The following is a 65,182-nucleotide window of genomic DNA, read 5'->3' as shown; positions in this document are numbered from 1 at the left end:
AATGCAACAGAAAATCTACTTCAGAAGGGTGGAGCCAACAGGTCAGGGCCTACACGGAAGTGAAGTTTCTATATCACTAGAATTACGTTAGTAAAAATCTGAATAGGTTAGGACAAGTTAAATTGTATGTTATAAGCCCTAAATCAACCACTAAGAAAATAAATTTAAAATATGGCTTAAAAATCACTAAGGGAATTAAGTGTGACATTAGAAAAATTCACTTAATATAAAATACGACAATGAAGGACATGATAGAAACAAAAAAGCAAATGACAAATGTAACACCAAGGAAAACGTGAGGTCTAAATGGATTAAATAATCCAATAAAAAGGCAGAGAGTGACAGCCTGGATAAAAAAGAGCATGATCCAACATGTGCTGTCTATAAGACATGCATTTTAGATTCAAAGATACAAATGGGTTGAAAGCAAAAGAGAGAAAAGATATACTCTGCAAACAACAACCAAAATACACCTGGAGTGGATATATTATCGTCAGACAAAGTAGATTTTAAAACACAATTTTACCAGAGATAAGGAAATTTAAGAAAGAGAAACTGTCCAATCCATCATGGAGATCTAACAGATAAAAAACATACATGAATCTAGTAACAGAGCACAAAAATAAATGAAAAAGCTGGCAGAAACAAATGGAGAAAGTACATATAATTCAACCATAATACTTGGAAACTTAAAATCATACAGTGTATACGTAGGCCTCTGATGGAAAAAAAATATATTTCTTTCTTCAAATATCAACACTAACTTCTTCCTTATGAGAGTTTTGAAGGAGCTCATTTTTCCCTGTTGAAATTATCCATCTAAGTGTTCAGTAATCAAAACTAGTCAAACTTGAAAACACTTTGAGAGATATTTGGCGAATTTTCCAGAGGAAATTCTAGCACCTCTGTCAGGTCTCCAACCTTTGACACTGAAATTTTAAACTGTACAAAGTGGTAAGTAGCCATGCAGTCTGCATGCAACTTTATTATTGCCTCAACAGGCTTATTCTATGTATTTTCTCAAGAAATGTTATTAACTTTACCATGATTTAATATACATCCCAAGAGAGTATTTGAATTAAATGATAAAATTCAGGATTTAAGGTGGCTGTTCTAAGACATAAAAAAAGGCAGAGCCAGATAAGTGATTCACCATGGTGCTTGATTCATTTCAGTGTGTGTGTGTGTTTACTTTTAGCTTTTCTGGCCGTCTGGATGTTACCAACTGATAGAAAGTGTGCTCTTATGATTTTTAGAACCTGCTTGGATGGCTTCTCTTTGATCACCCTGCAAGGCCATGGTGGCATGGGGGCTTTGGGAATACTTAAGCCCAATCGTAATACGCCGTTAATATTGCTCATTTAATTTGCTTACATTTTTGGAAGGTCTCATTCTAGATGTGATCCTTGGCAGCTCTGTTGCATGACCGACTCACATAGCTAATTTTTCATAAGTCTCCGGTATCATTCCCTCTTCAGGTAATGTTTAGGGAAGAGTGTAAAGCGTTAGGGCAACCCCATAAACTGTAGCCCACCAGGTTCCTCTGTCCTTGGGATTCTCCAGGCAAGAATACTGCAGTGGGTAGCCATTCCCTTCTCCAGGGGGTCTTCCCAACCCAGGGATCCAACCTCATTGCAGGCAGATTCTTCACTGTCTGAGCCACGAGGGAAGGGAAGAAGTGGAATTGATATAGTAGTGCTCTGATGCCTTCTAACAGTAGCCTACTTCATTAGCCCTTTTAGTAACAACACTGACACATGAGGTTACCACCAAGTATCTGCTCTTGTCTCTGCTGGATGCAGCTGAGAGCTGGACAGGGCCTTGTGTCCATCTTGCTGTGTCACCTTGTTTTAAAGAAGAAACAGCAGCCTGGACAGGTAAAGTCACTCCACCAGGGACTCCCTGCGAAGGGGGCCAGTGGTGGATGTCAGCAGATCTCTCAGCCCCACCTGGTAGCCCCTAGCACGCTGCCTTGATGGCCTCTTTTGGGCCACAGTCCACTTCCTTTCTCACAGGTTTGATCTCCTTTAAGAGTTCTGAATATTCATTGGAATCCTGAATATTCAGAGTCCTGAATGTTCATTGGAAGGACTGATGCTGAAGCTGAAACTGAAACTCCAGTACTTTGGCCACCTGATGCGAAGAACTGACTCATTTGAAAAGACACTGATGTTGGGAAAGATTGAGGGCAGGAGAAGGGGATGACAGAGGATGAGATGGTTAGATGGCATCACTGACTCCAAGGACATGAGTCTGAGTAAACTCCGGGAGGTGGTGATGGACAGGGAAGCCTGGGGTGCTGCAGTCCATGGGGTCGCAAAGAGTCAGACACGACTGAGCACTTGAACTGAAGAGTCATCTGTGAGCTGGCATAGTGAGTGAGCTGGCAGGGGCCCGCCGTCCGCCCCGAGAGGACTTCGGTGTCTGCCGTGGATACCTCCTCCTCCCGCTCATGCCTCTGGACATGCGTCTCTTGGCAGCCTCCCTCTGCCCCAGCTTTCCCAGCCACAGACGGGCACTGGGGCCTCTGCCTTTTTGGGGTGACGAAGAGGCAGGAGTTCTGCTGTGGGGGCTCCGGAATAGAAGGTGCCAGGATTTGCAGATGGAGGCTGCTGCTGGGGGCCGGGGCAGAGGGGAAGGCTCTTTGGGCACTCCCTGCCTGTCCCCCCTCTCCCTGCCCCATTCCTCCAGCCATCTCCCAGGATCTCAGACCCAGATCAGCTCTGGCTTTGGGGAAGACAGTCGAGCTCAGCAAAGCAGCAGGAACTCCCAGGGTGGCTGAGCTCCCAAGGGAGCACCGACAGCAGCCGGGGTGACAGGCTTGGGAGGCAGGCTGCCCTCTGCATGGCTGGGGGCAGGTGTCACTGTGCCATCGGGACCTGGGATTAAGATGACCTCAGTTATGCTCCAGCTGGTGACACCTGAGTCCTAAGAGCTCTGTTCCTTATTGGTTTCACCTGCCCCCAACCTAAAAAATAAAAGGCTGAGATAATGTTTAACACCTGCCAGAAAGGGACATTGAGGGAATTATCTCAGAGTCGATGATGTTCTATTTTGCTTTTTCGTGGACAGAGAATCTTCTGTATGGTGTATATTCTTTGTTACTTGTTGAGATGCTTTCGGTTCCTAATAAGAGGTCATTTTACATTTACATTTTACATTTAAAGTCGCTCAGTCGTGTCCGACTCTTTGCAACCCCTTTGACTATACAGTCCATGGAATTCTCCAGGCCAGAATACTGGCGTGGGTAGCTGTTCCCTTCTCGAGGGGATCTTCCCAACCCAGGGATTGAACCCAGGTCTCCCACATTGCAGGAGGATTCTTTACCAGCTGAGCCATGATAAGAAGTCAGTTTTTGTAAATGTGCATGGGTACTTGAAAAAATAAATATGCATTTTCTATAGGTATATTTCAATGTCTGTCACTGTGCCCAGAAGGTAGTAGGACTTGGTCAACGCTGAAGTCAAATGAGCCTTTTTTTTTTTTTTTTTTTTTTAACCTCCAACACAGGGCGTGTATGGCAACTTCAGAATAGGTTTTTGCTTTGTGACATACAAATTTGCTGGGATGTGTCTGTCCCAGAAACGTCTGACTCTATAATATCAGAGATGTGCTCTGCGGATCAGCTGTGTGGGAACCTTCTGGCAGCTCTCTGGAGGACTTCCTCAGGGGAGTGGAGTTGACCACCTGCATCAGGATCAGCTTGGGAGCTTTTTAAAGATGCAGCTTCTGGGCCCGACCCCAGGCCTGTGGATCAGAATTTCTGAGGATGAAGCCAGAGTCCGTCCTTTTAAGACTGTCTTCCCACCTGGATTCTGAGGCGCTCGGACATTTGACAACCATGACAGAGGAGCCTAGCAGGCTGCAGTCCATGAGGCTGCAAAGAGTTGGACCCGATGAAGCGACTTAGTATGCATGTATATCAGGAACATGTACATCTTATTTGAAAGAATAAGAAACCTGTATCACTGTGGGAAGAAGCACTCTTGCTTCCTGGGTCTTCCCACTGCTCCCCCAGGTCTGCTGAACACATGGAAATGTTGCTCTATGAAAGAAGGGAGTGAATGTGCGTTGCCCCTGTGGTACATCAGTAGCTGCTATTACATACTGTTTCTGATTAGATCCTCATCACAACGCTGTGAGATGCTGTAGTGGGGTACACGGTGGCCCCTAAAACAGTGTGTCCACGTCCTGACGCCCTGTGAATGTGACTCTCTATCTTCAGTGAGTTTTTTGGTTGTTGTTGTTGTTAGCTATAAATCATTAATCTGAAAACTTCTTGAAAATTTATTTATTTTTATTATAGTTGATTTGCAGTGTTGTGTTAATTTCTGCTGTACAGCAAAGTGATTCAGTTATTGAAAAGCAGAGATATTACTTTGCCAACAAAGGTCCATCTAGTCAAGGCTATGGTTTTTCCAGTGGTCATGTATGGATGTCAGAGTTGGACTATGAAGAAAGCTGAGAGCCGATAAATGGATGCTTTTGAACTGTGGTGTTGGAGAAGACTCTTGAGAGTCCCTTGGACTGCAAGGAGATCCAACCAGTCCATCCTAAAGGAGACCAGTCCTGGGTGTTCATTGGAAGGACTGATGCTGAAGCTGAAACTCCAGTACTTTGGCGACTCATGTGAAGAGTTGACTCATTGGAAAAGACTCTGATGCTGGGAGGGATTGGGGGCAGGAGGAGAAGGGGACGACAGAGGATGAGATTGCTGGGTGGCATCACCAACTTGATGGACATGAGCTTGTGTAAACTCCGGGAGTTGGTGATGGACAGGGAGGCCTGGCGTGCTGTGATTCATGGGGTCACAAAGAATCGGACACGACTGAGCTACTGAACTGAACTGATCCTCTTTTCCATCACAGTTCATCACGGTATATTGAATAGAGTGGCCTGTGCTATACAGTAGGACCTTGTTGTTTATCCACACTCTGCATAAAAGCTTGCATCTGCTAATCCCAACCTCCAACTCCTTTCCTCTCCCAACCCACTTCCCCTTGGTAACCACAAGACTTCTCTATGTCTGTTTTCTGTTTCCATTTCAGAGATAGGTTCGTTTGTATCATATTTTAGATTCCACATCTGAGCAATATTACATGGTACTTGTCTTTGTCTGAATTACTTCACTTATTATGATAATCTCCAGTTATGTCCATGTTGCTGCAAATGGCATTGCTTCATCCTTTTTATGGCTGAGTAGTATTCCACTGTATACGTGGACCACATCTTCTTCCTCCATTCATCTGAAATGTGACCTTTTTTGAGAAAGTCTTTACAAGATGTGATTAAAGTGAAGGATCTGGAGATGATTTTATCCTGGATTACCCAGTAGGATCTAAATCGTATGACCACTTTCTTTACCAGAGACCAAAAGGAGATGGCACAGTCAGACAGGAAAAGGCCACGTAATGATAGAGGCAGAGGGTGCCACAAGCCAAGGAGCACCTGGAGCCCCCAGAAACTGGAAGAGGAGAGGATGGATCCTCCCCTCAAGCCTTCAGAGGAAGTGTGCTCCTGCCCATATCTTGACTTTGGACTGCTGGCCTTGGGAATTATGAAAGAAAAACTTCTGGTTATATTAAGCCACCTAGTTTATGGTGATTTGTTATAGCAGCCCCTGGGAAACTAATACCGATTGGTGTTGTTATTTCTAGTCATAGAACTGGGTCTGCTGTAGTGGAATACATTCTATTACCATAACTGCTGGCCCCTAGGACAATGGTCACCTTGAACTGATTCTTCCTCCGAGGGCATTTATGATTTAAGCACATTTCTTTCTCCTGTGTTAGACCCAGAGATCATTGCTACCCATTTAGTGCAGTGAAAAGTCTGGGGAAGTTAGAAAATTCCCAATGTCCTGGACAGGAATCACTGGCTGGAAGAGCGTGGTACTTAGTGATGTTCACAGCACAGCCAGCAACAGCACCCCCAAACATGGCTGTGGCTGTAACCCCACACTCCTGGAGTAGGGAGCTCACCTGAACCCTAAGCAGGGCAATCCCCTGGGCTTTCACTCGTGTCTGGTCCCGTGTCCATCATTTCAACTCCCTGCACAAATTAGCCTTGACCTTCCCAGCTCACATGAGGGATGCACTGGGAATAATAACAAAGTTAGTGCTAACCGTGGCCCATTTCAGTAACAACCCCCTAAAAATACATCAGGTTTATAAAGTATTCATGAATCTGAAAGCACTTGAGTGTAGGTTTAAGGCGAAAGCATTGCCTCTAGATTTAGACAGACCTAGATTGGAATCCTAACTCAGCCATGTGGCTGCTACGGTGGACTGTCTGAGCGCCAACGTCCTCACTTAACAAAACTGGTCTCACCTCTGCGGAATGCCGTGTGGATTAAAACAAAACAGAGGTGACATAGGGCTTAGCCTTGTGATTGGATAAGAAGTACCGAGAGAGAGCCGTCATTATTATTCAATGTCTGAACATTGTAACGAGCTTCCTACTTTTACTGCTTGAACCCAGCCCAAGTTCTAAGGCGTTCTCTATTTCTTAAAATTTACTTGGACAAAATGTGGGCATTGTAAAGTTCATTTGAGCCTCTTTTATGAGCTATTTATTAAAAGTTTGTGGTCTAAAATGACCACATAATTTGAATATTATCTTTTTGCTATTTTCTTTTTCTTGTGTGGGAAATGTCAAGTGGGGTGGATTTGAAATGCTACTGACTAGGGATATTAAACATGTGAGTGTTTAATGACAGTTTAAAAAAAAAAGCAAAGCCAAGCATATGGGATCATTAAATTATTGAAGATGTTTTGCTGCAGTGGATTTATAAATAATACATGTTTAAAAGGTTATTTCCTTTACATTTCTTTAGGGAAAACTGAGGAGTCTTTTCATTTGAGTTTAAAGAGAACTGACAGTGGGGAAAAGGTCAATGAAATGTTCATTCATGCAATTTCTATGCCCCAAATCCCTGAAACTTCAAATAAGAACATAACCAATTTTACGGAACCGTATCAAATAGTCTACTTTATTTGTAGAGCAGAATGAGGCAACAGCTTTAATTTAGCAGCTAGGGAGGGAAAAGCTTAAAATATATTAATAAAAGAGTTTCATATTAACCAGTATCATTTCCCCCCCACCCCCGAAGAAAACCTCCAAATTGAAGTTTGCTTCTACGGATAAAATCCAAAAAGGAAGCCAACAATTAGTCTCTGAAGCCTATCAATTTCCTGACACACTAGCTTTTTAAGGTGCTAACCTCTTTTTTTGCTGCACCATGTGGAAAATCCCAGTGACCACAGATTAAACCCCTGCCCCCAGCCATGGAAGCTCGATGTCTTAACAGCTGGACCACCAGGGAAGTCCTAATTTCCTGACACAGTAGCTCTTTAGAATATGTTATTCTGAAAAAAAAGGATATGTAGATGTTGCGTGGCTTGTGGTGTCATGTATATTGTTCAGATAAACTACCATTTTTTTTTGAGCCCTTAAAACTATTTTGCTCCAACCAAGACCCGCAATGATATTAATAACAGTGCTCAATATGGTGGCACACATGCTATAAGGAGAATATTAATAAATATTTTATAAATGAATTTATCTACAAATAAAATTAATAAACATTTAGAATAATATTCTAAATGTCACTAAGCGCTTCTCTGGTAGTTCAGTCGCTAAAGAATCTGCCTGCAGTGCAGGAGACCTGGGTTCAATCTCTGGGTCAGGAAGATCCCCTGGAGAAGGAAATGGCAACCCACTCCAGTATTCTTGCCTGGAAAATCCCATGGACAGAGGAGCCTGGCTGGCTAAATAACATGTCACTAAATAACAACAACAACCCAAAAAAAGAAAAAGGGAGGATGTGGAGTGACTGGGGACAGATCCTGGGAAGATGATGGAACCAATTGCAGTTGCCTCTACCCAGGGCTGCCCTCCACAGCTCTGGAACCCCCGGGAATTATATGACACATGGTGTTTGATGCACATGGAGGGGCGGGCACAGAATCCAGAGTCTGTGTCAGATATTCATGGTCCTGAAGAAAGTTAAGATCCACCTCTTCTTCCCTTTTCCCTTTGGAGCTGGCCGAGAGGAAGGAGGAGGTGCAGGTTAAGCGGGGGAAGGAGAAACACCCCAGCTCTTCCCATGTTAATTAACCTCTCACCTCCAGGCAGCCTTTCCACCTCCATAAACCATGATCAGTAACGTGAAACTTTCAGCTGGTTCAATAAGGCGAAGCAAAAACTAATCACAGAATGTGAAGTTGAAACGGTACAGCAACATCAGGAAAAGACACACTGTCTTCGAACTTTTATTACTTGAATTAAAAAAAATTTTTTTTGAGACTGTGCTTGTTTTCCCCTGTATGCTTAGTCTTAACCTCTTTCTCTGTAATTTTCAAAAATGGTTTGAAGTCCATAATTCAATGACAAAATTCGAGCATTTTTCTGATGAGGGGATAGTTTAAACATTTTCTTTGAATGGGAGAATGAATTTACTTTACAGGCTTTTAAAATATACTCTTCCTGAAAATATTTAAAATATATTTTAAAATATTTTAAACATTTTAAGAAATAGTTTTAAAAATACATTTAAAACATGTTCAGGCTTTAGATTCACTTAATCGTGTTACTTATTTGTACCATTAAGAGAGTGAGTAAAAATTCCATGAAAAATTGGGTAAAGAGAGATTAAAGGATTGATGTTACCAAATTTAATCACATCTTTCTGATGATGGCAGGTCTCAGGGGATGCTAAGTACTGGGGCCAGAATCCAAACCTGTCTGACTCTAAAGTCCATGTTCTTTCCTCGGCCTCCTTCACCTCTGGTGAGTTCCCTCTGTGACCCCCTCCCACCCACAAAGTCGCCCCATCCCCCAGTCTGCACCTTAGCACCGGGGACAGACGTCTGCATGCTCCTGGAAGAAAGAAAGGCTGATTCTGGATGAATCCCATCAGAACCCTTCCTCTAGAGGGGCTCTTTAAGCTGACAGGGGATGGCTACATAGAAGGATGGTTGGACAAAACAGAAGATATGAGATATCGTTTTCCTGCGAGACTGCAGTGTGTATCTGTTAGAAAGTATGAAGGACAAATCCATCAAAGCCTGAGAAATAGAACCAGTAGAGAATGTTGTTGGTGCTTTGAAAACAGCCAACCTGGTTTGGGTTTTACCCTAAAAACTAGAGAGGCATAGCCCCGTTTCGGGGTATGTGGTGGCTTTTCATCCATCACGGTAAAGTGTTGTCCAGATACTTTTTCCTGCAAACTCCTCATGACATTTTGGCAAAGGACAAAAGCCCCTGTGCTTCAAGGCGACTGACTAACATCTTAAGGTGACATATCTGAGGCACCAAGCCCAGCATTTGGGCTAAGTATGGTGCTAAATAGACGACCGTTCTTGCCGGAGATACAAGGCCAGTGTAATTGAGAGGGAAACTGTTGGTCTAAACTCTGCACAGCTGCCGAATGTAGTGTCTGTGATAACGTCATGGAATGCTTGGATGGGAGGACCCTGGGGCATCATCTTCGGTCTAACTCCTTTTCTTTTTTCCCTCAGCTTTAGTGAGGTGTAATTGACCAATAGAAAGTGTGACAATTTGACATACGTTATATTGTGAAATGAGCACCACGATTAGGCTAACGCATCATTCACATCATCATGATCCATTTGTGTTGAGGGGATGGTTAAGAACACTTGAGATCTATTTTCTTCGCAAATTTCAAAGATATGGTAACTGTAGTCCCCGGGCTATACATCAGATCACCAGCACTTACCCATCTATGACTGAAAGGTTCTGCCCTTCGGCCAACGCACATCATCACCCCTATCCCACTTCCTACCAACATGCCATCCTACGCTCTGCTTCTGTGAGTCTGGAATTTTTTAGATTCCACATGCACGTGAAATCATACAGTATTTGTCTGCTTCTGGCTTATTTCACTGAGCTTAATGTCTCCAGGTTCATCCGTGTTGTCACAAACGGATTTCTTTCTTTTGCATGGCTGGATAGTATTCTATTATATGCACACATACACGTGTATCACAACTTCTTCATTCATTCATCCATTGTGGGACAGCAGGTTGTCTCCATATCTTGTGAATAATAACGCTGCAACAATCATGGGAGTCCAGATACTGCTCTGAGAAATTGCTTTCATTTCCTTTGGATATATTCCCAGAGGTGAGATTGCTAGATCGTATGGTAGTCCTAGTTTTAATTTTTTGAGGAACCTTTCTACTGTTTTCCAGAGTGGCTGCACCAATTTACATTCCACACACTGTACAGGGATCCCCTTTTCTCCACTAACACTTGTTAGCTCTTGTCTTCTTACAACATCATCTTGGTAGGTAGGAGGTGATACCTCCTAATTGTGGTTAGATTCACATTTCCTGACGATTAACCCTAACCCTAGCCCTCTTCATATACCCATTGGCCATCTGTGTCTTCCTTGGAAAAATGTCTATTCAGGTCCTTTGACCATTTCTCAACTGGGATTTATTCATTTGCTCTTGAGTTTTATGAGTTCCTTACATATTTTGGATATGAACCCCTTATTTGAGTTGCCAATAAATTCCCCCATTCTGTAGGTTGTCTTCTCATTTTGCTGCTAACTCACCCTTAACCAACACCAAAATCTGGCCAGAAAGCATAATTCATCAGAAGGTTATTGACACAACTTACAGAGGAAAGAAGCAAATGATAAGAAAATGAACTGTGACAAGGATGTCTAAATAAACAGAGCAGTCCAGTTGGCATCATGTGTTCAGTATTCATTCATCTCATTCTCAGGAGGCTGATCTCAAGTCCCTGTAGGACCATCTCTGAGCTCAGAAGGACCTGGCACTAGAAGTCAGACAAAACCAAATTAATTCTGTCCTCCCAGAGCCGCACCTAACAGGGACTCCTATTTTAGAACGTTTTCTGGTAACAAGGTTAAGCCCCGATGGGCTAGAGAACTCAGTGAATCAGAATACACGCATTGGGACCTGGCAGGCGCTTTACCTACAGCTGCAGCTCAGGAAAGGCGTGTTCGCTGCCCTCAGGACTGTGGCTGGGAAAAGATGCTCAGCAAAGATGCACTATCCATGACAGAGTTTTCCATCCCTCCTCGGGGCTGTCTGCCCGGCCGCCCCTCCCGCTTCTCCTCCTCTTCGCTCCTGCACGAGAAGCGATCTAGGGTGTCAGGAGATGAGATGACTCATCTGCTATCAGATTGAGTCCTTTGGGTTTGCCCTTTTGGTTGGCTTCAGCCTCCGATGTTGGGAACGACCGTGTTATATTGTGAAGGTTTTCATTTCCTGGAAAAGACACTTGGACTGCAGTGGACTCTGGCGATTTAAAGTCCAGTGTGAGTGGCTGGCTGAGAGCTCTTTGTTTTCCATAATCCTTTGACTGGGACAAGAAATCAGAGTGTTTTAATCATGCTGCCCCGCGGGGGTCAGGGAGCCCTTCGCTTTGCGCTGTGTGTCTGGTGGTGTGTATTTGCTCTGTGCTTTAAAGGTAGGTTTTATTTCTGCTTTTTCTCGTATTCCCTTTTTAGCTGCGTGTATATACGCTTCTATTTGTGCGCCACTGAGCAGAGATGGGATACTCTAAGGATAAATATGGAGAGTGTTTGTACAGGAGTTACTCCTCACACAGCTGTTAATTAACCTATTCATTTTTAATTGGTTGACTTAACATGTAAAATGAGATTGGGGGAATGAGATGGGGAGGACAAGAAAACTTTGTAAACCGTATTTTATTTTATTTTCCCAATGAAAATATGCAACAGTAACAATGGCACAGTTTCCTGCCTATCTTTGCCATGGATGCATTCAATTTCTTCTTCTGTATTTACATGTTTTTTCAGAACTGTGCTTTATTAGCTGATACTATTCCTCAATCTATGAAGCCTTTCGTTTCGTAGGTAATTGCCTTTGTTTGGGGAAATATGTTATATCCCTGTCCTGGGGTATGTCTCAAGAGGAAGGTCATTCATTTTCAAAGTTAGGACTTAGAAACAGACAGCTGCTGCTCTGTCCATATCTACAAAGCCACACCTCCACGTGTGGTTGGCTTTGCAGGGATTTGCTTGTCAAGACTCATGGAGGGTTCATCTGCAATGTCTCAAAAGAAAAGTAAAATCTTAAAGGAGGAAAATAGGGAAGAGGAGGATTTTTGTATTACCTGTTTTATGGAGAAATATCTTTATCATTATTAATAAAGATGGCAGACAATGATGGTTTATGTCTAAAATTGTTCTTTCCTGTCTTAACAGACTTATAGAACAAACTTATAGTTGACTAGAGGAAGGAGTAGTTAGGGAGTTTGAGATGGACATGTACGCACAGCTATATTTAAAATCGGTAACCAACAAGGATCTACTGTATAGCACATGGAGCTCTGCTCAATGTTGCGTGGCAGCCTGGATGGGAGAGTTGTTTGGGGGAGAATGGATACGTGTATATGTAGGGCTGAGTCCCTTCGCTGTCCACCTGAAATTATCACAACATTTTTAATCGGTTATACCCCAAGACAAAATAAAAAGTTCAAGAAAAAAAATTGTTCTTGCCTGCTGAAATCTCAATGTTTTCGTGTTTTCAAATGCATTTGGCAAAGAACAGGTTTTATTTAGCAGTATAACAGCTACCATTTCATTTGTTTTTGCCTAGTAAGTTGTGCAACTCCTTAAATTTTTTTCTTTCAGGGCATAAATCCCTTTGGGAAATTTATAGCCTAATATTTCAGGTATCAAATTTGACTTCTATGAGGAAGAATAGGAAAAGGGCATTAATGAGATGAATTATGTCAAATGAAGGCAAGTACCCTACATTTAATGCATTCTTGGGAAAATACAAAGAAATATGATTACATTATTGTCTGAAACTGAATGACCGAAAGAGCTATTGCTTAAGAACTTTGGGGGTTCTTTAAAAAATATTTCCAGCAAAATTTTCCTTAGAAACTTTGCACTCTCACACATCTCCAAGATAATTGAAGTTGAAAGTTGATTTTAAAAAGGAGGAGGGCTTAAGACCTTAATAAACTTGCTAGCTATTTGTGTTTGTTTGATGAAGTTTCCCCAGCTACACACCCTTCTGGTTGTAGAAACAAAGGCCAGTCAGATCAGTCCTTTGACAAGAAAGAGCAGGGCTTTTCTTTTTTTTTTTTTTTATTTAGTTCATGAATTAATTTTCAGCGGCGCTGGGTCCTCACTGCTGTGTGTGGGCTTGCTGTAACTGTGTGGGCTTCTCAGTGGCTCTCCTGGTGTGGAGCACAGTCCTCACTGCTGTGTGTGGGCTTGCTGTAACTGTGTGGGCTTCTCAGTGGCTCTCCTGGTGTGGAGCACAGTCCTCACTGCTGTGTGTGGGCTTGCTGTAACTGTGTGGGCTTCTCAGTGGCTCTCCTGGTGTGGAGCACAGTCCTCACTGCTGTGTGTGGGCTTGCTGTAACTGTGTGGGCTTCTCAGTGGCTCTCCTGGTGTGGAGCACAGACTCTAGGGCACACAGGCTTCAGCAGTTGTGGTGCACAGGCTTAGTTACCTTGTGGCATGTGGGATCTTCCCGGACCAGGGATCAAACCCACGTCCCCTGCATTGGCAGGAAGAGTCTTACCATTACACTGGACCACCAGGCAAGTTCAGGACTGCAATTACTAGATCAGCGAGACGGTGAGTTCTGTTCAGTGATGGAGCTGCCACCCGCTTGGAAGCGCTCTTCCCAGCAACACTTTGTTTATCCTCTCACCAGTCCTGAGACGAAGGCCCGACTCTTGTCATCTCCATGACAAAGGCTAGGAGCCCGGCCAAGAGGGCCAGGTGATGTGGTCCTGGTGGATGCTGATGCCCATGCCCACCTCCTGGGGAGGGAAGGCCCTGGAACCTCCCCGGGGGCACGTTCTCTGCTTCTCTAACTCCTCCCTCTGTTTGGCCCAAAGGCTGTGCCGGCTGTGCATCGGAGGAGAGGCTCTTTCACAAGCTGTTCGCTCATTATAACCAGTTCATCAGGCCCGTGGAGAACGTTTCCGACCCGATCACCGTGTATTTTGAAGTGGCCATCACACAGCTGGCTGATGTGGTAAGCGCGAGGGGGTCACCACATACCACGTGGCCTCAAGGGGCTCCAACTCTGAGGGCTCCGAGCAATTCCCACTGACTGCACGAGGGTAAATAAGGGGATTTAAAGGAATTCTCTGGCAGTCCAGTGGGCAGTACTCCATGCTGGACTCCAAGGGCCCAGGTTTGAACTCAGGTCGGGAAACTAAGATCTCACAAGCCATGTGGCTCAGCCAAAAAAAAAAAAAGCAAAATCTTGAAAAAAAAAAAAATAATAGGAACAATCAAGAATCTACGAAGTACCGGCCCTTCAAAGCTGGCCCATTGCAAGGGATCCGCTCCCCCGAGGATGCTGTCATTATTTCTGTTCAGTTCAGTTCAGTCACTCAGTTATGTCCAACTCTTTGCGACCCCATGGACTGCAGCAGGCCAGGCCTCCCTGTCCATCACCAACTCCCGGAGTTTACTCAGACTCATGTCCATCGAGTCAGTGATGCCATCCAACCATCTCATCCTCTGTCATCCCCTTCTCCTCCCACCTTCAATCTTTCCCAGCATCGTCTTTTCAAATGAGTCAGTTCTTTGCAACAGGTGGCCAGAGTATTGGAGTTTCAGCTTCAGCATCAGTCCTTCCAATGAATATTCAGGACTGATTTCTTTTAGGATGGACTGGTTGGATCTCCTTGCAGTCTAAGGGACTTTCAAGAGTCTTCCCCAACACCACAGTTCAAAAGCATCAATTCTTCAGCACTCAACTTTCTTTATGGTCCAACTCTCACATCCATACATGACTACTGGAAAAACCATAGGTTTGACTAGACGGACCTTTGCTGGCAAAATAATATATTTATTTCTGTTAAGGTAGTGTATTTCTGGAAATGCTCTTAGAACCAGTTTATGAAGCCAAGAGGCGAAGGAGGGGCAGTTGAAGGGGGAATACAAAAGGAGTTGACTTCGTCGTGCACCTATTATGTGCCAGTGTCTACACTTCGTGGATGTCCTTTGCATCTTATAGCTGGGGAGACAGCAGCTCAGGTCAGCCACGCTCCTAACGACACATGGTTACAGAGGGCAGCACTGCAGCTCAGTCAAGCCTGTTTAACCGCAACGCTCGTGCCTCTTTTACTCTACAGATGAATTGTTCTAAGTCTCCTGTGTTACAGAATAAAGAAAAAGTTCACTTTCTTATTATACAGGGTTCCATCGAGTCCTGAGAAGCAGATGGGTGTTTGGAGGTCTTCATTTAAATTAATTGGTACCCTGTTCAAGGGCAGGGAGGATGAGAGTTCTTTATTTTGAACAATCTTGGCACCTAGGTGCTGGCAGAGGAGGTGTGGGGCCTGATGCCCCAGTACGGGGCGGGTTCTGGACTCCAAGCGTGGCAGGGGCAGGCTGGCGCGAGGCTTTGGACATGGACCAAATTCTAGAAATAGGCAGGCTCCTGAGGGGCGTGCGGACCATCTGTGAGACGCTGGTGTACAGACAGACGGCACATGGACTGGGTACGGGGGCAGCCCCAGACAGGGAGGAGCCCTCCTTCTGCTCAGCTTTGCTTGGGAGAAACGGTGGTGGCCCCAGGCGCGCCTAGGGGGACGCCCTTGGATAAGGATGTGAAGTCTTGGGCCCGCCCATCGTGTTTCTCCAGCCCATGCTTCCCAGGGGGCCGGGCTGGCCCTGGCCCATCCTCTGGCTTCTGGCCCAGGCTGGAAGTGTGTATACGCTGGTAAACACTGATTTTAGAAGATGAGCCAGATGTTTTCTCCCACCTAGATGGGACCACTCATTCTTTTTATTTTTTTAAATTAGCATTGAGTTCATTGGTTCCTTTTTAAAAAATAATTTTACGCACTTATTTATTTTTGGCTGTGCTAAATAAACTTATTCATTTGGGCTTCATTGCTGCTCGAGCTTTTCTCTAGTTGCGGCTAGCAGGGGCTGCTCTAGTTGTGGTGCGAGGGCTTCTCACAGGGGTGGTTACTCTACTGCGGAGCATGGGCTCTAGAGTGAGTCGGCTTCAGCAGCTGTGGCTCATGGGCTCTGCAGCACAGAGTAGGCAGTTGCGGCTCATGGGCTTAGTTGCTCCACAGCTTGTGGCATCTTCCCTGATCAGGGATCGAACTCGTGTCTTCTGCATTGGCAAGTGGATTCTTTACTGCTGAGCCACCAGGGAAGCCCCCACTCATTCCTTTAATAAATGTTACAACGTTGTATTAATTTCTGTTGTACAGCAAAGTGATTCAGTTAGATGTATGTAATATATATACATTTTAAAAAAAAATATTCTTTTCCACTAGGTTTATCATAGGATATTGTGCTATACAATAGAACCTGTTGTTCATTCATTCTGTATTTAATAAATTACTTCTGCTAGCCCCAACTTCCCACTTTCTCATTTCTAATGTAAGCATTTAGCTGCAATTTCATTCTCAGAACTGTTTTTATCAGTGTCCGTCATATTTTGATGTATTAGGGTTTTGTTCCCACTCAGTTCTATGTATTTTAAAAGCTTCCCTTTGAGACCTTCTCTTTGACTCATGGATTATTTAGAAATTTAATTTCCATGGATTTAGAGACTTCCCTGTTGTCTCTTTGTTACTGATTTCTAGTCTGATTCCATTGTGGTAAGAAGCACACTATGATTCCAGCTTTTCAAAATTTTTGAGGTTTGTTTGATGGCTCATGATAAGGATATGATCTATCTTGGTTAGTATTCCATTCATGCTTGAAAAAGGGTGTGTTCTGCTGTTTTTGAGTGGCGTGTCTGTATACATCAATTAGATCCTGTTGTTCAGATTGTCCCTATTTTGGCTGATTTCTGTCAAGCAATTCTATTGGCTGCTGGGAATCTCTAACTCTAACTGGGGATTTATCTGTTTATTTTTTCAGCTCTACCAGTTTCTGTTTCCTATAATTCTGTTTTTGGTGCACACAGTTAGGATCATTATGTCCTCCTATAGGATTAAATCTTCTATCATTACTTAATGTCCCTCTTTGTCTTTAGAAATTTTTTCCCTCTGCGTTACTTTGTCCGATATCACTATCGCAGTCCTAATTAGTATTTTGGAGGCTACCTGTTCTCATGCGGAGCACCGGAAGTCTCTGTGGGCCATATGCGTGGTCGCCACTGAGTCATGGTGAGGCCTGGGGGTGACTGTGATGCAATAAAGCCCAGGCGTGCAATTACCAACCCCCTTCTAGAAGATTCTAGGCCAGCTGCTGCTGTTTGAGCCTCACGCTTGGCGTTAGAACACCAGAGAGCTCTACACAGAAGTGTGTTTGCTGCTGCATAGAATGACCTTGGCCACAAAGTTTACTGACTGAAGGATCTTCAGAGTAGGAGTGTTTCTACTGCCCCGCCTCATGGAGCCAGGAGAGAGCCCCTGGCCTGTGTTTCTGGTGGCCTGGCATACCTGCAATGACAAACGGAAGGCTTTCAAAACGTAGCCCACCTGGCCTTTCTGATCTCAGCCTCTGAAACTGTTGCTACTGCTCCAGAATCGAGTCCACTTAAAACTGTAATTCCAATCCTTTAATTCAATCAAGGTGTCAACTCATTTATTTTCCCAAGAGACAGACACAGGGTGATGTTTCCAAGAATGCAGGGTCGCATTGTGGGGTCTCGGGCCTCCTTCGCCTGCGCTGTCTGATAGCAGTTCCCATGGCCGTTGATGTGGTCTGACACTGGATGGAGAATGAGACTTTCCCGACCAGGTCCTGATCCATAAATTTGGCTGACATCTCTGGGGATGTCTACCCTCCATGAAACAGGTCCACACCACCTGGAGCTCCGCCAGGCTGCGGAAGTACAGAGGGGAGAAGGGATACCGGGTGCTATTGCCAGCTGATTTTAATCCTCTGAACACAGCATTCTAGCTCACGGCGTGCTCTGGTTCTCCGAACAGTGTATAAGTGGGCAGAGAGGAAGAGTCTTTGGAAGACGTTTATAACTGTCGCCTCTGAGACCTTTCTGGGTTGCAGAGCTAGTCCGCTCCCGACTGACAGCCGATGGATTTATTGACAAGGCCCCTGCTGGAATCTGCAGGTCACAAGGTGACCCTCCTATGAGCAGAAGGCACTGTCCTTAGACTTGGGTAATTGTAAAGTCATGGACAAGCATAGTCCATTTCTTTGCCTGCTCTGACCAATAGAAAGCAGTTAAGGAAACTCCTTTGAAAACCCTGGGGCTTACCATGACTTGACACAAACCTCTTTGGAGAAGGAAGCTGATGAGAAATTTTTTTCCTCTGCATTACTTTGTTGCTGATGAGGTCTCCAGGGAGCGTTTTCTGCGGGGCGTGGAGAACTGCAGAGCAGCTCAGGGAACCTCAGTAGGCTGGTGTCCAACGTGGCTACCGCTCTCTGAGCTGTGAGCTGTTCTCTCTGGAAGGTCCTCCTGTGTCTGGGGTAGAAACGTGGTAAGTGTTGGGAACCCACTGCTGCACTAGTGACCATCAACAACCTCCTAGCATTGCACTGTGAGGTCGCTGAAGGTTCTGGATGTGTCTTCAGTATCTACTCCACTGGGAGGTGGTAGCTACTTAGGAACACACTATATCTGGGATGTCCACCTGGAATGCATTTCTTCCAGAGAGCTCTGTGACCCTCTGCCGGTCATTTAGGTACTTACTTAAACCATCTCCTCAGAGAAGCCTTCCTGCTTCACCCTGTCTAAAAGAAATGTGTATGCACGTGTGCACACACACACATGCACACACCACTCAATCCCTCTTTATTTTTTCCCGTAAGACTTATCACTGTCTTATATTATGTGTGTGTGTGTGTTAGTTCCTCAGTTGTGTCTGACTGTTTGTGACCCCATGGACTGTAGCCCACCAGGCTCCTCTGTCCGTGGGGATTCTCCAGACAAGAATACCGAATGGGTTGCCATTGCCTTCTCCAGGGGATCTTTCCAACTCAGGGATCGAACATGGGTCTCTTGCATTGCAGGCAGATTCTTTACCACCTGAGCCACCAGGGAAGCATCTTACATTGTATCATATATCTATTTTTGATTTTCTGTCTCCTCAGCTAATAGCTTAGATACACACATGTGTGTGTTAGTCGCTTAGTCGTGTCCGACTCTTTGCATGGACCGTAGCCCACCAGGTTCCTCTGTCCATGGGATTTCCCAGGCAAGAATACTGGAGTGGGTTGCCATTCCCTTCTCCATCAGACACACATAGGTAGGGGTATTTTCCAATCCTGGTTATTTCTGTAACCCCAGCATTTATAGAGCACATAGTAGGTACTCAATAAATATTTGTTAATGAATGAGTGAAGCAATCAGCAGTGGCTTGGGCAGGAGTGAGAGATGTGTTGTGGGGAGTGGCAGGATCCAGCTGAAAGGCTCCATGGTGAGCTGAGCTGACACCTTGAGGGGTGGCTGGACTCAGGACTGAGAGCCTAGAGGGTGCTGGGGCACAGCCGGGGAAAAAGATCACAAAACAATGAAGCCCTCCACCATCTGCTGGATGGCCCCTCCCTCCTCCCACTCTCCATTCTCTCCCTTCTTTTCTTTCATGAGATCAGAAGGCTTTGTGGGCTGCAGAGGTCAGAAAGCCTTCACAGAAAAAGTGAAGCTTCAATCAGATTTGAAAGACAGTTGTAAAGCCACATTTCCTTTCGAAGTCAACAGGGTGGGGACCAGTGTGGAAATATTGTATTTCTGGTTGATTTTTATAAGTTGCCTTTTCAGTCTTCTTTGTTTTCCTCCATTAGCATGAACTCAGCTCAGCTCTTTCTAGCTGTGATTTTTGCTCTAAGATTCACTTCTCTTAGCAGGTACATTTGAGGCTAAAAAAAAACATTGTTTCCTCTTCCCAGGATGAAGTAAACCAGATCATGGAAACCAACCTGTGGCTACGTCACGTATGTGTCTATGTCACTTACGCTTCTCTGGGAACTATGTCACTGACGTGTCAGTTTAACAATGTCCAGTGGATAAAACCCACTAGAACTCCCTCTTTCCATCTCCAGTTTATGACAGAGAATAAAATAGTGTCTATCTCCAAAGCCCAAACTTCAATCTGGTAACAGCTGCCTGGCTGCAAACTTCAGGTGCAGAACCTAGGGATAAAGTTCTCACTGACTCCGGCCTTTGAAGGTCTCCTATTTTTGTTTGTATCTTGAGCTCCAGAGCCAGATGCTTACCTGCTCTTTGATTCTGCTGTGGCTTAGATTCCCACTATTTGGTTTAATCAGTCATGCCATCTTATTCTTCCTTTTGCTCTTAATCTTTTATGCAGATTTTGTAATAAACCTGCCATCCTACTATCTTTTTATTATTAGAGATGGATTGCTACCAGAGATTGAACATAGTCTATGGAATGTGGAAACTGAGTCTATAAACTTGATCAGCTAATCAATAATCAATAGATGCATATCTAATATCTAGTGGATAACCTATTTTTGCCCCAATCAGCTCAACCACCTTGTTCCCCTTGAGTTTAATCTCCCAGCTTTTGGTAGAAACCAAAGTAAAGTGAAAGTCGCTCAGTCATGTCCGACTCTTTGCGACCCCATGGACTATACAGTCCATGGAATTCTCCAGGCCAGGATACTGGAGTGGGCAGCCTTTCCCTTCTCCAGGGATCTTCCCAACTCAGGGATCGAACCCAGGTCTCCCGCATTGCAGGTGGATTCTTTACCAACTGAGCCACCAGGGAAGCCCAAGAATATTGGAGTGGGTAGCCTATCCCTTCTCCCAGCGGATCTTCCCAACCCAGGAATCAAACCAGAGTCTCCTGCATTTCCACATTCAAAGGGCCATATTCAATCTCTAGTAACAATCCACTTCTAATAGTAAAAGATAGTAAGATGATAGGTTTATTGCAAAATCTGCATAAAAGATTAAGAGCAAAAGGAAGAATAAGTTGGAATGACTGATTTTTCAAAAAAATGTTGAACCAATATAGGACTAACATATTAAAAGTAAGTGAAGAATTTTTTAAACTGACTCCTATTTCCTGCAGATCTGGAATGATTATAAACTGCGTTGGGACCCCACGGAATATGACGGCATTGAGACTCTCCGTGTTCCTGCCGAGATGATCTGGAAGCCCGACATCGTTCTCTACAACAAGTATGCGCACCCCACAGCCAGTCTTTTTCCAAAGCTGCCTTTGGTGCAGGTGGACCTGAAGCGCGGGGGAGTCACTAACAGTGTCTGATTTACTTTGCAGTGCGGTCGGCGACTTCCAAGTCAAAGGCAAGACAAAAGCTCTTCTTAAATACGATGGCATGATAACCTGGACTCCACCAGCGATTTTTAAGAGTTCCTGTCCAATGGACATCACTTTTTTCCCTTTTGACCATCAAAATTGTTCCCTGAAATTTGGTTCCTGGACTTACGACAAAGCTGAAATTGACCTTCTAATCATTGGCTCTAAAGTGGACATGAATGAGTTTTGGGAGAACAGCGAGTGGGAAATTGTCGACGCTTCTGGCTACAAGCATGACATAAAGTACAACTGTTGTGAAGAGATATACACAGACATCACCTACTCTTTCTACATCAGGAGGCTCCCAATGTTTTACACCATTAATCTGATCATCCCCTGCCTCTTTATCTCGTTCCTCACTGTGTTGGTCTTCTACCTCCCTTCTGACTGTGGTGAAAAGGTGACTCTTTGCATTTCAGTGCTGCTTTCTCTGACTGTGTTTTTGCTGGTGATCACAGAGACCATCCCGTCCACGTCTCTCGTGATCCCCCTGGTGGGCGAATACCTGCTCTTCACCATGATCTTCGTCACCCTGTCCATCGTGGTCACGGTGTTTGTGCTAAACATCCACTATCGCACCCCGACCACTCACAGCATGCCCACGTGGGTGAAGGCGGTCTTCCTCCGGCTGTTACCCCAGATGCTGATGATGAAGAGGCCTCTGGACAAGATGAAGGAGACAGGAGCTCATAGAAACCCCAAAGGAGTCTCCAGTAGGCCTGCCAAAGTCAAGTTTGAGCATCACAAAGAGCCCAGACTTCTTAAAGAATGCTGCCACTGTCATAGATCTGGTGAGCCTGCCACCAGCAAGAGACGATTAAGTCATCAGCCTTTACAGTGGATGGCTGAAAATTCGGAGCTCTCGCCTGAAGTCGAAGATGTAATCGATAGTGTTCATTTCATAGCGGAAAACATGAAGACCCAAAATGAAACAAAGGAGGTAAATGCATGAGTCTTCTAGCCTGTCCACCCACAGCAGTCCTAGGGGCCCTGCATAGAACCCTAGTCAGAACTCCAGCGTGAGTTCTGTTTGCAAGACAGTCAGAGAGTGGGTGCCCTGAGATCCAGCTCTGTGATGCTGCAGTTATGGGTGAACTGCCCTGGGTGAAGGGATGGAGTAAGGGGTAGCCTCAGAGCAAATCTTTGCCGCCAGAAATGTCAACTCAAGTGAAATCTGGTTAAAACAAACACTCAGGGCAATCTTGGTTTAGTTAGACTGAGAGCCCCTGCTTAAGGAAGGCTGGGAGAGGGAAGAGCCAGTAGAGGGATAGGACGGAATGCTGCAGCTCCGATCGCACTCAGTAGACCTGACAGGGATGCAGGTGCTGGTGGGATGAGCTTCGGGGATATTTTTAGCATCAACTCAGTCGGCTCCTGCTGCCCAGGGCCTAACTATAGCAGGATAGACCTCCCCATCCTCCAGAGAGAGAGCTCAAGAAATGTATGCCAACTTTCCATCCCATCACGATGACTAGCTAGGCGCCTCTGAAAACTCATGCCAGGGGTCTGGGTCTGACCTGATGGCAGCTGCCAGCATCCATATCTCCTGATGAAAGGACATCGCAGACCTGAAGTCTGACCATTGGTGCCAGGGAGGACAGTGAGTGCGTGTCACACAGGTGCAGGGGGGGTTGGTATCAGCAGCAGGTGAGCCTGGGACTCCCTTCTGTGAGGACACCTTCATCAAACCTAGGGGACAGTTGCTCTGACTTCAGGACCACCAGATAGGGCCCTTGGAGCTTGGGAACAGGAAGGGCAGGAGAGGTATAAGGAACTCTCCACTCTAGTGTGATGCCAGGGTCTAGAGGGCTGCTGGCTCCTGATGAGGGACCATCATCCTGCAGAGCTTATGCCCCACCCTCTGCCGCCTCAAACCCAGTTCCTGGACTTGCCGCAGGGTCAGGGATACCATGGTGCTCATGAAAAGAGTGGGTGAAAAATGTCCCCGCTCCATCAGTTAACAATGGATGCTGTAGCCGTCAAGCCATCAGTCACTGCCGTCACCCTCAGCTGTGCACCCTGAGGGGCCTCAGGATGGAGAAAGTGGGATGCTGGCCCTAGACAGATAAGGTGCACATCCAAGGAATGATTTCCATAAGCCCAGACTCTTGCCTGTTCCCACCTATAGAAAAGCAGTAAACTCATTAACTTGAGATGTCTGGTTTTCTTTGATTAACAGTAACCTTTTTAAAAACTTAAAAAACAATTGAAGGATAGTTGATTTACAATGTTGTGCTAGTTTCTGCTGTACAGCAAAGTGACTCAGTTATACATATATATATACATTCTTTTTAAGTATTCTTGTTTATCCCAGGAGATTGTGTAGGAATAAGCCAGGATATATAGGAGGTTTTGCAAAAAAACTAGCCAGTTGAAACATCAAAGGATGATTGTGGCACTCAGATGCAACAGTATGTTCTGCAACATCATCTTCTGATATTCTGACTACCTGGTCTTTGTTGCAAAATCTTATTATCCTGGCTCCTCCCTTACCTCTTCAGAGCAGTCCCTCAGAGTAATCTCAGAGGCTACCTCCCAGGCTTGAAGTCCTCAGAAAATCCACGAATAGAACATAACTCTCGAGGGGGAGGGTGGGAGGCTCAAGAGGGAGAGCCTTACATTTATATAATTATGACTGATTCAAGTTGCTGGACAACAGAAACCAACACAATATTGTAAAGCAATTTTGCTCCAATTAAAAATAAATTAATCCTCAACTTTCAGGTTGTGCTTTTTTCTCAGTTAACGCAAGAATGGAGCAATCTGAGCAGCTCTTTCAGGGCTGCTACTTGCAGCCAGGCTGGAGAAGGGAATGACAACCCACTCCAGTATTCTTGCCTGGAAAATCCCACAGACAGAGGAGGCTGGCGGGCTACAGTCCACGGGGTCGCAAAGAGTCAGACTTGACTGAGTGACCTACACACACACACACACACACACACACTTGCAGTCAGGAGAAGCCCTGCGTGCCCTGCGGGAGCCTGCTGACTCTACAGCCCTTGCCCCAGGACTGATGGCGCACACAAACCCTCCGTCTGCAGACAAACGGTTGTTCTCTGTGCACATTATGGAGGAGACACGGGTTAACCAGAATCGTAGGGATATTTGCTTTAAAAATTGTCAGCGAATCTTCTGTGCAAAGGAGGCAGCTTATATTTGAAACAGAGCTTATCTCCCATGGTTTTCAGTTTTTACAGATGCTTGACATTTTGTCTTTCAGGTAGAGGACGACTGGAAATACGTGGCCATGGTGGTGGACAGGGTGTTCCTGTGGGTGTTTATAATCGTCTGTGTGTTTGGAACTGCAGGGCTGTTTCTCCAGCCGCTCCTGGGGAACACAGGGCATTCATAAGGATGGATTTTCCCTTCATCTTCAGACATGTACAGACGCTGTGTTTATTCTCCCATCACCAGGAAATGGACAGAAAACTTCCCACCAGGTCCCCATCTAGATAGAAAAAGAGGGCCTTACTGCCAATGGCAAGCCTGGATGGCCCTCCCTCGGGGGTGCAGAGGGGTGCTTTAAGACCCCAGGGTCTGGGACCTGATACCGGAGCCCAGAGTTGGCAGCCCCTGCAGGCTTTTCTTGTCTGTACATGTTGGGCTTCCGGGGACATGATCGACCCACAGTCCAGTGAGACACGGAATCAAAGCTGAGCCACGCTAAGAGGTGTTCTTCTGCTTCTCCAGTTTATATACTTCTCGGTATAACGGACACCAGCAGACATGCAACCCTGGACCTTGGACTTGCTGACGCCGGCAGCACCCGTGACCTTGTGCGCGCTTGCTTTCTCGTGCTTGTCTCTGTGACGTGGAGCCCACACTGCGGCATTATTTGACACAGTAATTGGTCAAAAGGAACAGCAGGTAGTCGGTCTACCCTTTGAAAAAAATCGTATTGAAGTATAGTTGATTTTTAATGTTGTGTGAGTTTCTGCTACACAGCAAAGTGACTCAGTTATACACACATACACACATATCTGTTCTTTTGCAGATTCTTTTCTGCTATGGTTTATCGTAGGATATGAATATAGTTCCCTGTGGTGAACAGCAGGCCCTGTTTACCCATTCTATATATACTCCATTTGCTAATCCCAAACTCCCAGTCCTTCCCTCCCCTCCACCATTCCCCTGGATGTAATTAGACTCATCTGGCAAGAGACTTCAGAAGTGACCAGCACTGTGGGAGGCATGCCGTGGACTCAGAAATAGGCTCTGTCCACACACTTAGAGCTTTTTAGGAAAAGTCGTAAACACGGAGATCTCCAGGGCCGGGGGTCACATGGGGAATGTAACCAGAGCAGTGCAGAGCATGGTGAGCTCTGGCTGGCAGACCTGGGGCAACCTTTGCTGTGGGTCCAAACGGTATCTCTCCTCCTTAGCCATTTCCACTTGTTCTGCATAGCTGAGACTGAAAATAAAAGTGTTTCTTCTCGAAGGAATGGTGATCTTGTATTCGGAGTATTTCCTTTTTCTGAGAGGGAGAACCTTGGATATTCTGTTTTATTCTACTCTCACTTATTATTTTATTTTTTGTATACACTTATCATAACAATTTTAAAGATGCATTTTAAAGTAGAAAAAAAAAAAAAAAAAACTACCCTGACACAGGAACTAATTTCATTTTGCCTTTTCCACTGGAGTCCCTGTCTAAAGGCACACATAATTGGACACCTCAGGTTTACCTTTCAGTTTTATATTTTGCTATTTTCTCAACATCATGTCAGCAGCCTTTCTCAGTGATGGTGTGCAGTCGTGAAGTATAACTTTTGTGATTGCATAACCTCTGTTGTGTTGATACACTACGGCTTCTATTTCTGATATCCACCAGGGTTCTTGACCTTCTCTTAATGGAAATTGATAGGAGGCCCTACGAGAAACCCGGGCAAGGCTTTATTGAGGTTTCTGTGGCCGAGGAGGGAGCGCAAACAAGCATCCGGCACCCTTGCTCGCTCCTGGAGGCACGCCGGGCAGCCACGGGGGTCCAGGGCTCCCACTGGAGGGGTGGCTTCGGTGGTCTGCCCACCTCTTTGGCGGTGCTGAGTGCGGGGGCAGAGTATCCTGCTTTTGCTTCCGACTCTTCAGAAGTGTCAGTTGGGTTTTTGGTCTGTGTATCTCGTCCAGAATTTGCCCAGCTGCTCACGCACGCAGCTGGTTTTAGTTCCTTGTAGTCTCTTTGTGCTCTGTTGCTGGAGGAGACGTTTGTCCAGGGGCAGGCCCTGCAGCAGAGGGTCCCGGGTCCCAGCCTGACTCACTACCGCATGCTAATTCTTCCGTGTCTACCTCATCCCGGGGCTTAAGGCCCGCTCTGGTACCCGAGGCACAGGTTATTCTGTTGGAAAGTCTTTTAACGCATCATGTCATATGAGTAGAGTGCCTCTGTTTCGTCTGTCTTCACAGAGAGAGTTCCTTGTTTTTTGATACATTTTTTTAAACTATTAAGCCAAGTCACTATTTCCTGTCATTGTTTAAATTTTAATTGTGGTGAATACACATAACAAAGGGCACCTTCTAAACCATTCGAAGTGTACAGTTCAGTGGAATTAACTAACATTAATTAACATTCCCACTGATGTGCAACCTTTCCCACCATCCATCCCCAAAATGCTTCGTCTTGCAAAACTAAACTCTTGCAAACTCTTGCAAAACTGCACCCGTGAAGCAATAAATTTTGAATGTTTTTTTGAGGAGCCACCATGCTCTTTTCCATACCAGCTGCACCATTTTCCATTCTCACCACCAGTGCACAGGGGCTCTATTTTCTCTACACCTTTATCAACGTGTGTTATTATTAATTTTTATAATAGCTTTTCTTTAATAACAGCTGCCTAATGGGTATACGGTAGTGTCTTGTGGTTTTGATTTGCTTTTCCCTGATGATTCATGATGGTAAGCATCCTTTTATATACTCACTGGCCATTTGTCTATCTTGTCTGGAGAAATGTGTATTTAAGTCCTTTGTCCCTTTTAAGATCGGATTAGTTGCCTTTTCGTGGTTGTTGAGTTGTAGGACTTTTTAAAATACATACTATATATTAAGCCCTTGTCATATATAAAAATAAGACTTTAAGAACTGCATAACAGGAAGATGAGGGTGCTCTGTGATCCTTGAGGGGCACTTGGGGGATTTGTAACAAGCAAACAAACTAGCAACATACATTTAAAAATATGAAAAAAGCACTTGAACAAAAGAGGGACCACAGCATGGAGGTGTCTTTGTGTATCTGACCGAAAGAATCAATGCCTTAGATGGCACGGAGCTCATAGATTATTTAGTGTGACTCTCTTTAGCTCAAGAGGCAGAGTGGCATGCCTGTGATCACGTAGCTAACAAGTTCAACCCTCGAACTCACACCTCCCGACGCTTAAAACGTCTCCCTGCCCCTGGATAGTTTAGTCTCTTTCATGAGACGGGAATCGAAAAAGACAGGAAATCAACTGACTTGTCCTGTCTCCTCTCCTCCCCATCCCCAGGTCCTCCCAAAGGCCAGGGAAAAGCTCTTCTCACTGTCAGTGATAGTCACTCAGTCATGCCTGACTCTTTGCAACCCCGTGGACTGTAGCCAACCAGGCTCCTCTGTCCACGGGCTTATCCAGGCAAGAATACTGGAGTGGGTTGACATTTCCTTCTCCAGGGCATCTTCCCAAGCCAGGGATCGAACACAGCTCTCCCACACTGCAGGCAGACTCTTTACCCACTAAGCCTCCAGGGAAGCCCTGTCAGTAATCAGAAAGAAGAAAGCTTTGAATGCAAACCAGGTAGTAGAAGGAAGCAGCAAATACTCTTAGTTTAGGGAGGTCAGGACAGTTGGGGTCCAAGCTTTCTGTAGCAGGGGCTAGGGACACAAATAACCTGCGGGCAGCATGTTCGTCTTTAGAGTGAGATCAGTCAGTGCTGAGCGGAATAGCAGACATTGTTGGCATTTCAAGTCCCTGGTCCGAGTGAAGCATCCTGAGGGTTTTTCCCCTAACCACCCCATGTGTTCACGTTTCCCTCAGCTGAGGAGCGGAGACAGCGGGCAGAGGAGAAAAGCCTGGCCATCAGCAGGTGCTGAAGCGTGTAGAGAGACCGACCACGAGGGGCCCACTGTGCAGTGTCTGCTCGCTGCCACCAGAGGCTGATCTGCCCGGGCTGGGCTCCGCGTCCTTCTCATCACGCTAAATGGGGTCTGGGAAGCTTGGTCTTCTGGTTTGTCAAGATAAACCAAAAATCCAGCTTTTTATATAAAATCTCCTAACTTTAAAATGTAGGCACTAAAGTAAGCAAACATTAAGTCTCCGTGTCAGCCAAACAAAAGCTGCCTGCGGGGCTGTGTGTGGGCAGCGGTTGGCCAAACACACCGGGGCTTGATCCCTGCTGTCGGGGGCAGTCAGGCAGGAAGGACAGAGTCCAGGGTAGGGAAGGGCCCAGGGGGGCGCAGGAGGTGGACTCGGGGGCCTCGGTGTACCACCCGGGGGCCTGGAGAGCGTCTGCATAGGCTGTCCCACCGGCCCGACGTCCAGAGGCCTGCGGTGTGCCCCTTGGGTGCAGCGGGGGATAGGGAGAATGAGGAAGGGGCATCTTCCCTTGCCCAGCCCGCTTTTGACTTGGAAACTATGATCTGAACCCTTTGGTGCAGCTAGCGATTCTCAGCAAGAACTATTGTACTCCTTATACACACACACCCCATACACTCACTCCACACTCACCACACATACCCTAGTCACCACATCACACCCCCCACCCCCACCACACTTACCACACACACCGCACACCATGTGCATCACACACACCACTCACCACCCCCACCACACTCCACACACACCACCCACTTCACACACTCCATAACCACCACACCTTTGCTCACAGGGCTGTTTAGAGGTGGCCCGAGCCAGTTTTCACAATGCTTCCTCTTCCTGCTGACTTCCCTGCAGATTCCTAATTCTTCTGGCCTGGCGAGGACCACCCCCGAGGCTTCAGGGGCACATCTAATTCCAGGTGACTCTGCCCAGAGGTGTGACATCGCACACCAGTGGGTATATTGCTGCTTTTGGTTTACCTAACATTAAGATTGTCCGCGAAACAAAGAAATAATGTTACTTTTATTTTCACTACTATTTTATTGACATATTGAATAGAAAGTCTTATTGAAAAGAAGGAATGCATGTCGGGTTTAATATAAGTGGTAGTCACCATGGCTATTAGTTAAATTCATTTTGATACATAATAGTAGGTGCTTCCAAGAAAAAATGATTACACTAAAAAAAAAAAAAACCTACCTCAGCATAAAGATATTACTCTTTGAAAATTATAGTGTTCTAATGTAGCTGGTTAGAGACCATCTTTAAAAGGGACCAAGGTCACAGGTAAGAGACTTAGTAACTTTTCTGGGTGTTATGGCCACAGGCTATACTTCTAAAATTACCAGTAGATTTAGGTGGACAGATCGCCTTAATCCAAGCATTAGTTTTAACACGAATGATAAAACAGCTGGATAGCATATCCCCTTATATGGTAAATAGGAACTACGTACCATCGTCTGTGATGTATTCTGCCAGCAATACTGAGCTAGATTATAGTTGTACCTTCCAACTTACAGGAAATACAGGAAACAGGGAAAAGCTAACTGATACCAGAAGCAAGTAACCAGACAAATCCTAAAAATGAGACGTTCTTGGGGGATACTGATCTATTCCTTTCAAGAAGTCAGTGACAAGAAAGAAATTAAAAGATTTAAAAGGCACAGCTCTATGGGTTGAATCCTACTTTAGACAAGCAACTTCTTAAGTTAGGCTATTCTTGAGATAGGTAAACTTCAATATGAAATTAATGATTCTTTTAAGTATGATCATAGCATTTTAGAACTTTTTTAATGTAAGAAAAGATTTCTTTAAGATGCATACTGAAAATTACATGTGCACACACCGAGTTGGAAATATTGGGAGGGGCTGAGCAAGAATACAAATTTGTCCTCATTTTAGACAAATAACCAAACTTTGTGGTTTGAGTTAATTAATCAACAAATATTAATTAAACCATGACCACATACTCAACTCTATTAGAAGCCACTGGGGATGGAACAGAGGGTATGCTGTAGTTTAGCTGAGGAAATAAAATTCACAGAATAAAGCAATAGAGAACAATTATGTTCTAAGCTGTATATCAGAGGCTGAAAACTCCACAGACTCTCAGAGTCAGGAGCTGAGGGAGGGAGGGCTGTGTGTTCTGTGATGACGTCATGAGGAGGGGGTGTGAGCAGAGCGCTGAAGGATGAGAGTAACTGAGGGCTCTCTGTGCGCTCACCTGGGTGTGCCCGCATGTGTGCCCTGCATGCTCACACACATGAACGTGTGAGATAGAAAGCTCAACAGGTCTTCAAACGTCCACTTGCTGGAATTAGCTGGAACGTTTTGTCTTGCTACACATTTGAAAGTAAAATTTCTCTGCTTTCTTCTGCAGTGACTTTCTTAGGATTATCATGCTATATAAATTTTATCCTTCCCCACACTTGAGACCGTCATTGCCTCCCAGTTTAGCCGTGATGAGCCTTAAGCTTCATGCGCACGTAGCAAAGCTTGGCCTTTGCTGTGTTTGTGTATGGTCAGAAGGAGGCTTGCTGGGGAAAGTGTTCTGTGTGACATTTTTCATAATTTAAAACTGAATTCAAATCTAAATGCATCTTTCCAAGATCAGTACTGTTATTTACCCAGCACACTAAATGAACTAAATCAAGTTAAATAATGAATTCAGTCAACAGTGTTCTCAATAAAATGAAGAACAGTGACTTGCCCTTTGAGTCCACCATCCCATTAGGGACTAAGGCTGGGAATTCTTGATTTTCATCACAGTGTATTCCTGCAAATCCTGTCCTAAAGCAGCAATAGAGCCGATTACATTTTCCCAAAGGAACAAAATTGCAGCGAGAATTTGTGTGGTTTAAAACTTGTTAAAGGTCCAGTATTTAGTCTCTAAGGTATGAGGTCTTCAAAGGTCATGAGTCATAACCTCTGGCTATTAACCAAGAAACTAAACTCCAGAGAGGGCAAATGTCTCACCTAAGGCTGGTCAAGAACCCAAGATTTCTAGTGCCCTAGTTTCTACTTCGTCATGTTGCCTCCCTTTAAAAATCCAGCAAAATGTGCAGAAAAGTGATAAATATGTAGGTCATACCAGGAGCCTCCATGTTCCCTGATGTGTGCAGGATGCACATAAAAATACAATTTTGTGGAATAAAATTTTATACCTATTGAAAACAAATGCATGATCACGTTGAACATGACTTAAACACCCAAAATACATAATTGTGATTTGTTTTGAAGTTTAGAATTGCTTTTGAGAGTGATTCGAGTGGAATAAGTCTAAAAACACAGTCCAGGCTATTTGAAAAAATTCTGTCATTTCTGTTCACTATGGTTCTCTGCTCAGAACAGAGCAGATCTGGGCACTTGGCAGGAAAGGAAACTGTACAATACAGGAGGGTAATGAAAGGAACCATTTTCGGGAGGCGGGATCAAGGGCACAGGGAAGGAGAGACTGGGCGTGAAGGAGAAGGGCTAGTTTGTGTGCACAGGATGGTGAGTGCCTCGAGGAAGGAACAGCAGTTTGGAGAGTTCAGCAAAGATCCAGAAGACTAACAGAGCAGGTCTGCAGAGGCCCCGAGAGCGTGCACGTGGTCCCCCTGCCACGTCTGAACACGGATGGGTTATTAACGTCAAGACACGCCTTACTTCTTCTTGCTGGGAAATTCACAATTCTGTTCCCAACAGAACCATCTTTCTAGTCTACATTCACATCCACCACCCACCAGGCAGCAAAGTCAAGGTCATCCAGTCCTTCAAATAGACCCCACTCTTCTCATGGTGTGATACCACTTTGGGAGATTTTTTTCAGTGTCCGGTTGCCATGGACAATTGGACCCATCTATAGGGATTTGGATTTAGACAAGAGTTCTGGGATAAAAGGCTGGCCGATGTGCTTCTTTCCTTTTCTTCTTCTTTTTTGTCCTCCATTTCCCGCTGATATTTCGGAAGACGTGTGAAATGAACAAGAATGCACAGGAGTACTAAAAGACGGCTGAGGTGCTTTCATTGACTGGACTGGTGGGGGTGGCTGAAAGGTACAGGACAGACGAGATCGGGTTTACGGTCAGACCTAACAGAGCAATGGGAGTTGTGGTTCCGTGCAGGAGAATTGTGACCACCAAAGAAATTACATTTTTTCCCAGCAAACCCCTACAATGCTCCTAAGATTCTGTGTGAGGGAGATGAGTGAAGGCTGGAGGAGCTGCTGCTGTGGTTGTCCATGACAACAGTGGCTTCCGTAGCCTGTCCTCACGGGTGTGATCATTTTGACACACGAAACACTAGAGTGTGCACTGGATCAGGGAACTAGGGCAGTGCCTGCAATCACTTCCGGCCACCATGAAGGCAGGGGTGTCCCAAAGGTAGAGGACGAGCTGTTCTCACACCTTAGAACATAAGATGTAAATAAAAGTGACTGGGGCCAGACTTCCTGTAATGAGAAACTGCTTTAACTGTCAGGTGAATAAGCAACTTAAAAACTCCAAATATTTGAGTCAAATGACCACAAAAAAAGCATCAAAAATCAGCAAACTTAACCCCTGAAGAAAAACTGTTAATGTAAACAATAGAAGGAGACTTTAAAGTAACTACAACTGTTATCCTTAAGATAGTCCAGAGGGTGTGACATCCAAAAGAATTATAGAGTTCTTAGAAAACAAATACATGATTTATCTACAAACAAACCAATGCCCTACCTGGGTAGGTGAGCTAAATAGAAGAAGACATCATGACGGTAAAGCAAATGAGTCAGCTACAACATCAAGCTGACAATGTAAAGAGTTTAAATAAAAAGTATGAGAGAAGAGTTAATAAGACATCTAGGAATACCAAGATCCTTCTATTAGAAATTTCAAAAAGAAAGGGGAAGGAGAATGGAAGATAGGAAATAATAAAAGAAGGAAGACAGGAATATTTGTATGAGTTGAAGAAAGACATTATTCACTGAGTGCCAAGACAAGGAGAGATTCAGAAAGGCCAACACATTCAAAACTTCCTATACAAATGGCTTGGAGATGGAGTCCTCTGAAATGAAATGGATCAGGAAAAACAGGATTAGAAAAGTGAGAAAATTTAAGATTAAAAAAAATGGTGAACCAAGAAATGAATAATACAATTAATTGTTTATAATGGGGTTGGGCTTCCCTTGTAGCTCAGTAGGTAAAGAATCTGCCTGCCGTGCAGGAGACCTGGGTTCTATCCCTGGGTGGGGAAGATCCCCTGGAGAAGGGAATGGCAACCCACTCCAGTATTCTTGCCTAGAGAATCCCATGGACAGAGGAGCCTGGCAGGCTGCAGTCAATGGGGTCACAAGAGTTGGTTGGACACGACTTAGTGACTAAACCACCACCAATGGGGTCGTGGATAAAACGTGTTGTCAAGACATTTTTCATAAGAAAGAGACACATAATATAGAAAATGAAAAATGAGCTAAATTCTGGCTGATTTAGAGGAAACATAAAAGGTGATAAGGAAAGGGGGGAGGTGAAAGTGATTTAGTATCTGGTTTTGCTTAGAGTGTAGTGGACAGGTTCTCAACACTGGTAAAAAAAACAAGTTCAAATATGTTTATTAATAGATTACTAGGAAAGGGTGCATACCTTTCAATCATTAGAGAAGAAGAAGTGACAGAAATTCAGTCAAGGCTAAAGAAGCCAAAAAAAAAAGAATAAGAAAATATCATACAGAAAACACAAACAAAATGGCATAAATCAGGTTCAACATAGTGGTGGTAAGAATTTGCGTGAAAAGGTTAAATAATTAAATTGGATTTTTTAAGTGCCAGCTGCAAAGAGTTTATAAGAAACATGCTCTGCACAAAATAATCCAGAGAAGGATTTGGATTTTAGAACTGGGAAAGGAGAACAGCTATTTCAAGCTAAAATCCAGGATTTGGCATCTGTGAGAGAAAAATCTGTGAGCCTCTCCCTTGGGTCTCAGAGACGGGGTGGGGTGGGGGGGATGAGCGCTCTCAGAGGGCAGGACCAGGCAAACGGAATGGGAAGGGTCTTGGTGATGGGTTTTTTTGGGGGGAGGTTGGGATTTGACACCAAAGCAAAGGCAGTAAAAGCGCAATGAACAAGCGGGACTGCACAGCAAAGGGAACCATCAGTATGAAAGGCAACCTACAGAAGGGGAGGAGATGTTCGCAAAACAGACATTCAGTAAGAGGCTTCTATTCAAAATATGCAAGGACCATCTCAGCGGCAAAAACCCAAACAACCCAGTTTAAAAATGGGTCAAGGATCTGAAGAGATACGTTTCCGAAGACGGCAATCTGATGGCCAGCACGTAGATGAGAGGTGCTCAGCATCAGGGGAACGCAAATCAAAACCACAGCGAGGGGCTTCCCTGCTGGTCGAGTGGTTAAGATTCCACCTTGCAATGCAGGGGAGGTGGGTTTGATCCCTGGTCAGGGAACAAAGATTCCGCATACCACAGGCAACTACTGGGCCTGTGACCACAACTGGAGGGTCCGTGCGCTGCAGTGAAAGACCTCACATGAGCAACGAAGACCCTGCATGCCACGACTAAGACCCAGCGCAGCCAAATAAATAACAACAAAAAAAAAAACCCACCACCTGGAGGGATCACCTTGTGCTTATTAGGATGGTTGTCATAAGCAAGACAAGAGACAACAAATGTGGACGGGAATGTGGAGAATACATTCCAGCAACCCCACTCCTGGAAACGAAATAATTCTCTCAAAGTGATATCTGTACCCTCATGTTCACTGCAGCATTACTGACAACACTCAAGACATGGAACAACTTACTTGTCTGTCTGTCCACAGATTAATGGATAAAGCCAATGTGATATATACGTAATGGAATGCAATTCATAAAAAGAAGGAAATCCTGTCATGTGCAACAATATAGATGAACCCAGAGGACATGTTGCTTTGAAATAAGGCAGACAGGGAAAGACAATACTGCATGATCTCATTCATACGTGGAATCTAGGGGAAAAAAAAAAAACTTGAACTCTTGGAAACAGAGAGAGGGAAGTGGTTGCCAGGGGCTGGGGGGTGGGGAAATGGGGAGAGGTTGGTAAAAGGCCACACACTTTGGGTTACAAGATGAATAAGGTCAGAGGATCTAATATAAAATATGGTGACCACTGTTGATAACACTGCTTTGTATAACTGAAATTTGCTAAGAGAGTAGAACTGAAGTGTTCTCAGAGGAAGAAGCAGCAAGCAGAGAGGGGAGGGAGAGAGAAAAAACTGGGTGAGCAGCCCAGAGGATGCTGCTGATATGGGTTAGATTAGATGAGGGGACATAAAAAAACCATTATCAGAGCACGTTCAGAATTTCAGTTTTCTAGGAAAAGAGAATGGGTATAATAACTGCCCTCCTGGCAGCCGATGACACTGTTTCTACTGCAAGTTATTTTGCTATGGCCTTACAGCAAGTCCTACTCCACAGCAGCCTCTGGCGTGACCACCTGAACACCGTCGTGAGCCTATGAAGGAGCCACGAGGAACCCGGCTTAAAGGTGGCCCACATTCGAGCCAGACCACGCAGAACGAATGCCAGGTTTGGGGGACTTGAGTCACCAGTCTTCCTGGAGTCTTAGTAATGACAGGTGTGCCGTGCCTGGGGTTGCCCTGGTACCCGTGTGATGCCCCAAACAGCTCACCCGCAGGGCAGGCGCATGGCTACAGAAGCAATGGCCACAATGCCAGTGCCAGCTGGCAGCCGGGCAAAACCACCAAGGACACCAGCCCATGCTGGAGTCTTCCCTTTTCTGGAGTTCTTGGCGAAACACAGCAACCGCCCTTGTGTGTCACAGGCTCGTGATCTCAGGCCCAGACTCACAATTTCTCCTTGAATGTCTGCGGAGGCCAAAGCCGGGGTCCGGGGGAGGATCTGCTTAATTGACACCCAACTCGCTGTCATGGCAACCGAGGTTCAGCCTCTCTGAGGACGACACAAGACACTGTCCACCCTCGGGGCCTCCTGACGAGCACGTGGGTTTGCATGCTGTATACACATGGGGACTGGATGTCAGCTCTAAGGTGTGATTCTGTCTTTAGGGGCGTGTGTTAGATCGCTCTGGATTCCTGCTCCTAATGGTAACTGTGTAGCCACATCTTCAAAGCAGGGGTGAAAATCAGAACCGAGCCGGTGACAGATGCGATCAGAAAGAGCCACAGGAAGATCCGGTCGAGAACTTGAGCTGCGAACTTCCAGTCTTGCACCACCTGCGGAAGAGAAAAGGACACCTTCCATTCAGGATGCTGCACGGCTGTTCTGAGTTCAGGGACTTCAAAGGAATCCTATTCGGATCACAGCCCTGCAGTTTTCCAAACGCACCTGACACCTCCCCCGAGACATCGACTTCCTGGGACCTCATGGTTGGTGCCCAAGAAAACGGCGTGTAGCTCAAGTTCAGGGAAACGCTTTCATCAACATCAAGGAGGTAAAATAGAAATAACAGAATCACTGATGCAGTTGTAAATGGTACTGACTAAAACGGAAAAAGCCTGATTTTTACCCAAATAAAAAGCCAGCATCTCCTACTGCAATGCTTCCTGTTATGGCATAGGAAATATAGCACAGATTTATAAATTAAGGATTTTGGGGGTCACTTATTTCAGTGGCCTCTTTTCCCCCACTCCACAGCTGGGTAGGGCTATGGGGGACACTCCTGGAGGAGATGACAGGAAGTGGTGAGGGACAGAGGAGACCCAGTCCCTCTGGAGGAAGGGAGGTTGGGAGACTGGTCTGCAGCCTGGGAGGGCCAGGTCAGACCAGGACAAGCTGCGGGCTGGGGGAGTCTCAGAGACCAGGCCAGAGGTCTTTCAAGGGAAAATAAAGGTCCCATTTCTACTACCTGGGGATTTGGTAAAGACAGTGCTGAGCAGGATGCCTGCTGTTCTAGAAGGAACATAGATGCTGATGTAGAACTTGAAAATATTGTGCACGTAGAGGTTTAGAAATAAAGCCTTAGGGAAAACCACAAAGAAGGTGAAAATGTTAAGTGTCAAATAACATATGGAAGAAGGCAATGGCTACCCACTCCAGTACTCTTGCCTGGAAAATTCCATGGACAGAGGAGCCTGGTAGGCTGCAGTCCATGGGGTCGCTAAGAGTCGGACATGACTGAGTGACTTCACTTTCATTTTCACTTTCATGCATTGGAGAAGGAAATGGCAACCCACTCCAGTGTTCTTGCCTGGAGAATCCCAGGGACCGGGGAGCCTGGTGGGCTGACATCTATGGTGTCTCACAGAGTTGGACACAACTGAAGCGACTTAGCAGCAGCAGCAAATAACATATATTAACGCATATATATGGAATCTAGAAAGACGGTACTGACGAACCTATTTGCAGGGCAGCAATGGAGACCTCTCTGGTGGCTCAGCTGGTAAAGAATCTACCTGCAACGCGGGAGACCTGGGTTCAATCCCTGGGTTGGGAAGATCCGCTGGAGATAGGAAAGGCTACCCACTACAGTATTCTGGCCTGGAGAATTCCATGGGCTCTATAGTCCATGGGGTCGCAGAGTCAGACACGACTGAGCGACTTTCACTTCACTTTAATGGAGACGCAGACACAGAGATCAGACTTGTGGACACAGTGGGGAAGGAGAGGGTGGGATGAGTTGAGAGAGTAGCATTGAGACATATACACTACCATATGTATAATTAGAAAGCCAGTGGAAATTTACCGTATGATGCAGGAGCTCAAATCTGGAGCTCTGTGACAACGTAGAGAAGTGGGATGGGGTGGGAGGTAGGAGGGAGTTTCACATACATATACCTGCAGCTGATTCATGTTGATATATGGCAGAAACCACCACAATATTGTAAAGCAATTATCCTCCAATTAAAAATAAACACATTTAATTTTAAAAAGTGTCAACCTTAAGTGGGGGATTATTAGTGATGTGAATCGTCTTAAATGTTTCATATTTTCCAAATTCCTTATGCCAACAACGTGTTATTTTTATAGTTTTTTAAAAGCTACTTTTGATTTTAAAAATTTAAAAAATACTTTAGTCTTGATGTGACCCATTATTAAAGTCTTTTTGAATTTGTTACGACGTTGCTTTGGTGTTTATTTATATATTTATTTTGGCCACAAGGCATGTGGGATCTTAGCTGTCTGACCAGGGATCAAACCCACATTCCCTGCTTTGGAAAGCTTAACCACTGTATTACCAGGGAAGTCTATAAAAAACCATTTAAATCTTTGTGTTAGAATTTCTAAAAGATGTAAATAAAGAAATAGAAAACCTTAAGAATAGCTGAAATGCTTGTTCCATAGCAGCATTTCTTTCCCCAGTGCTTTAAAAAAAATTTTTAAGTGGATTTAAAAAACAACAAATTATAAGAGAGAGGAGGTACTAGGCAGTGCCCATATGAAATACAGAAGCTGTTTCTTGAAAAACCTATTCTTTCTTAAGTGTGTTTATGGCATTAGGCTGTTGGCACTAATTTTCACTGATTTTAGAGTAAAATAATAGAACTGTATAAACTGGTATAAATATTAACTCTTTTTAAGCAACAGACTACCGTTTGTGCTGAGTATTTACATGTCAAATAATATTTTCCTTCCGCAGGGGAAGGACCATTTAGAGGAGGGAGAGATGGAGAGAAGAAAGATGAGATTAATGTTTATTGTCTGCACATCATGAGACCGTGTGTGCTGGGCACATAATACATATTTTGTACTTGATGTCTGTAATTCCTCCCTTCAAGGGAGAGTTCAGAAAACAAGGTCAGGTTAAGCAGCTTTTCTCAAGCGAGTGGAACATGGGTAGCATCTGCAAGCAGAACTGTTTTGAGTCTTAAATCCATATCCTTTCCACATCTTAAAAACTAAATCTGTGAACTAAATACTTGCTGTTACATCATGTTTTGTATTAATATAAAGCTTGACTCTTTCTGTTTTCTGATTTCCAAATATCCTGAATAGAGCTATCCATCATCCCATAAAAAAATGAGAGATAAATGACCAGAGACCTGGACAAACAACTTCAATGTAGAATTGAATTATTTAAATAGACTCACATCTAATGAGAAGGAGCTGTGCTTAATCTAGAGTTGCTTCTCTTTTGCTCATTCTGTTTTTGTGAAGGTCTCCCTGAAAATTCATACTGAAGTCCCTATTCTGTGTCAGGGCTTGTGTGAAGTTATATGCATGTCAAGCAGGTAGCTGATAAGGTCATGTTTGAAACAGGGACCCTATTTGTTGCAAACAGACATTAAAAATCTCAGTCGGGGCTCACAACAGCTCCCTCACCTGGCTGATGAAATGCTCCTTCTTCACGTGGCTGGAAATGTATCTGATGGAATCCGCCGCCTTTTCCAGGAAAGCAACCAGAACTTTTTCTCCATCACTCATCTGCTTTTGTTTCCTTCTTTCGAGGACTTGACCTCTCAGGGTGGGTTTCCTCTCCTCTTTACCTGGGAGAGAGTAGCGATCCACGTGGTCCTTCATGCAGAGTAACTTAGGAAGGGTTTGCAGAAAGAGCCGCTTAACCCAGGGGGCCATGGGGTGGTAGGTTGAGGAAGATCTGTGGTGGACGTTGATGACAAACACGGTGACGATGATGGACAGGGTGACGAAGACCATGATGAACAGGAGGTACTCCCCGATGAGCGGGATGACCTTGGAGGAAGACGGGATGATCTCCTCAATCACCAGGAGGAAGACCGTGAGGGAAACCAGGACAGAGGTGGATAAGGAGAGCTTCTCGCCCTCGTCGGAAGGCAAGTAGAAGACCAGCACGGTCAGGAAGGACAGCCCCAGACACGGGACGATGAGGAAGAGCGTGTAGAACAGGGGCAGGCGGCGCAGCACGAAGGAGTAGCTGATGAACGGGTACCAGTAGGCGCCGTGCCTCCGGCCCCCGGCCGTGCCCTTGGCGTTCAGGATCTCCCACTCTCCGTTGTCGAAGAAGTCCTTCCGGTCCACGTTCTCGTCTGTGAGGACGAGGTCCACCATGGTCCCGTCGTAAGTCCAGGACCCGAACTTCATGGAGCAGTTCTGCCGGTCGAACGGGAAGAACGTGACGTCCATGGTACAGGAGCTCTTGTAGCTGGCGGGAGGCGTCCACGCCACGGTCCCGTCCGACCTGACCACAGCCTTGGTCATGAGCGAGCCTTCGAACCGGCCGTCGGCGCTGTGGAAAGACGGTTCGCTCGCGGTTAGTCTAGGTTAGTCTAACACAGATTAGCAGTCTCCCCCTGCGCCCCCCCCCCCCCCACCCCACCACTGTTCTATTTGTATTTTATTCCTTTCCTATCACAGCATCAAACAAGATTTCCGAAAGGAACAATTCTCTCATCAAGGTTGTACCTTTCTCTTAATTATTTTGGCACAATCAGGCTTTTCTATTTCCATGCCTCATCGGACTAGCGGATTTGTCTTCTGCAAGACTTACTTTTCAAAGAGAACTATGTCAGGAAGCCAGAGAGATTCTGACGGAACTTTAATGGAATGAATCCCACCGTATTCATCCGGATTCCAGCGTAACTTGTGGTCTGTCCATTCCTGTGTGGAAATGAATATAAATTAATAAAATTATTTCAGAATAATTTTATTCTGGAAATTCAGTTCGAGTTTGGAATCTCCAAGTTTCTGTTAATTTATGAATCTCTTGTTTTATTTTAAAAGAGAAATACATCTGCTTTAGGCCTATGGCCCTGGTCTGTGACTCAGGGCAGTTGAAGGTATAGCCCGAGCCAGCCTGGTGTTTGATGGTCTAGACTCTCACACCTGTCCAGCCTGGGAATTCCAAAATTGCCATGACCACCTCACAAATGATAGAGGCTCAGCAACAAACTTCACTGATTTGTGACCTATTTGTTTTCAGTCTATTTTCTCTGAAGAAACAAAAGAAAAGCAAAGACAGCTCTAACTCAGTTTATTCTTGGAGAGTTGGTCCATCCAGCGATATAGTTATCTCATGAAAATGGATATCAATGATTCTGAATATCAATCAAGAGTCTTGGACAAAGATCCACACAGTATGCTAATATGAAATATCCAGTATCTGCTGACTACTGTTGAGGACATTATAAGTTTTATGCAATGGAAAAATATTTTCCAAGAATTTCCTTTTACATTCTAACCTGTTCTTATTCTGTGAAGCACCAAATCTAGTTTTAAATTATATTGCTAAATGTTGTTAGCTTGCATATTTTTCCTCGTAATAGAATGAAATCATTTAGCATGGTTTACAGGGGCTGATGGATCCAGATTAACAAAACCATTAATTGATTGGATTATGAAGGTCGAAAGGATGATGTATGGATGACCCAATTGCAGTAGAAGCGGACTTAAAAAGATTTGGAATCCAGAATGTTATGAAATCTGACCTGAAAGTGAATTATCCCACCATCTGTCATGTGGACAGTTGAGGAATAATGAAGGATAATATTAAATGACATTTCAGAAGGTCAGGAGGGTGTGCCCAGTATGAGGCTCCCTGCAGCCTAGTGATGCCAACTTTGTCATTAAAAAATCAGGAGTCAGCAGATGGATAATTCACTAGATGGTACAATATTGAAATATGCATGATGCCTGGAAAAGGATGGAATGATACACTCCAGATGAGACACTGTCTCTCTTAGACAATATTTGTGAGGCTTGACCCTTGAAAACCAAATTTTAAAAGGTAGGGACGTTAGAAAGCTACACTTAAAGGATTAAAAAAAAAAAACTGCATGACTCCTTATGGAAAACCATGCATATGAAGGCTGGCAGTTTAAGAGCTCAAACTAATAAAGCATTTACCATGCTTACTCGGTACTCACAGGCTTCTCTCTTCCTTCCTCTTCCTCTGCCCACTTTGAAAAGCAAATACAATTTCCTTTCTATGAATAATTTGTCTCCTGCTAAGGAGACTTGGCAACCCAATCCAGTATTCTTGCCTGGAGAATTCCATAGACGGAGGAGCCTGGTGGGCTGCAGTCCATGGGGTCTCAAAGAGTTGAACACGACTGAGTGACTAACACAAGCAGACTTCCACTATCAGCAGCAAGTCTGAATCTCAGAAATGTTGAAGGGAACCCAGAGCAGCATTTTTGGTTTTTCACTTTTACGTTTAAAATATTTACATACAATAAAATTCACTCTTTTGTGTCCGGTTCTATAGTCAAACAGTTGGATAGTCATGATCACCATCAAGATACCAGGACAGCTCCCCTGCTCCCAGTTTTCCTTAGGCTGCGCTTTGCAATCAACACTCGCACCTCCCCATCCCAGGCAACCACCGCTCTGTTTTCTGATCCTGTGATGTTGCCTTTCCCAGAATGCCAGAGAATGGAATCACAGTCCATGGCCTGTCCATCCAGACTTCTTTTACCTATTGAAATACATTTTTGGATTCTAGGTAGGTTGTTTATTTTTTATTAGTGAGAAGTATTCCATTGTAGGGATATAACACAATTTTTTTAATCCATTTACCAGGTAAAATGTTTGTATTCATTCCAATTCTTAATGACTATAAATAAAGTGACTATAAAAATTTTGTAGGTTTGGGGGTGAAAAACATTTTCTTTTCTCTTGGGTAAATACCTAGGAGAGGATGGCAGGGTCATAGGGTAAGTCTATGTTTAACTTTATATGGCACCAGAGTGGCTGGATCATTTTCTGTTCCCACTAGCAATGCATGAGCATTCCAGCTGTCTGGCATCATCTCCTGTTCTGGGTACAGTCACACTGAAATGTTTATAATAGTTGTAAAGTAGTATCTCATTATGGCTTTTGCTATACATTTTCCTAATGACTAAATGACATTGAGCTTTTCTTCATATGCTTATTTGTCATCCATACATTTTCTTTGGTGAAGTGGCTGTTAAGTCCTCTGCATATTCTTTAATCAGGTTGTTTGTTTTCTAATGACTGAGGTTTTAGTTCCTTATATATATGAAAAGTGTATTTTAACATATAAAATAGACCTCGAGCAGGGAACAACAGTGGAAACAGTGACAGATTTTATTTTCTTGGGCTCCAAAATCACTGTGGATGGTGATTGCCCCCACGAAATTAAAAGACACTTGCTCCTTGGAAAGAAAGCTATGACAAACCTAGTTCAGTTCAGTTCAGTCGCTCAGTCAGGTCCGACTGTTTGCGACCCCATGAATCGCAGCACGCCCAGCCTCCCTGTCCATCACCAACTCCCGGAGTTCACTCAGACTCACGTCCATCGAGTCAGTGATGCCATCCAGCCATCTCATCCTCTGTCGTCCCCTTCTCCTCCTGACCCCAATCCCTCCCAGCATCAGGGTCTTTTCCAATGAGTCAACTCTTCGCATGAGGTGGCCAAAGTACTGGAGTTTCAGCTTTAGCATCATTCCTTCCAAAGAAATCCCAGGGCTGATCTCCTTCAGAATGGACTGGTTGGATCTCCTTGCAGACCAAGGGACTCTCAAGAGTCTTCTCCAACACCACAGTTCAAAAGCATCAATTCTTCGATGCTCAGCTTTCCTCACGGTCCAACTCTCACATCCATACATGACTACTGGAAAAACCATAGCCTTGACTAGATAGACCTTTGTTGGTAAAGTAATGTCTCTGCTTTTGAATATGCTATCTAGGTTGGTCATAACTTTCCTTCCAAGGAGTAAGCCTCTTTTAATTTCATGGCTGCAATCACCATCTGCAGTGATTTTGGAGCCCCAAAAAATAAAGTCTGACACTGTTTCCACTGTTTCCCCATCTATTTCCCATGAAGTGATGGGACCAGATGCCATGATCTTAGTTTTCTGAATGTTGAGCTTTAAGCAAACTTTTTCACTCTCCTCTTTCATTTTCATCAAACCTAGACAGCATATTAAAAAGCAGAGACATCACTTTGCTGACAAAGGTCCATACAGTCAAAGCTATGGTTTTTCCAGTAATCAAGTATGGATGTGAGAGTTGGACAGTAAAGAAGGTTGAGCGCCAAAAAATTGATGCTTTCGAATTGTGGTGCTAGAGAAGACTCCTGAAGTCCCTTGGACAGCAAGGAGATCAAACCAGTCAAACCTAAAGGAAATCAACGCTGAATATTCATTGGAACGACTGAAGATGAAGCTGAAGTTTCAATACTTTGGGCATCTGATGTCAAGAGCCGACTCACTGGAAAAGACCCTGAGGCTGGGAAAGATTGAAGGCAAAAGGAGAAGGGGGTGACAGAGGATGAGATGGTTGGATGGTATCACCAACTCAATGGACATGAGTTTGAGCAAACCCGGGGAGATGGTGAAGGACAGGGAAGCCTGGTGTGCTGCAGTCTATGGGGTCGCAAGGCATCGGACACGACTTCGTGACTGACCAGCAACAGCAAAGGGAGCAAGCAGCAGGTACACAGGGACGAGCCTTGCAGACAGACACGTTTAGGCAGACTGACTAGAACTGGTCTCTTACACTCTGGCTCCTTCTTTAATATCAGTGTTAAGTGAGCACAGTGTTAGTGAGCCCAAACCCACAGTGTCTCCACTTGGAACCTAAAGATCTCCAAAAAAATCGCCTGCTTCTGGAATTCAGCCTTCTCTCTTCTACAGGAACTGGTCACCTTTATCGAAGCCTGGCTCTGCAGCCCAGGAAGAAGTGGGGAGCTCAGATTCCAGGGGCAAACGCACAGCAGCTGTGCAGACTGTGCTCAGGGAAACGGGCCAAGCCCCGGGGGAGAGGTGGTTCCGTTGGAAAGATTCGTCTTGCTCATCGCACCTCCAGCAGCAGGATGGAGAGTTGTGGCCCGAGGAAGTCCAGAGGCTGTGCTTCAGGAACTTAATATTCGGGGGAAATTAATCCATCCCACAAATATGCAAGGCTTATACCAGCTCTGAGCAGGGCCACCTTGTCCTCCTACCTGGGGCTGCCTCAGACCAGAGCCCGTGATAGACCATTCAGTCCTCTTTCTGCCCCCCAGACAGACTCACACTCCTTTCTGTGGGAACTCCTGGTGGGGAGTGTGTGTGTCAGCTGTTCAGTTGTGTTGACCCTTTGCGACCCCATGGACTAGAGCCCCGCAAGGCTCCTCCGTCCATGGGATTTTCCAGGCAAGATTGCTGGAGTGGGTTGCTATTCCCTTCTCCAGGGGATCTTCCGAACCCAGGGATCAAACCCAGGTCTCCCACACTGCAGGGAGACTCTTTACCTAACTGAGCCACCAGGGAAGATTCTAGAACCCATGAACTAACAGGCAAACCATCACCCTGTGCTCACGGCCACGAAGGGGGTGGTTTGGGTGAAAAAATGGGGGACATTGAGTGGACAGGGAAGGCGGTTCTGATTGGATGACACTGTAGCTGAGACAGAGGGCAGGAGCAGGCAGTGGGTACCATGGAGGAAGGAGCAGGGCTACTGAGGATTCTGTTCCAGGATGAAGAGCAGATGTGAGTGGCTGGATGAATGAGAGGCATGTCTGAATCCTTGAGGAGGATATAAAATCAGCTCCAGTGGATTCAGGGTACGTTCTTGAACAGTAAAGAACAGGTGGGACTCATGGTCAGTGGGACTCTGTTGGGGGTACCCAAGACAGAAAGAGAGAGAGAATGCATTGAACATCAAATTAGAGTTCCACCCCTGGACCATCCTTCACTGGCTATGCTCCTTTGCAAGACTGGAGAGACATTCCTTACAGTCTCAGTGTCCTTCTGAGGTCAGACCTGGGGAATTAGAGATGCTGTCCCCGCCAACATGCCATCAGAGGGGCTCACCAAAATCCAGCAGGACATGGTCCACCATGATGCTGGCTGAGCCCCACACCACAGCATCATTGCTCGTACTAAAGTCAGCTGAATCAGGATGAGGATTCAGAGCCCAAATCCTCTGTCCTGCTCTGTAAGGGGCTGTGAGGCTTCTGGTCATTTCCCTTCTCCCTCTGAAACCCTGGGGTTGGAGATTAACCTCCTGTCTCTGCCTTTCTAAAGCAGGAGATTAGAAACAGTATCCAGTGTTCACACAGCATGTCCCAGCCAAGATTCTCAAAGCTCTGTACAAACATCAGCTCCACTTTGCCACAGTCCCGGGCTTGAGAGCTTGTTATTATTATAGGAACAGGGGAGCACAGGGTAGGTCAGGGCCAAATACCAAAGTTAATCTCAGACTGAGAAAAAAAATAGAAAAATACTCCCAGTCTAGCTTTCTTAATTCCAAAAAGTGCAACTTCAAATCCATATCATATATATTTCCTTAAAATTTTCTTACATATATTACCTGAAATATCATTCATAAATGTCAAGCTGCAGAACAATCCAGAACCAAATTTCATTTAAACCTAAATCATAAGACTTAAAAAAGAAATTGTCATGACTTTTAAAAATAATAAATGAAGTCTTCTAATGATTCTTAATAATTAGAAAAATTATTATTATAAACATTAATAATTATTAATCCCAAGACCAAAAGATAGCAAGAAACAAATATTCCCTGCTGGTGCCTTGATCGGCAACCTCTGGGACACCCTGGGATTTTCAATTACCTCAAAGTCAGGTGTGAAATTCTTAAAACTAAATTAATGTCGGAATTCCCTGCAGAGCCAGTGGTTAGGACTTGACACTTTCATTGCCATGGGCCTGGGTTCGATCCCTGTTTGGGGAACGAAGATCCCTCAAGCCATGTAATATGCCACCCCCCAAATTAAATTAATGAAATTATTGTTGATTCATTTTAATCTTAAAGACGGCAACATGGCATATTATATGTCTCATATTCCCATTGGGGCGTCCCTCGTAGCTCAGTTGGTAAAGAATCTGCCTGCAATGCAGAAGACCCCGGTTCCATCCCTGGGTTGGGAAGATCCCCTGGAGGAGGGCATGGCAACCCACTCCAGTATTCTTGCCTGGAAAATCCCATGGACAGAGGAGCCTGGCAGACTACAGTCCATGGGGTCAAAAGAGTCGGACACAACTTAGCGACTAAACCACCATCATATTCCCATTATATCTGAGTTGTCAAGGCCAAGAAATGGGATTTGTCATTAAAGATGAGGAAGTCTATGAAGAGGGCACCAGGAAATGACATTTATTGAGTTCCCACTACCTGCCAGACCTCAGAGGAGTCACATGCACACACATAATACCTTTTAACCACCCAGCGACACTGCAGCTGGGTATTGCCTTATTTCATAAATGAAGAGACAGAGAGTCAGAGAGGAAGTGACCTGCCAAGTTTATACAGCAAGACTCTGGATCCCCGACTCACTTCATTCTTACTCAGGGTCCACGTGAATCAGAAGACCATACGGCAGGGCCTCGTCTGCTAAGGTCAGAGTGAGGCTTTGGAAAAGGAAGGAGATAAGAAGGTGACGGAGGTTTAAGGTAAATCCCTAGAAGTATAGGTGCTGTTGGAGGTTGGGGAAGATAACTAGGCTTTGGGCAAATGGCCCAGACCTTACAGCAAGGCCAGCCTTTCCTTAGGTTTGTTTAAAAAAAAAAAAAAAAAAAAAAAGCCAGCATCTTGGTTTTCTCCTCCAAAACCAGCTGCAGGGATCCACCCAATGAGGCCTTCATATTTCTGAACTTACTGTGATCTAAAACAGGAATTCAGGGACTTCCCTGGTGGTGCCATGGCTAAGACTCTGTGCTGTCAATGCAGGGGGCTCAGGTTCAATCTCTGGACAGGGAGCTAGATCCCATGTGCCACAAGTAAGACTTGGCATAACCAAATAATAGGAAAAGGGGAGGACAGAGGATGAGATGGTTGGATGGCATCATCGACAAAATGGACATGAGTTTGGATGGGCTCTGGGAGTTGGTGATGGACAGGGAGGCCTGGCGTGCTGCAGCTCATGGGGTCACAAAGAGTCAGACACGACTGACTAACTGAACTGAACTAATAAAACACACAGGAACCAGCTGTTGGAGAAACCACATTGGTCCAAGATGCTGTCCTTGTAAGATTCAGGGAGCTCTGTGTCCTCGGGGTTGCTGTGGCCTGGGACAGCAGCCCACATTCAGTAACACCTGGCCACTCAGAACCTTCTGGCTCAAGGACTTTGCCCCCAGAGTTGAGGCCCAGTGCCCTATATGGCCCTGGCACATGGTAGTTGCTCAGGAAGCACTAGTTGAGTGAATACACTTGGCATCTGTCTTCAGGGTGATTACTCACAGGGTGACATTCAGACAAAGGGCCGACCGTCCTGTCAGTAAGGAAGGGATGATGGCTTTGTCTTCCATCCCCTTCAGGTGCTTGCGATGCGGTTTTCCTACCCTTGACAAAGACTAAGTGGAATCTGAGTGGCTGGGGCGGTGAAGACCTTGTCACAGAGTTGTAGTGAGTCCATGTTAATAATCTATTTATGGGTTGTACGGTTTTTATTACTCTCTGGAAGTACGAAGACAAGTTTGCAAAATAAAATCAATACCACAAAAATAGCTCTCCATAGAGGACTTTCTCAGGATGTTACTAAATTTGTGCCTGTAAAGGTCTGCAGTTGGGAGGATAGACGAGAAATGTCTAAATATACCAGACAAGATGAAGGAAATAGAAGATAGAGCAGAGGAATCGGGTTAAAAAACAAAACAAAACACCAGTCACCTCACTCGGGTATGCTGCAGGAAACCTGCTTTAGGACCAAGCAGGCAGAATTTTATTCTCTCCATGGACTAAGGAGCATTTTTCAGTGTCTGAGAGGGCAAAGAGAAAAGAGAGAAGTTTGGTCATTGTTGTCTTTATTTTTACTGAGGTAGACAGAGGTGATTGGAAAGAATTTCTTATAGCTTTGCTCTGGTGTGAGAGCTTTGGAAAGTCATGTGTTTGGGAAACCTATTCAGGTGGGTGACAATTCCTCCACTTTTATGGATCATGGAACCTCTACTGATCCTGCAAGACCCCACCGAAATGTCTCCTCCCCTTGGAAGACTTCCATGATTTGTCCCCCATTTCATTGTCATAATTGTAATGACTCAGTGTCTTATGTATATACGTTACTTATAGTGTCTATCATATTACGGAGATTATTTTTACACAACTAACACCAGATTCTCTCCTTGAAGGCAGGGTTGTGTTTTACGCTCTGTACATCCTGAATCTAGCAGATTGCCTGGCCCTTAGTTGATGCTCAATAAATCCTGTGGAATCAACGAAGTGACTCCCAGCCTCATTCTCTCCTAAATGCCTTTCTAGAACAGCTTCATGAGAGCTCCCAGAGGTTAAAGAACCAAAGCCTTAGAAGGCCAGGATTAGGAGCTAGACTTTACAGGGAGAGCCCCAAGAGGACGGCCGGGTGTCTCCCAACAGCTCCTCAAGTCTGAAGAAGAAAATGATTTCTTTTCACCAGACTGCAGTTACTAGTGTGTTGCCTGAGACAAGTCACTCCAGTCCTCCAATCCTCAGTCTTCTCATCTGCAAAGTGGGAATCATAATAAACCTTGGAAGGTGGCTGTGAAAATTGAATGTATTCGTTCCCATGACACGTGTAACAGACTGGGCACTTAACAGATGCTCAATAAACTTTAACATTGTCGTTGAAACTGAGGTCTGTGTAAAACACTGTGCTGGTTTTTTTAAATGTCAGTTTTATCTTCTTTTTCCATCTGTTTCCTTTAGTCCTTTCCTTTACTCTTTTACACTTAAAAAGCTAAAACATAGAAAAGAAAGTATAAAAGTAACGTCGTGGTGGAGCTCCAATGCCTCCTCTTCCATGCAGCCCTCCCTGCCTGCCACCAGGCCAGAGATTCTCCTATCTTTTTGCTCCCACACTGTTTGTACCATAACACAGCCCTTGTTGGCTAATCCCTATTGTGACATTCCCACTCCAAACCCAATCTGTGTGAGTGGGTTCATAGCTTCATCATGTTCTCAGTGGTTTCTCCTACTTTGAATACTCCTCTAATTTAGAAATAGGGCTGGATGTTTTGCGCGGGGCTAGATGTGCAAACAAGGCTCCAGCTGGGGAAAGCTGGTTCTAGCCAGATGAAGCAGACTCTTCTGTCTCTGGTAACAGGCATAATGATACCCACTTTGCTAATTTAGAGAGGTTCAGAAATGTAAATGGATAAGAGCTATGACAACGCATTGCAAATTAATGCAATGAAACCATGTTCCCCCTGTTTCTTCTATGACATGGGAACCCAAGTTCCCAGCAGGCTTTCCTAAATGGCAGCTAGGCACTCTCTCCCTCCCCCTGTAGATTTCTTTCGCTCCGTTCTGGGATTTTTAGGTGTCAGTTCTGTCTTGACCTGGAGGGGCTCACCAGACAGCGATTCCAGGGGCCTCGCTTTGCTGGAGGTCATTTCCAAAGTACAGCTGAAGCCTGAGGAAGACGGTTTCTTCCCTTCATGTCTAATCTTGTTCTCTTTGTCTGAAATGACTTCTTGTTTCCAAAATCTCAGGAAAGTGAAAAGTCCCTATACCCCAAAAGCCAAGGCTCCTCGACCACTCTCTTATGTGTAAGGCTGTAACCTCAAGGGGCAGCTGGAGGAGGTGTGTGTGGAGGAGTGAGTCTGTTTTATTTTTGCCAACATCCTAAGCTTATTTACACTTCAACAAAGAATTTTTCTTCTCTTCTGTGAAAGTGCAAATACAGGACTTCTTACCGACTTTTATGAACTCAAAATACCTTCAAACTCCACAGCCTCTAAAGTGCAAAAGTAGAATAAGTCCCAAGAAATGTATTGAAAAATACATTTATTCATTTTATTTTTAAAAAATTATTACTATTTTTACGTTAAAAAACAATTTGGCTGTCCCAGACGGTGTGTGGGTTATTAGTTCCCTGGCCAAGGATTGAACCCATGACCCCTGCCTCAGAAGCTTGGAATCTTAACCACTGGACAGCCAGGGAAGTCCCTATTTATTTAAATTGTATTTTTATACCTACATTCCCAGCTTATTATTTTCTCCTGAACATTTTTATTTACAAGTAAAATAATATGCAGATCCATTTCATAATATGCTAACATATCTTGAAACTAGCAAAATTTATACTAATTACCCAAATCTGATCAAAACCTTTGAGTGGGTGAAATCTGATGACCCCAGATGAGATCCAGAAAATCTCCTGAGAGTCTTTTATCCATTGTTCCTTATAGACCATTAGCAGAAAGACCTGCACGAGTGTGCACTAAACTGGCACAGATAAACAACTCATTTCAACGTAAGTGAAGAATGTTATGTACATATGTTAAAATTAAGTGAGATAGCTAACATATCTAGATTTTAAATCTCTGGGAGATTAGGTAATATCTGGACATAAGGTAAAAAAAGAAAAAAAAAGTAATTGTTAACAAAACCAAAAAAGTAAGTAATTAAATCAACCTTTTCATTTCCTGTCAAAGAAGTACTAATATTTTCTCCTTTACATGACAGGTATTATTTGAAGGGTAACTGTTTCCTGGCAACTCTACAAAGAGCAGGAGACAGGCTGTGGTCAGGCTGAGAGCTAAACATCATTCCTGTTCTTTTGTGGATTCAGCGTCTTGACTTGGGCTTCACCTCGTTCTGAGGTTGATAGTGGGGGCCTCTGTCATCCCGTTTTCTCTTTCTAGAGAACAGCATTAGGGGAGGGGCAAGATCCTAGGGAGGACGGGGGAAGGAAGGGGAACTAACATCGCTGGTTTTCTTATCTGGTTGTCTTAGCTTCAGTGGGGTAAGTTGCACTCTGGAACTTGGCCCCCTTTTCTCCAAGGAGCCCAGGGACCAGAGCCTGGGACTCACAGTCAGGGTCACCTGCCCACCCGCCAGCTCAGAGACCCCCTCCAGGAGCAAGAAGACAGCACCTACGGGCTTCCAGACTGACCTCAGACTTGCGTGGAAGAAAATAAAAAAAGAAGAAGCCCTTCCCCAAACACTCCCAAATGTCTCCCTGAAGAACGCAATGCACTCTTTAAAATAATTATTTTTCCATAGAACCTTTCTCAGTGGAAAGAACGGTGACAGCAGGTTAGACAGTTAGACAGCAGGTACAGTCCTCAGACTGACAGTTACCTGTTTGAGCCACACGTTTGTCGTCATCAGCTGATTCTTTTCATCCTAAGAAAAGGAAAAGTAAATTCAAATTAAGTGAAAATGTGTATTGGATTTTTTTCTTTTTTTTTTTTTTGTCACAAAGACTTCTTGAAATCTTACTTTTGAGCAGTCCAAAGTGGGAAGGATTCTCAACTTAAGAACAGTTAAATGGCATTGAGTGAGTGTTAGTCACTCAGTTGTGTCCGACTCTTTGCAACCCCCCTGGACTGCAGCCTGCCAGGCTCCCCTGTTCATGGGATATCCCAGCCAAGGATACTGGAGTGGGTTGCCATTCCCTTCTCCAGGGAATCTTACCACCCAGGGATTGAACCCAGGTCTCCTGCATTACAAGGCAGGTTCTTTACCATCTGAGCCACCAGGGAAGCCCCATGGCATTGGGACCCTACAATATTAGGCATATTTTGTTTAAAATGAAAATAATAATGAGAGCAAGTAGCAGTTCCTTGTGGTGATGTTTGCATAAATTGCATAACCAAAGGCACAGTAAGGGGTGAAGTTGAATGAAATGGAGCTAAATGGGAGGCGGGCCTTGTATGATTTTCTAGAAGGAATCTTGGGCTTTGAGTCAGTTGGGGGGTGGTGATGATGAATGGATATGGCCAATGGGGGAACATTGTTCTGGGACTTTGGGGACTGCAGTAGCATGGTTTTGCAGAATTTGGGTTATCAAAGTTCACAGATTTCCCCAGGAACCTCATGACAGAAATGTGGACTCAATAGGAAAATTAAGGTATGGGGTGTGTCAGGGAAAGATCTGGGGTCCCCAGGAGATCCAGGAGGGAATGGGGTCACCCAGGGACTCTCTCCAGGGCTGTCACCGCGGCTCTCTCTGCTCCGACCCCTGCCCGCCCTGGCTTGGCTCAGGGGACGCTGAGTCAGCCCCGGGCTCAGCCCCGTCTGCTCTTCACCTTGGCAGCTCCAGTAAACCCATCAGAGAGATGCCCTCCTAACCACGGCCCACCTCCCTCCAGCAAGAAGCCCCCCTCCGCCTACAAAAGTGTTGCCATGAAAATGACATTCTTTCCTTGGGTCACTTCACTGGCTTCCCGGGGCAGATTTTCTCTCATGCCGAGTTATTTTTAAAACTGAAATGGCAGACACAGGGAAAGAAAACAAAATCAAATCTTAGCCTTGACACGGGTGAAGGAATGCATGTTCTTTTCAGCTGAGGGCCAGGGATTACTCACCACATCCACCAGCTGAGAAATTTTCAATCCAAAGTAGACTTTTACAGTGTCGTTGGAATGTAATACGGGGCGAACCCATTTCTGGTAACCTTGGAATAAGTGTCTGAGCAGCGCATCTTCTTCTTCGGCTATGGACCTGAATCCCGCAGCAGCTGGATGAACAGGAGGGGACCCAAATTAACCGGGGAGGCGGGACAGCTGACCCCACATCCCCGAACTGGACCGTCGTGTGTTTCTAGACAGCCTGATTCAGCGAGGCAGGACTAAGGCTCCTGGGCTTCTCAGTCAACATTCTCCTGTTCTACCTCAGCTCCCTCCGCAACCACACGTAAATACTCTCCTTCTGTTTCTTTAATGTGGTCCCTGTCTGAGACTGTGGATATTCACCAACCATCCTGTGGTCATCCTTCTGTGATGGATGTGAAGTTGAATCAATATGCTGTACATCCTAAATTTACACAAGGCTATATGTTGATTACATCTCAATAAAACTGGAAGAAAAAAATAAATAAAGGTAGGCTCTATAGAGCCTATACTTTTCCCTGGAGGAGAGCATGGCAAACCACTCCAGTATTCTTGCCTGGAGAATCCCTATAGACAGAGAAGCCTGGTGGGCTACAGTCCATGGGGTCGCAAACGGTTGGACATGACTGAAGTGATTTAGCATGCATGCAGACTCTGTTCTTAAGCCAGAGCTTAATTTTTCATAGGACTTTCCCATCATGAGGTCATCACTTGACCCCCGAAGGATCACCCACAGTGCCCGCCTTGTCCTGTCTCACCTCCTGATGATTGCAGTCTCTGCCTGCATGCACTGCCCACCGCCGCGCCTGGCCTGGCCTCTCCACGTCCCTTTCACAATCTGTCTGTATTTGTCTTTGTCTGTCCTCCCCTCGGGGTCCACGAGGGCAGGCACACTCCACGTTGTTTGATGATGTTCATCCAGCACATAGCACAGTGCTCGGCCACACCAGGAGCTCACCGTGTATCTGTCTAATGAATGAGCCAATGGAGGGAGTGGCCAGGGCCGTTTCCCATGCATCCAGCCTGTGGTCACAGAACACCCACCACGTGGCCTGTCTGCTCTGTCCTTTCCTCCTGCGCAAGACTTCCCTTACAACAGCCAGCTTCTGACAACTCTTCTCTGCCCCTAAATGTTCGAAAGTCCTAATTTCAAGCTTTAACTCTCAAACTGAAGAAATGGTTTAGGAATGTGGTCTCAAGGTCAGTTTTGTTTCTTTTCAGGGCTGTGCTATCCAATTTCAAACCAGGAAGATTTTCATTGTTTTATACATATTTTTTAATTTAAAAGATTTTAAAAATTAATTAATTCTGGCTGCACCAGCATGTACAGGATCTTAGTCCCCTGACCTGGAATCAAACCTGTGCCCCCTGCATTGGAAGCTCAGAATCTTAACCACTGGACCACCAGGGAAGCCCCTCCTGGTTGTTTTAACTATGCTCCCCTTCCTCTGTCCAGGATGCTCTTCAGTCCTACAGTGACTCATTCCACACCCTCTGCTTTCCCATAGAAAACCTTCTCTTCCCACTGAGAGACACGCACATGATGGGCAAGGTCACGTGCAAGACACAGCCCCACGTTTGACCAATGAAAACCATGAGATGCTTTGTGGAAAGAAAAGCAAAGTCACACTCATTCCCCACAGATGCGTGGGACCTCCACTTCCCTGGGGAGATGATTCTCAGCGTAGTTGGTAACCCCCTCCCGGGGTGAGCAGGGCGTGGATAATGGGTCTGATGCTCTGGGTGCCGCACCCTCTCTCTTCTGCACCAGAAAGCTGATGAAGATGCATCTGAGTGGGGGAGGTGCGGCCTTACATTTGCGCTTACTAACTCAAAGGGCTGGGCTTTCCTGGTGGCTCAGTGGTTAAAAAAAAAAAAAAAAAAAAAAAACATCTGCAATGCAGGAGACGTGGGTTTGATCCCTGGGTCGGGAAAAATCCCCTAGAGAAGGAAATGACAATCCGCTCCAGTACTCTTGCCTGGGAAATCCCAAGGACATAGGAGCCTGGTGGGCAAAGCCCATGGGTTTGCAAAGAGTCAGACACAGCTGAGCACACCCACAGACACTCAAAGGGCTAGCCAGTCTTAAACTTGGATACTTCATCTATTCTTAGCCAGCAGAACTGCACTGAAGAGCAGGTCAGTGACTGGCGGCCAGGACAGCCCTCTGTACAGGCCCTAAAACCTTCCTGGAAATGTGGGCAGTGGGAGGAATAGAGAATCGAAATTTCTCGAAGCCATCTGAGAGAGGAGGCTGCCCTTCATGAATTCCCTACTGGATATCTGGGCTTAGCTTCCTTCCAAATACCAGGCAGCTCTGATGGCTCCCAACTCCTCTGCGGGTACCGCCCTGACCTCAGACCCTATCACCTCCCCCATGGATCCGTGCGCTGCCCGCTAATTGCTGCGCTCACCTCTTCACCGTCCGTTTTCCACCCAGCAGATGGATCATCGCTTAAAAGCTGGGGAGGATTATGTCAGCTTCCTGCTCAAATCCTCCCCGTGGTTTCCCATCAGACTTGGGAAAAAACAGCCCAGTTCTTACCATGGCCTCCCAGGCCCTTCAGAGTGCCTACCCACTCCCACCCGGGCCTCACCCCTCATCCCCAGGACCTCAGACACACCACACACACCACACACATACATCACATACACACCACACACACCACACACATCACACACACCACACACACATCATATCCACTACACACACCATACACACACTGTACTCACACCACACACCATACACACCACACACACCGCACACAGACCATACACATACCACACACCACACACACTACATATACAGCACACATCAAACCCACAACACCCACCACACAATACACCTACAGACACTACACACACACCACACACACCACACAAAGACCATACACACACCACACAACACACACACACTATACATACACCACACAACACACATACACTATACACACACCACACACACCACATTCACATCATACCCACCACACACACCACACATACCACATACACATCATATACATACCACGCACACCATACGCACACACACACACAACACACACCATACACACAACACACAGAGATCGTACCCAGCACACACACACCACACACATACCCAGCACGCACAATACACACACCACACATACCACAAACACCAGGCACCACATACCACACATACCCACCACACCCACACCATACCCACCACGAACACTACACACAACACACACACCCCACATCCATCACACACAACACCCACCGCACACACACACCATGCACCACTCACGCGTACCGAATGGGCTTCTTAGCTGGAACGGCCTGACGCCATCGTGGTTTGGGATGTGTGAGAAGCATCCTAAGAAGGGCAGAGACTGGGCCGCGGAACTTCCTTCCTGGCAGGATAACCTTATTGTCAGTTTGCAGGCAGTGGGAGCTGCGTGCTGGGAAGGGTCCCCTAAGACTGTGACCTGACCTTCCCCAGCCCCTGCAGCCCCCAAGCCCACCCACTCTGAGAGGACGGCTGGACCCTGCTCTTCACCAGCTTCCAGAGGGAAGCGAGCAGACGTGCTCTCAGGACTGTGTGGGTTCTGACCCTGTGATCCACGTCAGAAGCCAAGCTGCCATCTGAGTTGAGGAGGAAAAGGTGTAGCTCTGTCCTGGCTCTTACAGGCTGGATGTTTGTCCTGTAAAATCCATATGTTAAAGCCCGAACCCCCAGCATGACTGCATTTGGAGACGTGTGTGTGCCAAGTTGCTTCAGTCATGCCTGACTCATTGTGAACCTACTGGCTATAGCCCGCCAGGCTCCTCTGTCCATGGGATTCTCCAGGCAAGAATACTGGAGGGGGTTGCCATGCCCTCCTCCATGGGACCGTCCCAACCTAGGGATTGAGCCCACATCTCCTGCAGTTCCTGCACTGGCAGGTGGATTCTTTACCGCTGAGCCACCAGGGAAGCCAGCATTTGGAGACAGGACCTAAAAAGAGGTAATTAAGGTTAAATCCGATTATAGGGGTGGGGCCCTAGTCTGACAGGGCTGGGGTCCTCATAAGAAGAGGGGGAGACCCCTGGACTCTCCTCCGGGTAGCACAGAGGGGAGGTCATGTGGGGACACAGCCAGAGGCAGCTGTTTACAAGTCAGGAGGGAGCTCTCACCAAGCTTGCTGGCACCTTGCTCATGGATTTCTAGTCTCCAGGACGGTGAGAAAAGAAATTTCTTTCAAGCACCCAGTCTGTGGTATTTTGTTATGGTGGCCTGAGCTGACTAGTACAAAAGGGTCTTGACCAAAACAGACCTTACCAATAAAGAGAAGACAAAGGCCAAAGGTTGGCTGCTTTCTGCCTAGTATCTTCCCCAAATAGAAACTGAAGTCACTGATTTTATTGAAGCAGATGTAGAGGACAGGCCTGGTTTGTTCTTGTAAAATAGGATGTTATGAGGAAGGGCAAGGACTTCCATGTTGATTCTTCAAGGCTAGGGCCTCAATAAACATAAGCTGATTCTAGGGAATGAGCAAACGAATGAATAAATGCACGGAAGGCTATAATTTTCTTGAGGGGTTGGGGCACGGGACCAGCTCGTGGCTCCAGAAGATATAGAACCGCAGATGTTCTCTGGATTTCCAGGACAAGTGGTCTCAAGAAATAAATGGATTCCTTCTAATATACAACACAAACGGACTTATTTATGAAACAGAGACAGACTCACAGACATAGAGAAGAGCTTGGTGGTTGCCAAGGTGGGGGGTCGGGAGGGAAGGACTGGGAGGGTGGGATTAGCAGATGCCAACTGTGATGTATAAGATGCACAGGGACCTCCCTGGCGGCCCACTGGTCAAGAGTCTGCCTTCCAACGCAGGGGACGTGGGTTTGATCCCTGGTCACGGAAGTTAAGATTCCACATGCTGCAGGGCAACCAAAGCTTCACACAGCAACTACTGAGCCCTCGTGCTCTGGAGCCCAAGCACCACAACCGAGAGAAGCCTGCGTGCCACAGCTAGGGGACCTCACACGGCCCAGTGAAAAATCCCACGTGCAGCAAAGAGGGTCCCCTGGGCCCCACCTAAGACCCAATGCAGCCAAATTAACTAATCAATTAATTTAACAACATGGTCCCACTGTATAGCACAGGGACCTATATTCACTAGCCTATGGTAAACCATAATGGAGAAGAATATGAAAAAGTATCAATGCGCGTATAATTGAACCACTTTGTCATACAGCAGAAATCAGCACAACGCTGTACATCAACTATACTTCCATAAAACTTAAAAAGCAAATTAAAAAAAGAAAGAAACAGATTCCTGAGAGGTTGTATATAAAGCAAATTTTTGTAAACGGACTTATATTTCAAACTCATTAGATAAGACCACTCTTCTAAGACACATCTCAGTGATTCACTGACAAGTCAGAAAACTGCTCTTGGAAGATGAGTGAGCCTCCTCTCCGCTCTGCTGTGGGGGTTTCGTTTCCCAAAGTCAGCTCCCTGCGGGGAGGGATGGGAGAGCCTTTCAGCATTAATTAAAGAGGAGAGAAAGAGGAATGATAACGACATGAAGACAGTGGAGCTGGAAAGGACTTTCAAGACACATAAGCCCCTCACTTCACAGGTGAAGACCTGGGAGAGCTGGGAGGGGTCACCCGCAGAACAGGGGCGCTGTGGTCTTCTGACTCCCAACTTGTCATCCTTTCCACCAGCTCATGAAGTTCTTCGAGGATTGAGGAGGCAAAGACTGTTCCCCTCAGCGTGTCTCCCAGCCACGTAAAATCTGCTCCAGCAGTTCACATCTATGAATGCACACTCAATGTTGCTGCTATTTTTGTTGCTGTGGGGCTATCGCTGTATTTTCCAAACTGTTGTTTCAAGTTGTGTATCTTTGGGGAGCATGGTGTCCCGGGTGGTGTTTGTGTGGTCTTGGGGAGACACTCGAGCCTGCTGAGAGTGTTCTGTAGCCTGCCCCCAGCCTCCTCTGCAGCAGGAGGCATCCAGCAGGCTGCTTTGCTGTGGGTTTTGAGGGGCAGGGGTGGGCTTCTTGAATGGATGCTGCTCTGAGGTCACTCTCTGAGGAAGGGGATGCCCAGCGCTTTACAGTCACAGAACAGAGCCATCCTGCTTCAGACTTCCCCACGTTTCCCTGTAGCCTCCCCAACATACACATATAGCAAACACATACACGCCGTCTAATGCACACATACATCTTCAAAGAGTGTGCGCTGCCTGTTAGAAACGCTTTTCACCATCTCTTTTGGTGAAAAAAGGAATTTTGCTTCCCCCTGGAACTTCTTTCTCTCCTTTCTTCTCTTTTTCTTAGTCTTTTTTTTTTTTGCCTGCCATGTGGCTTGTGGGATTTTAGTTCTCTGACCAGGGACTGAAGGCTTGGCCTCAGCTGTGAAAGCACAGTCTTAACCACTGCACCGCCAGGGAACTCCTGTTTCTACTTGACTGTTTGCCCCGGTTTTCTTTGTCAAAATCTTTCCCCCGGGACCAGATAAGCAGCCCTGCAGGAAGAGGGCAAAAAAAAAAAAAAAAAAAGGGAAGAACCAGAGCACACCTGAGAGCAATGTGGAGGACGGACAGACAGACAGGGCTGCAACGCCCTGCCTGATCCTAGCAACATCCTCCGCTTGAAACTGGGCGGGGGCCGTGCTGCAGGAGGGCTCACTGCCCTCGGCTCAGGCCACCGAGTCTCTTGCCAAACTCATCACTCAATAGAAAGAAGAATCTAATTAATATTTATCCACATGGAGAGGCCCTGAACTCAGACTCAGAGACAGTTCCTGATTCCAGGCCGTGAAAACAGGGCCGTAGATGACGGGGAAGGTCTGGCCACCCACATACTCTGTGCCTTCAGGGTCTTGACATCCATGAAACAGCCACAAACGGGACCCCTTATTGCCCATATTTGCTGTTCCCCAAAATACAAAGAGGGCCGGCGTGTAAGCTGCAGCCTTGACTGGAGAACAGCTCTTCACCCCTGGCTGCAGCGGAGAAGGGATCCAGGTAACCGTAACTAGAGCTACCCCGGGACCAGGCGCTGGCTGTGATGAGCTTCGGGCTCTCTCCACACCAGAGGGTGGAATTGAAACAGATTTGGATCGGCTTCCCAGAACCAGCTTGAGACCAATTTTTCTTTGGAACCTACGACTTGAGGCTCTGCTCTCTTTATTCCTCAGGACTGTTTCCTCTCCTTTCTTTGGAGGCTCAGACTCTGTGCCCTCCTCACCCCCACATCAATAATCACTTTTATCAAAATTTTGACAAACTCTCTCACACTGAAATATGAATAACTGATAAAACCTAATAGATGATAAAAAGATGACAAAGTAATGAATATAACTGAAAAGAAGCAGACTCACAGGTAAAAAGAACAAACCAGTGGTTACCAGTGCGGACAGGGGAGGGTAATACGAGGCAGGGGATAAAGATGAACAAGCTATTAGGTATAAAATAAGGTACGAGGACATGTGTACAGCACAGAGAATATAGCCAATACTTTAGAGTAACTATGGAGGAAGTGTGGCTTTCCTGGTGGCTCAGTGGTAAAGAAGCCACCTGCCTATGCAAGAGATGTGGATTTTTATCCCTGGATTGGGAAGATCCCCCTGGAGAAGGAAATGGCAACACACTCCAGTATTCCTGCCTGGAGAATCCCATGGACAGGGCTACAGTCCACGGGGTCACAAAGAGTCAGACATGACTTTGTAACTGAACAGCAACATAAAGGGAGTATCACCTTTAAAAACTGTGAATCAGGACTTCCCTGGGGGCTCAGGGTAAAGACTCCACCTGCCAAGGTAGGAGAGATGGTTTCAAGCCCTGATCCAGGAAGATCCCACATGCCTCTAAGCCCGTGCGCCACAACCACTGAGCTGTGCGCTAGAGCCTGAGAACCTCAACAAGAGAAGCCACCGCAGTGAGAAGCCACCGCAGTGAGAAGCCCGAGCATCATGCCGAGGAGGAGGCCCTGCTCACTGCAACTAGAGGAAAGCCCAGCAGTGAAGGTCCAACGGCCAAAAGTAAACAAACAAATACAATAATTTAAAAATTGAGAGTCACCATGTTGTACTCCTGTAACATATAATATAAATGACCCCTACTTCAAACTTAATAGGTGAAACTTCCCATGATTATTTATGATTTTACTGAAAATGCCACCCCTGTTTATTCTCAGCTAGGAGAGAAAACAGATTATTGAAGAATTTCAAATCTCAGCAAGTATTGTTGAGAGAGGTATATACTTCGTTTGACACCTTTTGGTGTATTTTGATTTTGCCTTTCATTCATTATCACTACCTCATCCCCCAAAAAATCTTCCCACAAATAGTCTCTTCTGCCAACATGTATAGCTAGCTCTCAGGATGGACTCAAATAATAAATATTTGATGGCTTTTTGCTATCATAAGAGCTTCTCAGAACAACTATTTTATTCCTCCATGCATCCCCGACACTGGAACAATTCCTGGGATGTGGTAGACCTTCAATAAATATTTTTTTAATGAATAACACACATCTTGTGTTAAGAATGATGGGAAGAGGAATAAGATATTGTCCTATTTCTGGAGTGGACAAAAGTGTGGCCATAGACAGCAATCCTTCCACCAGGACCAGAAAAACAGAAATGAGGGCTTGTGCCTTGTCGTTTGAAAAAGGTAGCTTCGTGTGAGAAAGGGAAACTGTTTTCTTTACGATGAGCAGAGAAGTTAAAGAACTTAAGGAAAGGTGGCACAGATCTATAAATAGAAAGAGACTCTCCAGTGGATCTAGAAATGCTCACAAACTCCAGAGTTATCACAGGCGACTACATGGACTTGTTACAGATCTGTGACAGGTGCATACAGCTAGGCACACATTTCCAGACTCCCGCAGCACACGTACGAAAGCCGGGGGCCAGGCTCTCGTCTGATTCCAACCGGCTTATGCAGCTGTCACTGCGTGCAGAGAAGCAGGCGTGGGTGAACCTGCTGAGGGTGAGCCTGAGGGTTTATGCTAACCAGCCCTGCTGACCCAGGAGATGGTTTCTCTGCTGAAAGAATGCTGAGACTCAATTCCAGCATAGGAAATAGGATGCTCTAGTAATTAGCAGAGAAACATCAGACATGAATTGCATAGAAGCTGATTATGTTTATGATTAATTACATGCTAAAACACACAGAAGTTTATTATTATTTTTATGATTGGCAAGGTGCACTGCAAGTTTAGGATCAGTAGATGCAAACTATTTAGAATGTTTGCAACAACGAGGTCCCACTGTACGGCACAGGGAACTATATCCAGTCTCTTGGGATTAAAAAAAAAAGGAAAAAAAAAACCACTTTAAAAAATGTATATATTTGTATAACCAAGTGCCTTTGCTGTACAGCAGAGACTGACACAGCACTGTAAATCAACTACACTTCAATAAAAAAAAGACTTGGAAGAAATCAAATTCAGTGATATTTCAAACTGGATTCAATGCTCTCTGCACTTAGAAATGACTCTGTGTGTTTCTGAGCCCCAGGTTTGAGCACAGGCTACGTTTTTGAAGATATAATAATGTTCACGTGTGTGTGTGAGTCACAGGATTTTAAATCCAAGAGTTATTTCAGGACTTGGGCAAGTCGATCTCAGTGCCTCTGGTTCTCCGTCTGAAAATGACAATACTCCTATGTGGCCAAAACACTAGCGACAAATAAAGACAAATCGCTACAGGAACCACACTGTTTCCTCACCGTCTGTCCCCTGGCTCTGTATGGAGTCTGGTGTCAGGGGAAGGGCTTTCTGTTCTTAAGTTGCAGGAAACGTGAAATGATTCCCACACCCAGAAAGCTGGCAGGTGACGGTGCCCACTGTTCCCTAAACTTCCCAGTTATTTTCTCCCACTTTCCTTTCCTGCCCTCTGTCTCCTTTATTTGTCCTCATTCTTTAAATGCCTTTATTTTCTGGTGGATGATAGTCACAGAAAACTCACACAGCTTCACGGACATTTGCTTAACTGTGATGTAAAAACATACTAAATATACCTACATGCACAAATTTATGAAAGTGTTTTTATATCTGCACAATAGTTTGGACAATAAGCATCTATGCACAGCTAGAGTGATTGTTAATAAATACGATACTAAAATGTTGACATAATCCCTATGCCAAATATTTTAACAATTTTCTGAGTACCATTCAGTGCGCTTGATAACATTCCCCTGCTTTCATATCTTCCTACCAAGCTCATAGTGATTCCAAAGGAATAACACAGTCAATGGCAAAAGTATAAACATTATGGAATTCATATGCTTTCTTTAGCAATATACAGACTTCATGGAATTACTCATCGGAGCTACATTTTTAAAGGTTATCTTAAAGAGTAACCTAAAAATACCTACACATCACATTTTTTAATCCTGACATTATCAGCAGGGGCAACGATCAAGTTTTCATTTGCTTCAGCTTGAGCTTACCTGAGTGGGTGATACCAAGGACGCTGAACACCAGGATAAAGTCTGCAAGCATTATGATGTCGGCTGGACAGAGATAATGCCTTCCTCCTCTTTAACAACAGGATATTTCCATCAGAAAAGGGGGTTTTTGAAGAGAAAACGCAGAGCTTCAAAGTCCAGAGTGGAGCCCAGAGGACGCAGATACCTGGAGAGGGGAAACCAGGCTGAACCCGGCTGGTGTCAGTCCGAGGTCTCTGAAAGCACACCTCATTGATTCCCAGTCAGCTGTCAGATCCTGTAGGTCTGAGAACTATCTCTGGGTCCTAACTCCTGACTTATTAATTCACTCTCCCGCCAGGAGATGCGGGGCAGTGGAGGGGGGGGTGAAGGGTGAAGCCGGACAACAGCGAGAGCTCTGTGCTGTTTTGCTCATGCTTGGAGATCTGTGTAAAAGGGAGAAACCGTGAATGAAGACACGCAACACGGAAGCCAGTGCAAGTTTCTCCTACAGCGTTCTCCATCGTCGTTCATTTTGGACGTGCAGCTTAAGAACAGTGAATAAGAGTCAAAAGCTACAGATCCCAGTTATGAAACAAACCCTGGGGATGTTTGTACGTGGAGACGATGGTTAATAATGCTGCTGTATTCAGTCACTCAGTCGTGTCTGACTCTTAGCGACCCTATGGATTGCAGCCTGCCAGGCTCCTCTGTCCATGGGATTTCCCAGGCAAGAATTACTGGAGTGGGTTGCCATGCCTTCCCCTAGGGGATCCTCCTGACCCAGGGACCGAACCCGCATCTCCTGCATCTCTTGCATCACAGATGAATTGTTTACCGCTGAGCCACCAGGGAAGGCCATAGTTAATAATACTGTACTGCATATTTGAAAGTTGCTAAGAGAGTAGATCTTAAAAGCTCTCATCATGAGAGAAAAAAAACCTTTTTGTAACCGTGTGTACTTATGGGTGTTCACTGGACATGGTGGTTGTCATTTCACGAGGTATACAAATGCCCAATCTTTATGTGGTGACCCTGAAACTGACACAGTGTTATATGTCAATTGCCCCTCAGTTTTTAAAAATTTACTTCTATTTATTTATCGATATTTGGCTGCACTGGATCCTCACCGCTGCACCCGGGCTCTCTCTAGCTGCAGCGAGCCAGGGCTACTCTGCAGTTGTGTTGCACGACTTCTCATTGTGGGGCTTCTCTTGTTGCAGAGCACAGGCTCTAGGGTGTGCGGGCTGTCGCTGTGGCTCACGGACTTAGTTCCCTCGAAGCATGTGGGATCTTCCCAGACCAGGGATCAAACCTGTGTCCCCTGCATTGCAAGGCAGATTCTTAACTCCTGAACCACCAGGGAAGTTC

The 65,182-nt window shown here is 45.4% G+C and overlaps 2 protein-coding genes across 4 annotated transcripts; one reads left to right on the top strand and one right to left on the bottom strand.

Annotated features, from left to right (window-relative positions):
* Positions 1-11,044: 11,044 nt before the first annotated feature.
* CHRNA6 (cholinergic receptor nicotinic alpha 6 subunit) lies at positions 11,045-25,670 on the top strand. Of its 3 annotated transcripts, none has more exons than XM_070781498.1 (6): positions 11,045-11,466; positions 13,885-14,024; positions 19,826-19,870; positions 20,974-21,083; positions 21,184-22,162; positions 24,443-25,670. In XM_070781498.1, exons 1-6 carry the CDS (start codon positions 11,388-11,390, stop codon positions 24,572-24,574), a joined length of 1,485 nt encoding a protein of 494 aa, XP_070637599.1. In that variant the 5' UTR covers positions 11,045-11,387; the 3' UTR covers positions 24,575-25,670. The 3 variants fall into 3 exon arrangements, with proteins under 3 accessions (XP_070637599.1, XP_019808893.2, XP_070637600.1); XM_019953334.2 differs by having other exon boundaries at positions 11,164-11,314; XM_070781499.1 differs by lacking the exons at positions 11,045-11,466; positions 13,885-14,024 and adding an exon at positions 17,018-18,417.
* A 3,649-nt stretch (positions 25,671-29,319) lies between these two features.
* Positions 29,320-64,861, bottom strand: CHRNB3 (cholinergic receptor nicotinic beta 3 subunit). The gene is made up of 6 exons (XM_070781497.1): positions 63,836-64,861; positions 53,384-53,535; positions 52,155-52,199; positions 40,678-40,787; positions 39,534-40,416; positions 29,320-36,487 (listed from the first exon to the last, which is right to left on the bottom strand). Exons 1-6 carry the CDS (start codon positions 63,885-63,887, stop codon positions 36,353-36,355), a joined length of 1,377 nt encoding a protein of 458 aa, XP_070637598.1. The 5' UTR covers positions 63,888-64,861; the 3' UTR covers positions 29,320-36,352.
* Between the last annotated feature and the right edge of the window lie 321 nt (positions 64,862-65,182).

The sequence above is a fragment of the Bos indicus genome, chromosome 27 (genome assembly GCF_029378745.1).
Source record: "Bos indicus isolate NIAB-ARS_2022 breed Sahiwal x Tharparkar chromosome 27, NIAB-ARS_B.indTharparkar_mat_pri_1.0, whole genome shotgun sequence".
Taxonomy (NCBI): Eukaryota; Metazoa; Chordata; class Mammalia; order Artiodactyla; family Bovidae; genus Bos; species Bos indicus.
The sequence above is the reverse complement of the archived record's forward strand: the minus strand, read 5'-3'. Positions and strand labels throughout refer to the sequence as shown.

Bases quoted from the DNA above. Each gene is read 5' to 3' on its own strand.
- CHRNA6 (XM_070781498.1), top strand. From the start codon at position 11,388: ATGCTGCCCCGCGGGGGTCAGGGAGCCCTTCGCTTTGCGCTGTGTGTC. The intron at 11,467-13,884 runs GTAGGTTTTATT...TTTGGCCCAAAG, and splicing joins ATTTGCTCTGTGCTTTAAAG to GCTGTGCCGGCTGTGCATCG. The intron at 21,084-21,183 runs GTATGCGCACCC...TTTACTTTGCAG, and splicing joins GACATCGTTCTCTACAACAA to TGCGGTCGGCGACTTCCAAG.
- CHRNB3 (XM_070781497.1), bottom strand. From the start codon at position 63,887: ATGCTTGCAGACTTTATCCTGGTGTTCAGCGTCCTTGGTATCACCCAC. The intron at 52,200-53,383 runs GTGAGTAATCCC...TCCTTTTCTTAG, and splicing joins TTTCTCAGCTGGTGGATGTG to GATGAAAAGAATCAGCTGAT. The intron at 36,488-39,533 runs GTGAGGGAGCTG...TCTCTTCCGCAG, and splicing joins AGGAGCATTTCATCAGCCAG to GTGGTGCAAGACTGGAAGTT.